Here is a 60948-nt window from a genome sequence, read left to right as displayed (position 1 = left end):
TCGACGCGGCAGAGCTAGTACCCCTGGGCCGCTCAAGTCAGCCAGGCAGGTCTGGTCCTCCATGCAGATTTTCGGAGACGCCTACCTTGTGAGAATGTTTTTCTGCACTGCTCCACGAATATCAAAACAATGTCTTTGGCGGATCCACCATTATTATTTGTACAGCACACGTTGCTCTGGGCGCGTCAGATCTTGCGTAGGAGGTGGCCAAACAAGTGTACCTCGTCCACAAAGGTGCAATCATATCGAGTGATTGCAGTCGCATCTAGCCGTTTTGTCCTTCCAGAATGCTTAAGGCAGCAATATCTGGTACTAGGTTGCTGCCGTACACGTTTTCTTGCAACATGTATAGTAATACTGCAGACCGTGCACTGATCCCTGTGTTGTGGAAGGTGGGTTACACCGCTTGTTGCTGCTTGGTGGTATATTGCATAGTTGTCTCGTATGCTGGAGATGCCTCGCTTATTTTGCTGTTTTCTTGTATAGTAGGTCAACCGTTCCTCCAACTGGTTGTTGCTTTTCCTATTGGCCAAACCTCTTCTGTAATTGGTTGTTGCCTTATATGCTTGGTGAACCTACCGCTCTTGCTTTTCTATTCTGCATGGTAGTCGTTTGCCGTATTGCTAGCTTGTATAGCTGGAGCTACCCTCTTGCTATGTTGTCACCTTGTATGGTTGGGTTACCTTGTTGTTTGATCTATAGCGTGGGGCTTCCTCTGGGGGTACCTGCCTTCTTCGAGGGTTCTGTGTGACTGCTGGGTTCGAAAAACTATCTGTGTACTGTTGGGTAGCCATTGTGTATGATGTTGGGGTAGTTACCGTCACAGTCGACTGCCTTGGTGGCTGTATAGGTGGCCTGCTGGAGTGGCTGAGACCGTTGGTTATTTGGTTGCTGTATGGGTTGCCGGTGTGTGGATCCTAGTAGCCTAAAACTCTCACTGGCCGGCAGTAGGGTCCACCGTTGCAACATCTGTTCCTCCAGTCAATAGGCAGCATATGCTTACTGTTATGTATATTTTATTTGCATTGTTTGTTAGTTTTATTTTTCATTATATGCTATGGATATTGTATTTTGGACTTGACCTTGTCCAAAATCAAGTTAATTTTCTAGATGAACGGACTAATTTATTTTGGTTTTGTAGTAAACATGTTTATCTCAGTCTGAGTCTAGAACGTTGGAAATTCCCCATGAAATGCTGGGTCTACCTGTTGTTTACTACATTTTATATTATAATTTTAGAAAAAGACTTGTAATCATAGCTAAGATTTTATCTTGTAAACATTTTGAGCCTTAAATAAGGAAACTTTCCATTAGGTTGTTCTTTTTTATTTTATAAATAGAAAATGCTAATTGTAACCTGAGGTCAGGTACAGCACTAGATAATCTTTCTTTTCTAGAAATTAATTATTCGTGCTATAAGATCTTAGCAGAATGAGTTGTATTATTGTGTCCACCAATTAATTTGGGCTGGATTTTACTTATTCAAATTATTTTATTCAAGTGATTCTTCTTTGGAAATACAAAATGCTTAAAAATAACATCCTTGAAAATAGAGACTTGAATTTAAAGTGAAATTTCAAATAAAGATATATTCTTGGAATGTATTATTCTGATCCAACAATAGACTGTTGACACATTGCCACTTCACCGGCCACCACAGGCACATCAACACTTCCGGCGTTAGATTTAACTGGGATTTATACTAGAGTTTATTTAGAACTTTAATTATGACTTGCGTCTGTAATTCTATGATTATTTGAGGTTTATTTTGCATTACTGTAAGTTCCTTTTTGAAATTTTCGCTTTATATTCTAGGGAAATATATTATTTGTTGAATTTTAAAAAGCTTGTTGCTTCTCACTATTTTCTATTACTTGTTTTAAGACCATATAGTCCTAATACTACTAGTTGCTTGTGATTGCCTTTTCAGAAAAGAAAAACGTGCTAGCCCAAATCGTAGTAGCTTCGAAAAAAATTGTGCTGCAATAAACCCATCCTACTCATACCTCCACCCAACCACCAACGGCATATGGGATCTAGTAAATGCTGGTCTGTGACATCCCAAGAAATCATATGTGATGGTCTCAAATCCTGATTTCACCACTAGTAAATTTCCCAGATAATATTCTCCTAGGCCATTTAAGTTTTAAAGCATTTTAAATTGAAAAAACAGTTATTATCGTTAGTAGCCTTTAATTATAATTTTCGTTTTATTTCATATTTTGCTCTTTTCTAAAGAAACTTTGAAAGACTGTATATAGTTCAGTAAATACCTGTTCTGGTGGATTTGGTAAAGTCAACGAAAGGCTAAGACATTTTTTTTTATCATTGCTTTTTTTATATATATCAAACCACGTAGGAATGCACTTGTTCCCTGGTAAAAGTAAATTTTAATTTCTTTAATTTTGGTTGGATAATTGAAAAAGTGGAATATTGTTTAAAATAGTTTAGAACGTTACCCCCAATTTATTGCTATTACAGTTAAGCTTTTTCTTTTCAGAACTTTATTTTATTTTGCTGCCTGTTCTGCCTCGAAACCGAAGTACTTTCATTTTCTTTTTTGCTATATTTATACTACGTCCCACGAATTAAGAATATCGATACAAAAGATCCAAGTCGATTTCACGGATTTGTCTGTACCATCAAAAGCGATGATCCGTCGTTTTGCATATTGAGAATTAACTCAGTTGCACCACCAACAATCATCCATTTAATATTCTTATTATTTATTATATATGAGATATATGAGCCAATATCTCCGCACACAAAATGAAGTTATATGGGCAGCGTGTACGGTATCATAGTGTTTGACGCATACTTTAGTAAAATTGTAAATTTTTAAAAATAATGGTGTTGCGTCATAGGCCGCCTTCTGGATTTTAAGAAACATATCATGGCACATTGTCAATGTGTTGTACAGGGATCATGAGAAATTGTGGTCCGAACAGAAGCGAATATCACTAATTTCTCACGTACTTGAAAACTTTATCAACTTGGTTGCTATTTTACGTACAGTACAACAACAATGCCAAGTACACGTTCGCATTTTGTCCTCAGTTTATGTCCGTGTCAGAAGTTTAGATTCAACCGGTTTATAATGCACGAAGTCGCCCTGAGTTCCGCTTTCAGAGCCTTCCATGCAGTTTTTACAAGAAGTTTTGAAATTTGGGTTTAAATTTGCAGATCTAACGGGTATATATAAAAATGCACAAGCTGTTGGAACTGAATAATTTGCATGCAACAATTAGTTTGCAATTCAGCTGAACCTTTTCTATGAATCTTGCATGTTGACCTGTTTTCGTTGCAGTGCTCGCGCACCGTCAGCTCTTGTAGACTTGTATCACACTGGGTCATTTGTAACTTTCATGGGTTTTAACACTAAGGCATGGAAGATTAATTTGACATGTGAAACTGTTAAAGTGTACAGCCCATTCCTAGGCCTGAATAATGAAAATTGTTGATTAACACCGATTTCTCTTCTCCTAAGTAAAAGTCACACGGATCATGTACGCACATTTGCTGATATAAATGTAAAAACTAATTTTAGATTTAAATTTTAATCTTAATATAGTTATGACAAAGTGTATTCAGTCATGATATCTGAGTGATCTGCACATTAACTGTCATAACATTTCCAGACAAAAATTATCGATCACTGGAATTTTACAATGGCAGTTCGACATTACACTGGGTCAAGAAAGTTGATATTGGAATGAACTATTACCCCGGAACGTTGTATTATCGCGGTACATAATGTTCTTATTAGTACATATTAAAGCTGTTTTGCTATTGCTGCTTACTTATAATTTGTAAAGTTTCTATGACTTTCCTTCTTTCTATTCCTATACAAAATCTTCGTCAATCAAAGCGTGTAAATGTAAAAAAAGCAACATATGGTGGCTGGTCCCGATTAATGTACCATTGGGGAACAACTCGATATTATCATGGTATTTGCCTAACTTAGGTATGGTAGCACACACGGATTAAAATAAACATAAATTGCAACTTACGTAAGAGAAGGAATCTCCATACTTTCACTGGTAGAATATTTTCACAATAAATGAAAGGATCCAATGATCATATTGAACACACTAGTGTAATTAAGGTGGAAATCCATGAATAACAACATTACAAATTAAAAACATATATTTAACTTAAATGTGGTAAGGGCAAAGAAATATAAATATATAAAAATAATTGTTTTGAATATTATTATTATTGAAATATTACTGATTTCAAGAAAGTTTAACTGTTATTTTATTCTTATTTATGTATGAGAAGTATGTTCATAAGCAAAATTTTTGTCAATTATGGTGCATATTTGTTTACCATAGAATGAAATTCCAGGCTTAGCTATATAAGGACATGTAAGTCAACATAGATATATGACATATAATGATCAAATACAACAGTCTTCAATGGAATTTTGATGGAAATGGTGTGAAATAAAATGAAAAAATGCCATTTAAAGATATGTGTATTCAAATTCTCCAAAATGACACCAGTAGCTTCAAAAAGTGACTTAGAGCATGTACATGTGCTATGTGGGTTGTACTAGAGTTCTACAATGTAAGACATCAACCCTGGTATTTTTGTTTTTGGGGTCGAGGTCTTACTGCCCAAATAGTGGCATTATGTAGCATGTTCGGATGTTGACTAACATCGTAATGATAAGTCAGATTTTCAGGAATATCTCGCACACCTGGCAGCTCATATTGATGCTTTTCTACAAATTAAAATCCTAATGTTTTAGTCATAATTTTCTTACTCAGATGTCTTTTTCTAGTCAGATTCTCACACAAGCAAATACACGTTTCCAAGTTCCATTGGCCTACATTTCTTTTGCCTAGAATGTATTGGAAGCAGGGAATGCCAAAATCAGATAAAGTTGAAGTATGTTTCTTTAACAAAACAAATATTAATATTGAAGGAAGTGTTTAGATCGCCTGGTTTAGTTCAAGATTCTCATCATCCTTTTAACCGATTATAAGAAATGCTCCAGCCACAGTAGGTTATATACATTACACATATAGAAAGCAAAGTGGATGTTTTAGAATTGATACTTTGAAGTTGTCTTGTACTTTCAAATCAGACATGTTCCATATTCCATGAAGTAAATTAGATTATAATTAAATGCATTTATACTTGCACTGGTTCTGATTTCCTTTGGTATTCAGTTCCAAGTTGGTGATGGTCACAGTCAATGGTTTGCAGCAATGAATTGAATTTTTTTATCTGGTAGTAGTGTATCACAGTACAATCTTGAGTCATTTACTAGTATACGAGACAATAGTAGATTGAAACATAAACTAAATTAAACGTTCAGAAAATAAGCATTTTCTTGTCATCTTTTGGTCGCTTCAAATAAAGTAAATTACAGTGACACTCGAAACATGTATAAACCCTTTTTTTAATAACCGCTTATATCTATGTAAGTAACTGTTATGCTCGTGCTGTACATTCCACTTTACAAAGAAATTTAGTCTACTATCACAAGTGAGCAGCTATTAATATTATAAAAGATTGCTAATATTACTGTTTGTACCTGTGCATTATGATTCATTCTGGCAAGTACTGGGAATTTATTATAATGATTCATCCCAGTATAAACAAATTTGAAAATATATAGCTGTTAACAATAGCTGCCTGTGACCTTGACCTCATGGTCAAAGGATCAAGCCTGCACGTGGTAGAATGAATTGTTGTAGATTCATTATGAATCATCCCAAGTATGAACCAAATCCATTAAGGGGTTTAGGAAATGTAAGGCAATGGAAATTTTTTTTTTAAACCAAAATCCTGATGCAAATTCTCCATGACTGTGACCATGATCCCAAGATCTATTGGGCATACCAGCATGTCATGGAATGAATTGTCTTACTTTTAAAATGATTCATGCCAAATATGAACAGAATCCTTCAGTTAGTCATGAGAACATATGCAAACACAAAACGTAAACTGTTGTTGCCACAGAAAAAATGATGGTTATATCTGTTGGCTCAGCAAAAATAGAAATGTAAATAAAAATAAAATCACTTCCGGTGGAGTTCTAAATTTATCTTTTGATAAAAAAAGAGTAGTATTCTACAAGGACATCATACAAAACATTCAAAGTAAGAGAATACCAAAATTGAAACACTGAATTAAAGATGCGAAATATGACAAAGTATGATTTTCTTGTGTATATGCACAAGTTGTGATAATTAAGATCCACCAATGAACCAAGATGACAACTGCAGAAGATAAAACTAAGTACAATCCATTATTCTCAGCATTGTTATTGATGCTGCTGTCTAGGGCTGGGTTTTTGGCTACCATGTTAAATATTTTTCAAATAATTATCTTCAATACAACATTATCATGATGGTATTACATACTTAAACTGTGAAAGATTCAAACAAGTTCATACAAAACAAATCAGTTATATCACAGCATAAAAATCTGTTGAATAGTCTGAATTCCTGAACAAACCAAGACAATTTTTTCTGTCATTCTTTATATGTTCACTTAGCTATTTCCAGCTTCACTAAAATGAATTAAAAACACTTTCATTATTCAGTTTTAAGCCATTCAGATTTATAACAAATCAATGGGAAAAGCACAGAACACAAAAAAGACAGGTGAAAATAACTACTTATTCCTTAGTTTTCAGACCCCTCCGGTGGTCTAAGTGATTAAAGCGGATTTGAACCCTGGCTGAGTCATACCAAAGACTTATTTAAAAAATGGTACTAGCAGCTGCCTCGCTTGACACTCAGCATTAAGAGGTTAGTGTTAGGACTGGTTGGCCTGTTGTCAGGATAATATGACTTGGTAGGACATGAAGCTACATGTCTGCTGCATGATGCTTCAGTGCTAGACATTACTATAAACTGCCACACTGCAGACATTGTAGCAATGTGACTATGTTAAAAATCCAAATCACACACACACACATTAGTTTTCATAAGGTACCAATTTTTATAGATTTCATGATTGCTACAAACCACTTATATAAAAGATGGGTGACACTACCAGGTGATGTGGACAACAAATTCAATGAAAAAAGGTAAACATGGCCATCTGTTATGAAAGTAAAAATGACTTTGCCCAGTGGGACTTTGCCATTGAAAATCCTTATTTCATAAATATATCCTTGTGTATGGTTGTTCATGCCTTTCTTTAAAGCACCATCTGAAAGAACCTTGCAATCAGGTTTTAGAATCATTGTCGAGAATATTTTCCCTTGGAATCTGTTGTTGAATGTACTGGATCCTTTTGACGATGGCTTGTGAGCGGGAGCAACAGTAAGTGGGTGGAGATTATCGTTCGACATGGGAACTATCCATACTCCAAGTTCATCCCAAGGAGAAAGTTTGTTAGTTGGACATGACATATATTCCTGAGTTTCATATTTCTTAGTGAGCATTTTTTCGGAAGTGAGAGAAATCTGATGTTCTGACATTTTAACATGAAATGAACTAAATGTAGGTAAAATTCCCTTAAATATTCATCTAAAAACATCTTGAACAATGCATAAACAATTTAACAATACGAAAACATCAAAATACCTATTCAGTTGCTTCTGCCAAAATCATCCTCTCAGTAACACTATCCTTTTGATCTTACTTCTGCGAAAGGTTCACCAGTTTTTATTAAAAGACTTGAAAGCTATCATGGACAACCTTTGATCCCATTATTATTTTTAGTACCTCAAAAAACATCCCACTTTAGGCCTTAAACTCTCCAGATTACAACTGTTAGATAATCAATTAACAGCTTGTTTTGTACACACATTAACCTTCAGGATTAGATTGCTTAGCCACACATAACTGCACCAGTATAACATTTCCAGTCCTCAGTAGACTGGTTCCCACTGGTTTCTGTAATGTGTGGATAGAATGCACAAACACTCTAATTCAGCTTTCAGGCCAACTATTTATTTTCTTTCCATTATGCACCATAACCTTTACCATGCATATTTTTTTATTTTGTTTGCCTGAGTGATATGATTTTAATATAGATTAATAATAGACTATAATGTTATGCATGCCTCTTTTTCATTTTGTGGATATTACTTGGATCTTAGACAAGAAAAAATTTACTGCCAGAAAAATAAACATTTTCAATAAATTTTCCTTTTCGTTCATCAGACCTTCCTATATGTTTCAGTTCTGGCTGCTGACAGACTATATCCATTCAGTAATGGATCCACAAAATGTTCGACTAATGGAGAAGACCTTCCGAACACCAAATCACTCTAATCAGCTTTTGATTCAGATGTCAGAGCTATGGCGAGAGAACAAGTATTGTGATGCCGTCATTCATATGAGAGATGCCCAGTACAAGGTATATGTTCCTTCTTTAAGAACTCCTTACATAGGGCAGGGCTTTACAAATTTTAAAAATGGAAAATTCAACCTGCCCTTGGGGGATTTGAGCTTGGCCGAAAATATGACTTCAGAATGTGATAACTAAAATAATTAAAATATTTAAGTATAATAAAGTACAGTATGTTTTAAGGAAATTGCATTACATTTCTTTTACAAGTATAGAACTTTTGTCGTGTTTTTTTGCTTGCACCTTAAAACAATGTAAATAATTAAAGTTAGAGAATGTATGTATTTAAATAGTACATGTAGATATATTGTTGAGGAAAGAATGGAAAGGTTTTAGTGCAGATGTAGTTAGAAGGACAAAGATATATACATGTACAGAAAAGACACGAATGCATAGATATATATGGGCTTTGGAAATGGCTATGCAAAAGACCTTAAACTGAAATATTTTTAACAGCCGAGTACAGAAATGTGTTAAATTAATTTAATCATATTGCAATATGTCCTAAAAGTTTAGTTATCTTTATTTGCACTTAATATTAAGTTAATCATGCAAACCAAGCCCCTCACTGAAATATTCCATTGTTAATGAATTCACTCTTTGCATTTTTGAGTGTTGTGTCCACTTGCATGTCTGCTTTCACTTCCACTTTATCCAGTTTTCATCTTGAAATCGGCAGCATGCATCCATACAATAACTGACAAGTTAACTTTTGATAATGATTTGAAAACACTTATTTTGATACATTTAATTATTTTTCAAACATTAAATATGTATTCGTCTCCCATAATAAACCTGCAAACAAGAGATAAAAACTACTTATGGGATGCAAGATTTTCAGGTGGCTAATCCTAAGAGGTGAGTGTCTTTATTTCCAAGTACATGTCAAAGAAATCTCATGGGTTATGTTATTCACCATTATCATCTAGTCACCTTGAAATCAGTGACATGCATCAGAACAATCATCGACACACCTGTTGTTCATAGTCTGCAATCATAGTGCATTAAACTGCCCATGGCTGACTTAAGTCTTGAGAGTCAGTGAATCCCATGCATGGAGAGATATTACAATTAAAGTGTAACTGATAAGTTGCAATATAAGCACATATTTTGTATTTGTCAAAATTTGCTTTAAATAGTACATTCACATTATCATGTATGCATAAGAAAATGCTATACTAACCTTGCTATTGACTACAAGAAAATAACATTGCTACTGTATCATGTGAAATAATGCATTGATAGAAGAAAGAAACTGCAGACAGATACACATTACGTGAATGAAGAATGCAGTACATATAAATGTGAAATATAGGTACTTTTATGTTCTGTTACGAGATTGCAGAGAATACAACTTGCAGAACAAAAGGCATTATAAACTGAAGATGACCACTATCGGTCAATTTATTTTACTTGCCCATACTCTGGTACCTCAAACCTGCCAACCATTACAGTTTTGCTGTAAGACTTTTGACAATGACCATTAAAACATAGACTTATGGAATAAAAGGAAAAATTACAGCAATAAGATTATTGCGTAAAATCTGTATAATCGGCTAGTCCATGTTTGATTTGGATCTGGGTTTCATGTAAGATTTAGTGAAATTAATCAGGGAACCAGACTAATTTACAGTAGTACTCAGACACTTTAAACTGCACATATTTTGTCATGCAAAGCATCTACATGATCAAACTATTGATTATAGAATGTTTTTTTAAAAATGGCATCCAGCTGCTGCTACATGGTAAAGACGAAAGAAAAAAATAAGCCTTTAAGTTTTTTAATCAGTACAGAAGAATAAGAAAGAATATTCAATAAGAATAAGCAGAAAGGACCCAGTTATGTTTATTGGACATTGCGTTTCAATCTGAGTATGTCATGTGGTGGGCGATACAATTGCCATCTTTCATGTCAAATGAAGAAAATAATTCCAAGAATTACATCAAGATAAGAGATAGGAAGAAGCCATTGAAATGCATAGGGTTTGGAACTGAAATTTGTGCAACTGTACTAAAGTTAGAAAAAGTTACATGTCCTAATACAGTTTTCAGATGAACATGATGTTTACTGTACATGCATCAGTTTGGAATAGCTTTAAAAAAATTTCAGTCATATCGCTATGATGTCTGTAGTGTGGCAGTTTAAAGTGATGTCTAGTACTGGGGCAATCATGCTGCAGACATGTAGCATGATGTCCCACTCAGTCACATTATCCTGACACCAGGCTGACCAGTCCTAACACTAACCTCTTAATGCTGAGTGCCAAGTGAGGCAGCTGTTAGTACCATTTTTGTATGTCTTTGGTATGACTTGGTCGGGGATGGAACCCATGACCTCCCCGTATCCGAGGTGGACGCTCTAACTACTAGGCCACCGGAGCAGTCTCTTTGCGGAAATAGTGCTTTGACACTAACAATGAAATCCCACTGTAGTGTGCTTTTTTATAACACGAATTAGATGTAATCAGTCTTGTCATAACTCCCATTCTTCTTTGTCTTATATGTCCCTTATTCATTGATGCCACTGAAAATGTCAGCCATGCTGTCAAATGGATCATGATGATTCAGACAAGTTTCAGAAACTTTGTATTGCAATAATTATTTTCATTAAGTATGGAATTATCTTAATCTTGATTGTTACTTGAATTGGTTGGTAGTAAAATTATACATTGATTGGCAGTTTGCAAGAGTGAATCGTCTTTGTTTCATAATGATTTGTCTTAAGTAGGAACAGAATTCATCTTGGCATTTCTGAAATGGACACAGATGAGAAAAGGAGTCTTCTGCCTCCTTTTTACAAGAATGAATCAGCTTTGCTTCATAATGATTTATTCCAAGCATGATCAGCATACATCAGGGGGTTTAGCAAATTGAATTTTTTTGACCAAACCGTACCAAATTTATTGATACTTCTACCATTGCAGTAGAAAAGAGGCTTCTTTGTCTTGCTTATCTACTACCATGATGAAATATATGGTCAGTATTTGTTGAGCTGTTAGGTAGTAATTTATGGTCAGAAATGGTTAGCAATTAAATGAGATATATTTTGTTCGAAGTCTTTCTGATTTAGACTATTATTCTTTTCTGTGTCTAGGTCCACAAGCTGGTGCTGATTGCCGCTTGCCCAGAAATTCTTAATCACCTTGCACACAGACAGGAAAATGAACACCTAAACTTTTATCTTCCCGATGATGTCAGTCCTAGGGCAGTCGAAACTGTTCTCGAATACTTGTATGCTGGAACAATCCATCTGAAAGATGAGAATGTGAAACAGGTGGAGAAGGTTGCAGAAATATTGCAAGTAGGACCTTTGATTCGATATTGTTTAGACTTTGTAGCATTGAATGATGAGGCGTCAGAGTATTGGGAGGGGTCAGACTTCGACGATGATGATTCTAATGGAAAGAAGATTATTGGCAAGATACCTAGACTGGTTCGAAGAGCAAGGCGAGGGCGTCAGAGGATGGAAGAAATGTCTTATCTGGACCTAACTCACAGCAAGGTTTGTCTGATATCACAAATACTTAATGTTCACACTGCAGGGATTTTCGTTTAATGATTTGGATTGGGGGCCAGGGTTCATCATTTAAAGGGGTAAAAATTGAATGACTTAATTGCCGAAATTTGGAATTTTGCATAATTTTGAATTATTTTACATTGGAACCATGTCAGTTGTATTAGGATTGGGACCTAGTTTTGTTCTTGAGAACCTCTGATAAAAATAGTCCAGAAAATCATTGCATGTGTGCACAAGTATGTGTGTTCATTCTCATGCACCAAGTTTATTGACCATGCTTCATTGGTTTTCACTTGTTCAGCCTAACATCATACTGCTTAGGGGAAGTCAGCCAAAATCTATGAATAAATTGATTGCAGTATCCAAACAAGTAATGGGGATTTTTTTCAGCAGTTTTAGACGGTGCCATCTCTTTTAAAGGTTGATAATAACAGTCTGATTTTCTGTTTTTTTAATATAATTGTTTAATTATTTTGAAAGAGAATGACAAGAACTGGGTCCTGTTGTTACCACTGATGGACCATTCTTTGTTGGGGCTATCTTATTAATGTCAGCAATCATAAATCTGCAGAAATTGGTACTCCCTGAAAATCGTTACCCCACGAAAAGTGCATTTATGGCACCATTGTTATGATTGCATCAGTTATTGAGTTTTGACTATAACATGGATTTAAAAATACCCATAACATTATGAAGTACTAGGCTTTTCATCACTCGCCACTACAACAGCATGGGTGAAAACTTTTCATTTATTTATGTTCATAATAATTATTTTAGATATTGTGAAGAGGGATTGTTACTTGTAAGAATTGTACAAATAACAATCAGTACCTAAATCATCTGGTCACAAACTGAAATAAATAATTTATAATTTAAACTGGCCCTTTGCATGCACATTTATTGTGCACAATAAAAACTTGAAACAAGACATAACAATCGAGGTTGAGTAAAATAGGAAGATGCAACTCAGTTACTTAGACAAAATTTGTTCAGCAAAGGTCCTTCTCTTTATTTTTTCTTTCAAATGTAAAAGATTAACATAGATATTTGAAGGTGTGCAAATACTGAAGGATTTCAGTGTGTACAAGCCTTGTGTAACAGTATCCAGTCTTTTTTACCAAATGTAGTTTGTATTGCTGTAAATTAGTGAATTTAATATGTGGGTTATCCAAGTTTTTCTCTACCATGCACCCCCTGTGGGGTATATATGTCCGCATATTACACAGTTTGATTTTTATTCATATTACCATATTGTAGTTGTTGTTGTTGTTGTAGGGTTTAACGCCATTTTTCAGCACACAATAGGCTATACATGGCGGCCAGTATTAATGGTGGAGGAAGAACCAGGGAAATCCCCAGAAAGAACCACTGACCCTTGAGAAGCTACTGGCAAGCTTTCTCACTTACCCACATTGGCCGAATCTGAGACTCCCATATTGTAGTAACATTGTTAAAAACTCATTTCCTGTTTCAAACAATGCACCGAGTTCAAAAAAATAAACAAGTCCGATGTTGATTATATAGTTTTTTTTACATTTCAGCTAAATTTTTTGAAGTTTAAAAATGATATAATAACAAGAAGATAAGCTCAACATAATAAAATCAGCATCATCTTTTTAATTTAGTAATTTTTGAAGAGCAGCGATGTTGTTGTGTTTTCTAAAATCTTAAACTGACATAGATAAAAGCTTAGAATATGAACTTCTACAGCACAGTGTATCAGTGTCAATAATATTGAAAAACGAGTGATAAAAATGTTGTTAATTAGAATTTCAGCATATTCGCTGCCTTTGAAAAACATCCGTAACCTTGGCATGTCATGCTTAACTTGGAACATTTTATAGTTCATGCCATCCGACGATTATTTGTAGGTAGGTGATTATTTTTTGATTTTGAAATTGATGAATGTTAGGTGCGGCTTTATTCCAGCATTTAACAAAGAAAGCACATGGCATCATTGTGGAATGGTTGAGATGGCTTAAGGTGCGGAAGCTAATTTTGAATTGACCCAGTTTGGTTGAAACTTCTGATGCGGTGTCCTTTTATCAAGTGGAGCATGTGGTTTGAAATTTAGACATTTTAGGGATTCAGTGGTAAACAGAAATGATGATTCATCATACACTAGTGCTTTATACTATGTTTCAGATGTTCCATTAAACCAATATATGCCGATTTTTACCAACAAGATTTGCCAGTGTACTGGAAAAATGACAAAGTTGTCAGTATTTATGTACAGAGAAACCCTAAAACACTGTTCAAGTCTTGTAAGTTAAGTCTGTTATAGTTTTCATATGGTTGTAGTTCCATATCCCTGCTGACTTTGATTAGTGATTGATGGCAGCAACATACACCAGGAGAGTCGCCTTATCTTTTTGATGGATTGCAAGGGTTTGATATTTGATTCAAGATGAAACAATTCAAATTGAAGCACACCCATTTCTATTTTATAGACATTAATCCAAGAAGTCACTTTATATAAGTTTCATTCTGTTTGCCTTGCAGACACTATTATCATGGCACAGCAATCGTTAAGTTCAGTTTTTTAAGTACTCATGATAAATCTACATCAGTTTGTTCCCAGTACAAGTGCTGTAGATGAAGATGAACATAATGTTCCAATTTCAAAAGATTACTCGGTAAAGGCCTTCTATGGCACATATTTCAAATTCAAGCAGGGGAAATCAAGAACTATGACAACGAGGTTACATTTCAATTATGTATTTCAATTCCATGCGTCAGCATCAGCACCAAATAAGTTGCAATAGGACTTGAAAACCATCACTGATTATTCTCTGAGTTTTGAAATAAATGCTTAAATATTGAGATATTTCTTTGTTATTCAGTGTATTTTTTTTTTTTTTTACCATTGATGCTTTTATTTATTCTTTAAACCAATAACCACATGTTTGTTTGCTGGGGGACAAGCTTGGTTTGGATTTTGCTGGTTTCTATTTATAGATGACATGTGATCAAATTATACTAAAGCTGAAGGCTTTCACTCACACCAAGCCACTAAAACTAAACATTTTATGCGGTGCATGGAAACATTATAACTATTTACTTTATGAGTGATTTACAGTGGCAATATTGGAATGGGATTAGACTATAGTTTGTTCCACGCAGCATTGTGAATTTTATTCTATCTGTAATTTGGTAAATTTTCTGGTCATCGTCATTAAATGTTGCTAAAAGTACCTAATTTGTTTAATACTTAATGTGAAATAAATGAGGTACTTTTAGCTAATGACCTAATAATTTACTGCATGGAAAGATCTTTAGTGTGGTGGTGTTGACTCATGACATTGTTCATTACAAACGTATTGACTTACACCCTAATTTGATGTTACACCTATTTTGACGCAGTGTCATAAACTAACAGTTCTTGAGAGAATGCATCTCTCAATGACATCACTGAGACAACATTTGTTTACGCTGATTGACATCGAGTCACGCAGACAGAAACATTTGTTTACGCTGATCAATATTGAGTCACCCAGACAGAAACATTTGTCACAAATCCTATTATTCTCATTTATGAAATGAAACAAGGATATATATCATTAAATAAACTGCTCTTCAATAAATCTTTTTTTTTAAAAAGTTAAGTCCACATAAAAATACTTCATGCCATAATATGCATCCAGTCTGTTTCTCAACACTTGTTAGCCATGTTTCTCACAGCTGATAACTGCATCAGTAGCACTGTTTAGAATGGTGTACAACATTATAAGTTTTTTTTGATGGATATGTCGTTATTGATATTATGAGGTACTTTTATTGTTGTAATTTGTGGAAATTTACATGAAACGTAATTTTATAATATATTTCATAACTAAATCAGCTTCCAGTATATTATTTCTTATTTAAAAAGTATTGTATTATTCTCTGTCTGATAAATAAGAAATTTTGCTTTAATTGTAGTTTTCAATCAGCTGTTTAGAGAATCTCATATAACATACTTTAACCAATTTGTTATGCATAAATTGGTTTGATAATGGTAAGAATTAGAAAAAGAGAAAATAAAACTGTCTCTTGTAACATGTCTTTGTCTCTGATTATTGGCACTTTTAGAGATGCAAGTTATGAAGGATGCAAAACAGTTTTAAAGTTTGAAAAAATAGTGCATTCAGAGATTGAGCCTCTGTACATTAACAGTGCCAGTTAAGTATTGGAAAACAATTATACCGTAAATCTAATTTTTTTAAAGTCATAAGGTTTTCCCCAATGGGATTATTTTAACTTTTGCAACAGAATCTGTTCCAAAATGAAGATTATGATAAATATAAGAAAAAACTTTAGAAATGGTAAATATTGTTTTCCAATGTTAATGCTGCTCTGCAATATATTATTTTCTCTGGAGCATGTGTGCAATAGTGTCACAAGAATAAAAATAGACTTCTGTGAGGTGCATCAAAATTGGTGACATACGGTACTACATAATTGTTACAACAAGGTATCGTCTGGATGAAAGCTCATTTAGGAGAGTAAGAGGGATATATCATTGTCATTTCTTATCCATACTTTGCTAAAATAACTAATGTTTTGAAAGTAATGAGAGATATTGCTATGAAGAAATACATTTATAAAAAGATGAAAGTAAATGTTTATGTATGTCAAAACTGGTTTGTCCAGGTTAGTTGTGTAAAGGTCAAAAATTCATTAATTTCATTTTCTTACTCCAAAGTATTGTTTGCAACTTAATTTCCTCGACTCTATGCAAGTGATAAATCTTGCATTGATTAGATTGATTGATTAGGGCTGTTCCATTACAACATATACCCCTGGGGGGGGAAGGCACTTTTAAATTCAACCAACCCACAACAGAAGCAATTTTAAAAAAATTCGAAAAACACTGCCCCCTACAGAAGCATTTTTTTTGTTACATGATTTCTGGCTCTGGGTTAGTGGGCGGTAGAAGTGATTTTAATATTGGGTTGGGGACAGAAGTGATTTAAATGACAGCTGGCTGGAGGTAATCTACTGAATACTTATAGATCATATAATCTACTGCATATTTTTATTTTGTATTCATTCATTATAATCAATCTTTTGTCCTTTTGTTTGTTTGTCTCTCAGCCATGTATGTCTCTGATACAGTGAAATCACAAATTTTCTTGGTAACTTATTATTTGTAGCTGTCTTTGATCAGTCCCTTAATACCTACTAATTTAATGTCCATGAATATAGCTTTTATAATAGGGATTTCTGTTCTAATACAGAAATCATGAATTTGTATCCTTACTAAACTGTACTAAAGTGATCACTATGTTTTGCTATTTTACTTGGTTCTCAGGCATGCTGCTTTTGATGAGAATGATTTCTTGTTGTTATGTTTTTCAATAAATGTTTTGGTAAACTTATGATACATGATTTGTCAGAGTTTATGTTGCATTAGTTCTGCCTACTTTTACACTATCATTTCTTGTAAGAACATATATTTCAGTCTTATTTTTATGCCTTGTTGCAAGACTAATATAAAGTTTAAAAAAAGAAAGAAATATAGCAAGTCAAATATTTTTATATCATAAATTAGATTTTTAAAAATGAATGAAAGTCAAGGAATCATTTCCCCCCCCACAAGCGTACTCGTAAAATCAATATTATTGCAGTTAACTGTATTGTTAACAGCATCATCATCATCACTGATGGCCTAGCAGTAACATTCTGCACTTTCAATCCAGTTGTCACAGGTTCTATCTCCCACTTCTGGTCTTTCATATGAGACTTATGATCTGAGGGACTTTCATGGCAGAGTGGTATAAGATGCTTGTCTTGTGATACAGATCTGAGGGGCTTCCATGGCAGTGGTACAAGATGCTTGTCATGTGATTACTTGCCTCCATTGTGTAAATGAGAATGTTGCCAGTTACTTGTGGATGGTCAGTGGTTCTACATAAGTGGTGTTTGGTGTCTCAAAAGTACTTGGAATTTCTTCAGGCTGCCAGATATAGATTCTCTTTATCTGAAAATGGTGTAAATGCCATAATGATCAGCCGAAATCTGAGGTCTCATGTCTAAATGACTTTGGCTGTTGGATATAAACATCAGATCAACAGAGGTTCCATGTGCCCAAGTGTACTGTGGTGCTTGCTTTTACAGATCACTTGCACATCTCACAGAGTGAGTTTTTGTTACAGATGAACCAATTTGGGTTGGTATTCTTTTGGGTTTTTTCCTCCACCTAATATATTAGCTGCCATGTATAGCCAATCATGTACTGAAACATGGCATTAAAATAACCCAAAACAAACCAAACTAAATCAACCAACTAATCCACTTTGGCAACAGCAGCAAAGGTACTAGTCCATTTTTACCACAGCTGTACGACTTTATATAAATTTTGACTCTAGTAATTTTTGTAGACCTTTGAATATCAATTATGCCTTACCTAAAAGTCGTCATCGGTTGGTACAAATGGATTTTTCATTGTGAGCATATGAGATGGAGAAGCCTTGAGCAATCCTGCATCAAATGCTGCCGAAAAGTTTACAGTTTAGCTAATTTAAAGTTTCTCTAACAATGTCCATTGTTCCAACAAGAACTGTTATAACTTATTCAGCTATATTCACCGGTATCTGGAGAATGCATCTGTAATAAATATTTTTAACAAAGTATGAGAATGCATCACTGTTTTTCAATGATGCATTTGAATTGAGCAATTGTTTGTGAATATGCATATCAGTGTGAAATGCAATGGGAAGACTAAATCCAAGATGGAAAACCTCTACATTTCTAGATGTATTCTGCTTAGATTCCATGTTTCTGCACAAAACTCAAGAGTTCAAGACTCGCTGTACTAATTCCTTTCCCATTGTAAACCTGTGCAAACACCATGATATTAAAATTCAATAGCTTAAAATTTTTAGTGCTAAGATCAAATTTCTATCAGTATAGACACATCTATGGCAACAGCTTTCGTGAAAAGAAAACCATAACAGCTGCACCATTTTCTGGATCTACACAAATTTGAAATGTGTGCTTTCAATACTACACCAAAGAGTCAGGTGCTGATTTCAGTAACGAGTCTTCTCAACTCAGGTCTGTAAAGGGACAGAAATTATGTTAATAAAACAATGTCCCTGACTTTTTTCAGTTACAAGTAGGACAAGCTCTCAGAAGATTATTTTTTGCTAAAATCTTACTTTCATTATCAACCAATCAAAGACAGTCAAACCCATATGATATTTACTCTTTTATCTTCACTGGCTTATAGTATGGTTCTCATTCTTTCATATCCATGTAATGTGAGTCCTTCAGCAATGGTTGTATGCCTTTTTCAACCATGCTGACTGGACACACTGCAATATAATGTTCAAGTAACAGAAATACCATGGGATAACCAGAGACCAATAAAATCAAATAAAATGGTCAAGCTATCTCCCCTGCAGGGATGCTGCCATGATTTCAGGATTTAATCTAAGTTTAGTGTGTGTGTGATCTCCAATGAGGAAGTGGTTGCGAGAGGAATAGACATTGTTAAATATCTCTCTAACATTTAGATATCTGTCACTCTTTCATATTGTTCCACTCTGTTAAAGCTCTACTGAAATAAAATACTTAAAGAGATGTCATCTCTAGTTGTATAGCGATTATTACTGTGATGTCATTGGGCATGGTCACGTGGTTGTGGTGGGGTCTTGGTTGGGATGGCAGAAAGACCATAGGCTTGCTCCATATTTGACAGCTAATTATGATGTTGTCAAAAGAATTAAAATTAGCTTAGAACTAATCTACCTTGAGGCCCTCATACAAAGGAATTTATTTATTTTACCTGCATCTCTGAAGCCACTGGATATATTTGGTTTGGAAGAAGGAAAAAGAATGGGCATTTCTAATCTCAACTGGAATACTGGTTCTAAAATTGATGTGTTTATTTTGGAGCCATGTTCCTGCGTCACATTCAAGATTCAAATATACCAAAGGTGAAAATCGTACAGTTGCATCCTAAATTACTATCATGGCTACTTCAAATGTTATTTAATGTGAGACTCTAATGCCAGAACTCATAGCTTCAGTGACTTTTGGGTTAAAAAATTAATTTCTTCTTAAACAACTCAATTTGGTGCAGATTACTTGTTTTTAATGATACTGTGAGAATTCTTGATGTGTAAAAATTGCACAAGAAATGAAAATCAGATCAGGAAATTATTACCACAGGGGAAAGTACTGATAGGAATATGCAGAAATAAAATGATAATATTATTTAAATGGAATATGTGGTGACAATACAAGTGCTGGTTCTACAACTTTGCAAAATGCATCTCGTACAACTATTCAGTTGTTTCTAACAACACTCTGTAATATGGCAATAATTTCTGCACACATGAAGTTGACCCACTTTTTGCTTTAGTCCCTTGTTAATTAATAGTTTTAGATTTTACAACAAAACTAAGCACATTTTACCTTTTGACAATGATACAAATATTTAGAATGCAAGAAAATAGAAGTTACAATTTTTATTAAAAATACTGGTACCAGTAAAACTAAAGGAGATGGTAAAAAAGAATCAGGATGAACAGATAGTAGTGTAGTAAAGAATTCATATATCAGAATAACATCAAGTATTTTTTTCGTCAATTTCATCATTAGTTAATGACACTGCTTTAAAATGTTGCATACTAGATACGTGTAATAGTAATCATATTTGTAATACAAATACCAAATGATGACTTGGAACTAAGTGCCAAAAGGTCTGCAGAAAATATCATCGAGTTTGTCTCTTTATTCTTTTGTTGCCATAGTGGTTCTGCCAACTAGAGATCTACACACACTTAATTATCTTGTATGGGAATTCTCTGATGTTCCCAACAAGCATTAATCTGTTGATTGTTTCTGAATTTAATATGTTAATCCTCCTCTGTATACAAATATTCTGTGCTGAGAACTCCTTTCATTGTCTGCTGTTTGAAATGCATGTGCATAACTAGCATGAAAAAGCTGCTGTTTTTTATGGTTGTGCAACTTTCAACATCTCACATGTATGGCTCCATGGGTATTCTATCTTAGATATCTCTGTTCCAAAAAGAAATTTTTTCACTAACATGAACTCTGCAAACGTTTTACTTCCTTGAATCAGTGCTTTGCTGCATCTTATCCCAGATTTTGTCTCTTCCATAATGCTGTATTAGAGTTTTAAGTCCAACATTCCGAGTCTGCTTGTTCAGACATGGGTATCTTGAATAAATATAACTGGCATCCTGTCCATCCAACATGTACATTGGGCTCGCACTCAACATCAATACACTGATAAACAGTTTCATCAGCACCACCATTTGCTTAGAAGAGCCCGGATGTATGACTAACCTTTCCAGGGTCTGTATAGGACTCACGGTACTAATTCAGTTCCCATAGTAACCTAAGCAAACACCATGGTGTTAAAAATTCAATAACTTAAAATTTCTGAGTGCTCATGATCAAACCTATATTTATTGGTATAGATGAAACCTGGATGTCAACTTCTTTGTAGAGGAAAGAATGTGAGCCGCTGCATTTTCTGGAACTGCATGTGTTTGAAACGTGCTTTTTCAATTCTGCACCAAAGAGCCTGGTGCTAATTTTAGTAATGAGTGTTCCTAACTCAAGACTGTTAAAGGACTGAAATTCGATCAATAAAACAATGTCTCTAATTTTTTTGCACTTACAGCTAGGATAAGCGCTAAAAAGATTCTCTTTCCTAAAACATAACTTACATTATTAACCAATCCTGGTCAGTCAAACCCATATATACTCTATTTTATGTTCACCCATTTCCAGGCTGGTTCCCATTTTTCCATATCATTGGTACCATGTGTCCTATATTCACCCTTGATTTTCTTGAAAGCCCTAGGAATAGTAGTTCAATACATAAGTAATCAATGTACATAGTTCTGCTTGTCAAAGACTACATTAGTGAATATTACATTATATTGCAAGTTCATGTTCACTTAAAGAGCGATGGTGCATTTCAGGCAACATTTAAATATTTGAGCTTTATTTAAGAAAATCAGAAAAAATGTTAAAATAAGGCTGTGTAATAAGAGTCATCTTTTTTTAATATTACCATTTATCGCTCTTCAATTTAATACTGAAATATTTTACCAGCTGTATATCATGTTATGTAATTAATGAGTAAAAGGTCAAGGTGACCATCTATATGTTCATTATTATTACAAAAAAAAGAGATTAAAATGACAAAAAATTACCTAAAATTTCTTCCAGAAGACATAATTTAAAACTTAAGTAAGGTAGACATAAGTCCATTAAAATGCAAAATATGAACTTTCAAAACATTCACTGAAAGAAATTAGTGGGATGCAAAGTCATGAGAGGTCATCACCATTAAGCATGGTAGTAGTGACCTAAGCGATCATATCTGAAGCATTATGTTTCAAAACACAACTAGGAAATATCATATTGCATACCATAACTACTCTATAAATGGTAAATTGTATAAATTTTATATATGTATTGTTTAGATATAACAAAAGTGCAAAACACTCCACCTAACATAGTCAAATCTACACACTGTTCCCCCTCCCCACTTCTTGGCAATAGATGATATATCTGAATATCTGTTTAATATCCCACTAAAAGTCACTCTTTGGTTTACAAAAGGTATTAATTTTGCTTGTTACCCACAAATGGAACCATATGATTGCATTTATAGTGAAGTTAATTGCACTTGCATGTGTGGAGTCACTGTGTATTGCTGTGGCTGTCTATAAGACTCCTGGTACTAATTCAATTCCCATAGTAAACACCATGATATTAAAAATTCAATAACTTAAAATTTCTGAGTGCTCATAATCAAACCCATATTTATCAGCATAGATGAAACCTGGATGTCAGTTTCTGTGTAGAGGAAAGGATATGAGCTGCGACATTTTCTGCACCTGCACGTGTTTGAAACATGTGCTTTCAATTCCGCACCAGAGTCAGGTGAATCAAAGAAAATTAGGAATAACCATCCATGAATCAAGGGCTGGGGTGGGGGGGGTTTAACCTGTAACAATATAACACTTCTGTTACAGGTTGGACTCCCCATCCATTGATTCATGGACGGATACTCCTAATATTCTTTGTAATGTACCCCTGTGCTCACGTGTACTGGTGTCATTTTCTGACCCAATGTTTTATTCATGTTAGACTGCTAGGAGGGGGTTAGATGAGACTTTAAATATACATTTGTTTTTTCTTCTGACAATCCCATTGATTTCACATTTTGTTAACACAACCCCAAACAGAAGTGATTTTCCAAACCATCCTTCCACTGTCAGAATCAAAACAGTTTGAAACACAATCTCCTACAGAAGTTTTTTTTTTTATGTGTCGTGCCGGGGGGGGGGGGGATATATGTTTTACTGCAGCAGCCCTTAGCGTTAGTACTGGTAAAATTTGGTCTTGTACTGACTTTTTCAGTATGAGGTAGCGGTAGTAGCTCAACCCTTGCAGAAACAAAGAAGCGAACAGCGATCTTCGTCATTTATTATTCTTTACGAAAACCTGTGGGTTATATACATCCATAGGTAATCTATTTTCTACACACATTAGAAGAATGAAAGGTAATACATGAGTGTGTTATACTTGGATACATCATATATTTGCTAATTTATGGTACTTATAATAGTAACAGACTATACGGTCATGCTAAATTAGTAACAAATTACAGATCCATTGGCCTTTAGGTTTAATTTTATAATGGTAACGGCAGCAACTCAGATTATTGTAATCTCCCTTGGACATTCATGAGCTGATGATAATGCTTCAGACAATAATAAAAGATGCTTTTGAAAGAAAATCACAATAATTCCTCAAATAATGTTTCAAATGTTTGTACAATTTCTCTAGTGGCATATAAAGAAAGGAAAATTTTGAGCATAATGTGGCAATTTTAGAGCAGTCAGGTGATGATAGTAAAAGGGCTATGAATAGCGGTATTCCTGGAGTTATTGTTTCCCCTATAAAAGGGCTATGAATAGCAGTATTCCTGGAGTTATTGTTTCCCCTATAAAAGGGCTATGAATAGCAGTATTCCTGGAGTTATTGTTTCCCCTATAAAAGGGCTATGAGTAGCAGTATTCATGGAGTTATTGTTTCCCCTATCAGACTACTTATGTAAATGTAATCACATCATCCCCCCCCCAGGCCATCCAACATTACAAATCTTGAAAATATTATTGCTATTTAGATCATAGTTTGTGCTGTTTGTTTAAAATCCTAGGTAAAACAAAATTCATAGATCCTAATTTTCTGTGTTAAGATATGATGTCTGGACTCCCATTTAATTTTCTGGTCTGTTGAGCTTGTCATGTCTGGGTCTGTACTGTTACAATCTTAAAACGGTCCTCATTGACCTAATTTTCTTTGGTCTGTTGAGCTTGGCAGATCAGAGTCTATGCTGTTCGCTAAAAACTTTAGGTAGATCAAGATCATAGCCCCTGATTTTCTCTGGTCTATTTTGCTTATAAGAGCTGGGTCTGTGCATTGTGCATTAGGGTGTTCTTATTATGTGAACAAATACAGTTCATCTTTTCTGTTCTCTTCTAGGCTGCTGTAAATCAGCCACCCATCATGATGAAGGAACCACAAAATGAAACACCAGGAATGGGGATTTTTCCAACTCAGCAGAGCTACCGAGACACCTTTCTCTCATTACTGCAGACTGATCAAGTCTCAGTAGATAGGGATAGTGGAACTGGCATCTCATTTCAGGACACCCTGTCACAAATGATGAGGCATGGACCTGGTTCCAGTCACATGGTTGTCACTTCTGGCAGCAGCCAGAATGTTTCTGAGGCAGCTGGGTCAATGAGACGCAGTGGCACTGATGATATCAGAGTAATTTGCAAATTCTTGTGATTTTAATTACTTTATATTACAGCATGACATTGATTTTTATGCCATCATTCAAGTTTGGTAAATTGTATGTTGAAATGTGTTTACTCTTAATCACAGTTTGGATCTTTTTAAAATGCATATTAGTGGGTACTTAATTTCATGGATTTATCATTTTTTGAAAAATTGTTGCAAAATTTTAAGTAATTATGTATATATCTCACTTAAAGATTAGACTGCCATTCATTTTCAAGTGTTTATGAGCAAACAGCCTTAATCGTCACTGCAGTAATTGGATTAATTAGGTAAGTTATTCAGTCTAAGTTATTCAATGCTAATACTTAACACATAAACATGAAGATCTCTGTCAAAGAAGATGCCAGCATACTTTTTGCATGTATTTAAAATCAGATAGGCTTAATACCACTGCTGTAAATAGTCCTTGTGAACAGAAGCCAGTAGTGCTTTGATGCTTTCATAATACATCACATGACGAGGCTGCTGTTTTATTTAAAGAAAGCACCATCATACCTATGTGCCTGCCACAAGCATAGGTGTCCCAGCTTTATCTGTCAACAAATTCTCCAGGGGTGGAAAACAATTAGACAGTTTCATGAGGAGTTTGTTGTTGTTGTTCTAGGGTTTAACGCCATTTTTCAGCACAAGATAGGCTATACATGACGGCCAGTATAACTGGTGGAGGAAGAACCCTGGAAAACCCAGGGAAGAACCACCGACCCACGAGAAGCTACTGGCAGGCTTTCCCACGCCAGCCAAGCCTTGGACTCAAACCCACGCAGACAAAGGTGAGATGGCAGTGATCCGGAACGGTGAGCACTTTAGACCACTCGGCCACTTAGGGCCCCTTCATGAGTAGTATTTGTCATATGTGATTGCTCAGTGAAATGAATGGAGGACAGTGGGGATGTTCTATCACATAAGGTCCTAATCAACTGGAAAAAATATATTTTTTTAAGCCAGTTAACACAGAGTGGGTTACCTGCCCACTTTGGATGGATGTATTTAAAATGGGGTTTGAGAAAGGGAGACAGATTTGCTGATTGTTTATTCAGCAGTTATATGTCTGAAAGATAATTAATTATTACAATGTGTTGTCAGAGGCGTAGCTGGGGGGGGGCAGGGGGGGTACATATGTCCCCGGGCGCCAAGGTACAGGGGCGCCAAAATGAGGCTTACAACGTTACATTATAATAAGTAAACAAGGGTAATATTCAAGAATGTGATTAAACGGGGAGGGGGCTGGGGTGCCAATTTTATAGTTCGTCCCCGGGCGCAAAATATCATAGCTACGCCTCTGTGTGTTGTTGTGTTTCATTTGATCATTTGAATAATGAATAGTAAAGGTACTTGTGGTCACTAGAATAAAAAAGGGAGTGAAAACATTATTCATGAAATATCTGCGTGGGTTTGAGTCGAGGATTTGGCTAATGTGGGTATGTGAGAAAGCTCGCTAGTAGCTTCTCGTGGGTCGGTGGTTCTTTCCGGGGTTTTCCCAGGTTCTTCCTCCACCATTAATACTGGTTGCCGTGTATAGCCTATCGTGTGCTGAAAAATGGCATTAAACCCTACAACAACAAAAATTCATGAAATAACTTAATTTTACATAAAAAATGGTAGTTTCTTTCACATTAATCTATTTACTTCATATGGAATAGTGTAGAATTTTAAGTACCTTCATTATTCATATGTTGGACATTTGATGAATAAACAACTGCTAACTGTATTCAAAGATGTGTCTTCAAAATGTTCTTTTCTTGAATTTTAATGCTTTCACATTTCTCAGATGTTTCCAGAATTTCATTGGATTGCATAAAGTTTGAGTGTTTTCTGTTGTAAAGGAATATAACGTGTGCTTTGTGAAGTATGAAAACCATGAGTAATTTTACATATATTACTTTAGCATTGGATGCATAATTTTTCAGCTTTCATTGTGGTTGTAGTTTTGTATGTGAATTCAATCTCATTCATTAATTTCCATTGATCATCATTTTGCATTAGCAGAGATCTTTCAATCACAATTTGCAAGACATGTCTTGTAGATCAAAGGTTTTGACTGGCCCATGTTTTCAGCAACTCGACATTGGTCATAGGATATCTCAGATATTATTATATCAAACTGTATTTGATTTGTATATCCATTAAGCATTTTAATGTAGCAAAATTCAAAGTTCTCTGGGTCTAATTTACACTGTCTTTGTTGGATGAAGAATATTGGTTTCGCCAACTAAGCTTGTTTGGTCATTACATTTTCCCAAATGTTTAAACACTTTATATCTGAAAAGCACAAGACAGAAGTGGTGTGAACATGTATCTCTATGACTTGTAAAAAAAACCCACCTATAATTGAATGATTATCACAGAGTCTGTAGTATATACATTACATCAGTTCCTCACACCCAGATTAAGAGAAAAATTTAGCAATTACAACCATCTTTTTTTATCACCCTTTAAGACATTTTTAGGACCTGATCAGATAAATCATTACCATTGGACTATACTGGAAATAGCTGTCAATTACAGTACATGTATCATTTTATGGACTGCCCACTCAATCCTAGGGACATGGACAGTGGGACAGGGGTTTAAGTGCCTACTATGAGTAGTGGAAGTCCACTCTGCCTATTTTATCCCCCCTCCCACCAGGTTAGTGAAAATCCATTCAATCTAGTGGAATTCTGAGATGGATTTTATTGCAGCAATAGTGGGTTTTATGGCACCCCTTGCTGATTCTACTGTATTTGCTCTGTACGCTGATACACTAAACAAACAGATGGGAGAAACCATGTCGCTGTAAAACCTACCTTTGCAGGGGTTAATTGCATACCTTTACCTTTACAAACTATACAGTGGTAATATTTCTTGTGGTATTTATCTATTAATTTGTCATATTTTCTCTTTTATTTCCATAGTGTTTCTAAGACCCACATTAATGAAATTATTGAAAGCAGTAATAAATATAAAACGTGAAAGATTACATATGGATGCCACATTATATATATAACTTATGTATGATCAAGAACATGGGTACAAATATGATGTGCATGTCATCATTCTTTATAAAATTTATTATACAAGAATAACATGGCACCATATATTAGAATAAAAAAGATATGCTACTAAAAATAAAATTCTGCACATTTACCTCTAAACATTGAAAATAACATTGTTTAGGAGAGAGTGCAACAGTTTTTTTAAAAATGTATGGAATAGTGTATCCTATATTGATGGATGAGCTCATTAGTAGCCATTCATGTCTTGGATAAAATGATTTCAACTAAATAAAAGTTTCTCTCTGTCCTGACTTTTTTTTAAACATATCCACATGCATCACTAGGTAGTGGCTTCCTGCCATGAGTCCACAACAGTCAGTCAGGACAGTTCCTACATATACTGGCAACAGTTCAATGTCGAGATTCAAAGTTTCAAAATTTACATTAGCTGTTGAAGGAAAATGTCGCAACACCATTCACCTTTAAACTAATAAAGATGTTAGAGTGTGAGAAACTAATTTGGACAGAGAAATGCAGTTGATGTAAATTTCTCATAGTATCAAGTACAACTGGTATTTAGCATTTAACTTAAATTTAGCAAAAGGTTTAATAGCCTTGATGCATATCTAAACTTCTTTTTCTAAAAATCTGAACAAGTTTATGTTTGAAGCTATATCCCATACCCTACATCTGTCATTGTCTCACAGCCTACATCCTGCCCCCCTTTAGCATAATAAGCGAATCGAGTAGGATCTTAAACGACTTTAATTATGGCATTTTCTAGCAGCTAGTGGTCAATGTTGCTGTAAGGTTTCAAAATAAACACTGTTTAATGAAAATATTTCTTGTAAATAAATCAAACGCTTTAAACTAAATGGTAATTTTTAAATGCGGCAAAATCATTTACACATTATCCAAGATTGCTCACTGTCATTGGCTGTTCATGCCATAAACAAAGTGATTTTGTATGAGAAATGTTACTTTCTTGGTCACTTTTTCATGACTCTATCTTCAAGCACCAGCCAATGAGTGACATTTTTACTCTGAAGTCAGCTGCTGTGTTTGTAACAGTGGTCAGTCAGAATGGTGCTAAGCTTCAATGTTATATTTTAGCACTGATATTTCAGAAGAAACATAAACATCTGAATGAAAATGTTTTTTGTTATTTGTGGAAAAAAAGAATTTGTGACTTGTAATATGGACTGAGAAAAGCAAATGTGGTAAAGTTGCAATATTTTAACTTAAAATTGGTTCTAGTGGTATCAAAAACAAATCATATAAAAGTTGTATTATCCCCTTTAATCATTCAATACAGCTCATATAACATGTCTATCGTCACAGCACAAATCTTCAAATCTGACATGTTTATGAAAGTGGTATTACACTATACGCTTTTTTTTGTTAAATGCATCTTATTTGAAATGTGTTTATTAAATGTAAACCTGAGAGAGATCATATACCTTAACTTTTGATTGATGTTACCGATAACTTTTTAACACTTGCATGGAAAAAGGCCTTGATAATTAAAGAGTATGCATTTTTTACATGAGCTACTTTTTTGTTTATTTTGGAATTCATCTGACAAAATTTATAAATAAAATTTTGATTCTACTCTTTATTCAAAATAAGTACATAGATACATTGTAGCTTAGCATCTCATTTTGTATTTAACATGAATTTATGTTATGAACTGGGTTATTAACCAGCTTTTATTGTGATTTTCCTTATATCACTTGTCAAAATGGGCCATAATTAACATGTAGAAACTTAAAGCTTGAGAAATTTAGTAATTTGAAAGTGGAATCAGTGAGCATTAACTGCAATAATCTAAATCAACACTGACAGTATTCATGACAACTTTAGATTTAATATGAATGGTACAAGATAAACAGGAGATAGTATGGATTTACAACCTCTGAAGATGAAAACCTCACACAACTCCATGGCTTAGTTAACCAGGTCCTACCAGGGATACCTGTTTAAAGCTGTACAAAATATGAAGCCACATATTAATAGCAATGAGTGTAATTAACATGTAATGTATGGGTTAGCCATTTCAGGTGATCTTGGAGGCATTATTGATGTGTGTTCAGCAGACGCTTAATACTGTACAAGTTAAACAATGGGTATGGGGGGCAGGGGGAGAAGTATGAACAAGTGGAAATTCCACTTAGATAAAGTGAATACCAAACTGATGTACATGACTGGAGGCTATGTCTATTGTGCAGCAAAAACAGTCGTATCTACCACAGATAACCGTTTCACAACTGAGTTTGCATAATAGTATGCATTTTCTCTGAATTGCAAAAATGATATGATAGATGTACTGGAGAAATTTATTTTAACCACATTTGTACATACTAACTGGCCCCACCGTTTTTACGTTTGTTTATTATTGTCGGCTTGAGTGGTTCCTTTACCACATGCACATTGTGTACAGTGAAGAGGATTTTTGTCATAGTTTTTCATGTAAATTTTTACCCTATTAACTAGACTTTACTCTGTATGTACCAGCATGAAAAAATATAATACTTAATAACGTTTTCAATAATATACCCTAATAATGTGAGAAAAAAAAGATGCACAACACTTAGAGGGGAAGATGAAAGGGGATATTTGGACCAAGACCACAGTGGAAGAGGTAGAGGTCTGCCAGTTGTTGTTAAGCCCATGTTGGTGATAAAGCAAGACACAGTTGTTGCCTTTCCAGAGTCAGCAATGGCATTGTCAATACTTTGTTAAGGTCAAAGTTTGTAAATGAGTGTGGGCTTGATATGCATGTCCTAGCCTTTTATTATGTCTACCTACTGTACACAACTAAGTTTGGGAAGCTGCAAAGCCTAACATGGTTCGTTTTATTGCATTATAATCTGTTGTATATTTTCTTTCATAGGCTGACCTATCCACATTGGATGGTATTCTTCCTGAGGGGATCAGCCTAGAAGATTTACTTCCACAGTGTGCAGGTGATAAAAGAGGACAAACCTTAGCAGAATTGGATTCTCCACTCAAGCAGTATATTTACAACAAAGCACTTACTTGTAATGTTTGTAATAAAACATTCAAGTATGTTAAAACACTCCAGAACCACAAGAAAATCCATTCTTTGGAGGATCTGCAAGAGCAGAACGTCTGTTTAAAAGATCCGCATGCTGAAGAGCCTGCTAAAAAACATATTAACTGGTATAAGAAAGCTTTCTTTTGCAATGAATGTGGTAAGTCATTTGGTAGAAAGAGAGGTCTTGAAGAGCACTCCCATGTTCATATCCAGGAACGGAGTGCAAAGAAAATGAAATACAAATGTCCATACCCTGGCTGTTCATTTTCTTGTGAGACTGCTGATGAACTGACCTCCCATGCAGATGAACATTTAACTCATGTGAAGCCTTTCCAGTGTTCCAAATGTCCAGAAACGTTTTATTCTGAACACCTCTTGAAGCAGCATGAACCATTATTTCATGGAATGGATGGAAAATGTGACCAGTGTGAGAGATACTTCAACACAGAAGATATGCTTAGTAAACACAAGAAAAAAGTCCATGAAGGCACACAGTTCTACTGTAAACATTGTAACTACTGTTATAAATCATCACTTTCTCTGAAAAAGCATGAAGAAAGGCATAAACTAACCTCAGATGAAGATAGAAAGTGAAGACCTGGTTCAGATTGTAACAACTGCAGGTGTTGCATGAGTTAACTTAGATCTGATGACACCCATTGTTTTGATTTATTAGGGTTGTCAGTACCAGTTAGTTATGTGCACATTTATTAGGAATGTCAATACCAGTTAGTTAATATACATTTATTAGGAATATCAGTACCAGTCATTTATGTATACATTTATAAGGAGTGTCAGTACCAGTCAGTTATGTATACATTTATTAGGAGTATCAGTACCAGTCAGTTATGTATACATTTATTAGGAGTGTCAATACCAGTCAGTTATGTATACATTTATTAGGAGTATCAGTATCAGTTAGTTATGTATACATTTATTAGGAATGTCAATACCAGTCAGTTATGTATACATTTATTAGGAGATTCAGTACCAGTCAGTTATGTATACATTTATTAGGAGTGTCAATACCAGTCATTTATGTATACATTTATTAGGAATGTCAATACCAGTTAGTTATGTATACATTTATTAGGAGTGTCAGTACCAGTTATTTATGTATACATTTATTAGGAGTGTCAGTACCAGTTATTTATGTATACATTTATTAGGAGTGTCAGTACCAGTTAGTTATGTATACATTTATTACGAGTGTCAATACCAGTTAGTTATGTATACATTTATTACGAGTGTCAATATCAGTCAGTTATGTATACATTTATTACGAGTGTCAATACCAGTTTGTTATGTATACATTTATTAGGAATGTCAATACCAGTCAGTTATGTATACATTTATTAGGAGTGTCAGTACCAGTCAGTTATGTATACATTTATTACGAGTGTCAATACCAGTCAGTTATGTATACATTTATTACGAGTGTCAATACCAGTTAGTTATGTATACATTTATTACGAGTGTCAATACCAGTTTGTTATGTATACATTTATTAGGAATGTCAATACCAGTCAGTTATGTATACATTTATTAGGAATGTCAATACCAGTCAGTTATGTATACATTTATTAGGAGTGTCAATACCAGTTTGTTATGTATACATTTATTAGGAGTGTCAATACCAGTTTGTTATGTATACATTTATTAGGAGTGTCAGTACCAGTCAGTTATGTATACATTTATTAGGAGTGTCAATACCAGTCAGTTATGTATACATTTATTACGAGTGTCAATACCAGTCAGTTATGTATACATTTATTACGAGTGTCAATACCAGTTTGTTATGTATACATTTATTAGGAGTGTTAATACCAGTCAGTTATGTATACATTTATTAGGAGTGTCAATACCAGTCAGTTATGTATACATTTATTAGGAGTGTCAATACCAGTTTGTTATGTATACATTTATTAGGAGTGTTAATACCAGTCAGTTATGTATACATTTATTAGGAGTGTCAATACCAGTCAGTTATGTATACATTTATTAGGAGTGTCAATACCAGTCAGTTATGTATACATTTATTACGATGTATACATTTATTAGGAGTGTCAATACCAGTCAGTTATGTATACATTTATTAGGAATGTCAATACCAGTCAGTTATGTATACATTTATTAGGAGTGTCAATACCAGTTTGTTATGTATACATTTATTACGAGTGTCAGTACCAGTTAGTTATGTATACATTTATTACGAGTGTCAGTACCAGTTAGTTATGTATACATTTATTAGGAGTGTTAATACCAGTTAGTTATGTATACATTTATTAGGAGTGTCAATACCAGTTAGTTATGTATACATTTATTACGAGTGTCAGTACCAGTTAGTTATGTATACATTTATTAGGAGTGTCAGTACCAGTTATTTATGTATACATTTATTAGGAGTGTCAGTACCAGTTAGTTATGTATACATTTATTACGAGTGTCAATACCAGTTAGTTATGTATACATTTATTAGGAGTGTCAATACCAGTTTGTTATGTATACATTTATTAGGAGTGTCAGTACCAGTTAGTTATGTATACATTTATTAGGAGTGTCAGTACCAGTCAGTTATGTATACATTTATTAGGAATGTCAATACCAGTCAGTTATGTATACATTTATTAGGAGTATCAATACCAGTTATTTATGTATACATTTATAAGGAGTGTCAGTACCAGTCAGTTATGTATACATTTATAAGGAGTGTCAGTACCTGTCAGTTATGTATACATTTATAAGGAGTGTCAGTACCGGTTAGTTATGTATACATTTATTAGGATTGTCAGTAGCAGTTATGTATACATTTGTTAGGAGTGTCAATACCGGTTACTTATGTATACATTTATTAGGAGTGTCAGTACCAGTAAGTTAATATACATTTATTAGGAATGCCAATACCAGTTAGTTATGTATACATTTATTAGGAGCGTCGGTACCAGTCATACATGTACACAAAAAAATATACATATGTTAGCATTTTAAAACAGCTTATGCATTTTGCTTATATTTGTTATATTTTAATAATATAGTCAAAATTTCAAATGATCAAAAATGCACTACAATGAGAATTGTTTAAAAAGAATAACTATGTTAAGCATTTTGGTAGAATTCATTGTTTTAACAAATTTTGATTTTTGGACAAAAAATAATTGCATTTAGTTAGTTTGTATGTGTAGGCAAAAGATTGTGCATAATTAATATGTGAGCTTGATTGGCTTAATGCTGAAACAAGAAAGCCTGGTTCAAGTTTCCTGTCCGCTGAAGAATATCATTTGTATTGCTTTGATGTATATTCACCTAATCTAAAGGATCAAAAGTTGTGCAGAAATTTTAGATGACCTTAATACAAGTTCTGCTTTCCAATTATTGTTCAGGTATGATAGTGGTGGTAGCATTTGTAACGTACGGTCCATAGTGTGTTAGCATGTGAACAGCCAGCTCTTGTTTTGATTTTGTAAGTATGTTAGGGGTTCTTGAAATTTGTGAAACTGTATCTGTGACAAATCAAAACTAACATCCCTGTCTTTCTCCCTGTCTCTGAATTTTCATCACAAGGTCTGGTTGATCCTAAATAAATGTTGGTCTGACATCCAGTATAGTTGCCATAGTGGACATCTTAAAAGTAGTATAAAAACATTTTCATATGATTGGGTAGACTGAAGAGACATCTATGCCTTATCACCATGTTTCTCCCGTTATTTACAGTGGTGTCAAGAAATCATGATTTCATGTTGTATGCACAAGGGGATGGTATTACAGCAGAAACACATTTATAAGCTAGCTGAGATCGAGATTTGGCCTGTAATGTATATGAGTGGCTTTTCAATTTCTTCCAGCTCTGTTTTTATGTGTTTCAAGAAATTGTGATTTAATTTGGGCGAAATTGGGTCAATTAATTGTCCTCTTTCCTCTCCATGAAATTAGTATGTGATGCAATTGTCACCATATATATGAAATAACTCAGAATCTGTTCAGTATAGGTACTTTATGGGGTTGAAAATCATGAACATTAGGGATTTTCATGTATTGGAGGGAGGGGAGTTGGTGTGACTCTAAAGGAGGCAACCATAACAGAATCAGTTGTCATGCCAGTCTTTTGACTGATTCAGTTTCTCCATTTTCTAGTGAGTTTGAAAATATCTACGTATTGATGGCGATGGAGCTTTAGTTTACTAGAGCAGGTGGCTTTAGAGGTACAAGGGTACATCTTCAACTGTGGCCGTAGCAAAATAACTGATTAGTGCTACTTTAAAACATTTTAGGTAATATTAAAGCTGTATCGATTAATCGGCCATACTAATAATCGGGCCGATTATTGGAACAGGCAGTATAATCGGTATCGGCAGAAATAATTGGTGCTGATGTAAATAAATTTCCAAAATATAAATTTAATCATAACATTTATCTTGACATGGCTTGAATTTTAAATCAGAATTAATTAGTGGAAATTAAGGAATAAACATTTGATTTGGGGGTTAATTGAAAGACAGTATATTCTTAAAAGTAAATACTTTTTAACACGCTTGCTGTAAACTACCACTGTTTGTCTGCACACAATAAATTATCAATACCATGCATGCACTCATCCCAATCACAGCAGCCAACCAGCCAATTAGGCCTTGTGTGGCTGTTGAACTTGCAGCATACACATTACAGGGATGGTCCTGGCTTTTAAAAAGTCGGCAAAAAAAATTGCCAATCTCAATATTTTGTTGCCAATGTTCACAAAATGTCGCCAGAATAAGTAGTGAATAGTTTTCCAGGACTATTAATGTAATTGGCAATGAAAATTGAAAAATATGGGATAGTTATTACTTTATTGACAACAAGCAACACAGCCATACTGTTACAAAATAAATCATTACATGACTGTTTTGCATTACTTCCATAGTCTTTGCATTGCACATCATCTTTAGTGCATAGGTCTAACTGTTGTCACCTGAAATAAATGCATTATCAAATGTAAAAGATCTACTTTCCTACAGTCTCTCATTTTTAATAGAAACATCAGGTATTAAGCAAATCTGTATTATGTATATTATTTTCCAAATAATAGTTTTGTAAGAAACTTTAATTAGATAATGACATTTTAATACTAAAACCCTATGATCATACTTTTCAATGTAAGATAAGTGACATCTAATGCGACCGTCGATTTCACGCATTCAGGAATTAAATGCCCCAACCCAATTTTATAGCTAGCTTCACAAAGTACATCTCCGTCAAACAGGAGTTCAGAAATTTATTTTTGCCACACTTTACATGCTTTGCTTGTTTGTGATTGAATTGCTTCCTAAATCCCAGGAATTATCACTGAATGCTGTAGATTTTTTCTTGACAAGCAAATTATGATCTCCATTCCCACCAAAGAAACTTACACGAGTCAACTTGACCTGGCATTACTGTACCGTATATATAAGCATTGATTACCATCATTAAATTAAAAAAAGGAATGTAGAAACATATCACAGAGCATATGTGCCCCCCAAAATCTAATTCAAAATAAATAGGTTAGTTAGTAAAGAGTTTTATTTGCATATATAAGTTAACAATAAGAAATAAGGTGGGATATAAAATGTGTGAAATAGTTATCACATGTATGGTAGCTTGAGACCACATTTGAACTGTTAACATAAATCCGCACCCATTTTAGGCATTGTTAGATATAACAAAAATAGGGCATGGTTTACTTGTCAATCAAATGCTAGTGCTTTCGCTAACTGTAGAACAGGCAGTTTCTTGAAATAATCTGTCTCATAATCAGTATCAGCAATTTTAATAATCAGCTATATGCGGTATCAGCATAATCAGCAAAAAGTGACATCAGTACAGCTTTAGGTAATATTCCTGTTTCAGCATTGCGGATTCTCTGTGATTAGTCTCACTGTAGCAGTTGAAGATCTGTCTGATTAAAATTGTAACCTGCCACTTGTAATAGGCCAGCATGTTATTAATTTCTGTTGTATTCCTCCTTTAATCCCTTGCATAAAGAGACAACTTTAAATACTGTGAACTTGTAATTTTCATTGATACTTCAATTAATAAATGTGCCTCTGATGTGGAAGGGTGCCCCATTTTGTCTATACAGATGGGTTATTGTTGTGATGAGGAAGGGTGCCCTATTGTCTATAAAGATGGGTTATTGTTGTAATGTGGAAGGGTGACCTATTGTCTATACAGATGGGTTATTGTTGTGATGAGGAAGGGTGCCCTATTGTCTATACAGATGGGTCATTGTTGTAATGTGGAAGGGTGTCCTATTGTCTATACAGATGGGTTATGGTTGTGTTTTCAGATATGTTCTTTAAGCAACCACAGTGTACCCTAAGAATAACAATACATTTACACAACAGCAATACTGTTCTAGGTTGATGTGAACAGAAACTAAACAAAATGAAAGCCATGTTAATTAAGCATCGTCTTTTTGTCTAAAATAGGTAAGCACATTTGCAACATAGGGCATTAATGATGGACCTAATATACAATGGCCTGTCACTAGAAAGGACCTCAGTATAATATGGCACCTACTACAACATGGGTATGGTCATGGATTCCATTATGGGGTTATATTTTTGCCTATAATGTACACATTATGCACTTTTATGACTTCCTGAACAGTGTTATAGTGAGGGATCATTGTACTACCAAATGTTATATGGGCCCTGGTTGTCCAAACTGTCTAGGGCACTCACCTTTACAGCTAACTGATATCTCATCACTGTCTGTGCAGGCTTAAGTCTTGGCTTGGCAAACATGGCTAGGTGAGAAAGATTGCCAGTGGCTTCCTTTGGGTCGGTTGTTCTTCCAGGTGTTTTCTCGGGTTCTTCTTTCACCAGACATATGGACCACCATGTATCATGCTGTAAAATAGCATTAAACCCACAAAATCATAACTGAAACCAGACGTTGCATTGTAGTCTTCACAGTAAATATATTTCGTGAATTAGTTTCAGTGTTGAATTTGCAAATAATTCATGCTTGGGGAAATGTTTTCGGTTGAAGTATTCCAGGTCCTTATAATGCTTCTTGATGTCATGAAATCAGTATTTTTATAATTAGCTTCAACTACAAATTGTTTTACTTTGTAAATATTGACTACAGAATTTATGTCTTAATGTTTTATAATCATATTGTGTGATTAGCAATTGTTACTTCTGTATAAGGTACACCAAAACACATTAAGCATACATAAATACCAGACCCATTTACTGGTAGTTCTCTTTTTAAGGTTGATCAATATTGTTGGTCTCTATTGTGTTTATAAAGCCAAATGAAAATGTAATTTTATTGTTTTATGCAAAACTATTAGTGTTTAGTTTTTTTTATGTAAACTTATTTTTGTATATATTTTAATATTGATAGGAAATGTGTAAAAATTTCCTTTTGGTATGCCATATTGCACTGTGTAAGCTGTTGCTGCTATCCTCCACCATATTTTATGGAGGGATTATATAGTATTGCCCTGTTGTAAAGAACAAAGTAAATTATGAATGTGACCCTATTCTGTGAAAATTTAACATTATTGCCCATTTGTCTTTGCAATAATATTTTCCACCTCTATAATTCTGAGGGACTTAATTGATCAATTAATTTAAACTAAGTGTTTATGGGGTTGAATATGAGATGTTATATCCCCAAAAGCCTTGGTTATATTTGACTTTAATTTTGTGCACATGGTGTGTCAGAATGTGATTTATAACTTCGATGAGACTTAAAATTGTCTCTTTTCGTCATTAACAAGTTTTATTTTTAATTGTATGATAGTGGCTTGGGCATCTATGGACATGCTTCTAGTCTTTGATAGCAGTTTTAAGAATATAATGTGCATAATGTTTTGCAGAGGATTTATATAGGTTCCAAGCCATGATGGAGATGATTATAAACTCTTTAAGAAGTTGTATAATCTTTTGAAATGCATGCTTCTAGGTCCACTGTAGACTCGTACATATATTGTGTATCTATCTATGCTGTATTTTAGAAGCATTTCATTATATATAATAAAATCTTTCAATGTCACATCTCATTCTTTGTTTTCTTAGTGATCAAGAAATGCTTAAATTTTTTAATTAAGTTTTAATCGATAATGCAATATTGGCAAAATTTAAATTTGTTTCAGAAAAGTTTTGGGCACATATTGTTCAGAGAAATAAATTGCTTATTCTAATACATGAAATCTTATGTTCACATCTAACTTGGAAATGCTAAAAGGATTATTTTAGTGATGACAAGCTCATATGCAATTACAAATAGCTTAGACCAAGATCTGCCAGCACACCCTGTGATGATAATTCTGGGTCTATATGTTGTATGGTTTATGACTGAAAGCAAAGAGTGCAGATCTCGATCTGCTGTTGCATTATTAAAAAATAAGCCCATGACTCTCCAAAATTTTGGAGTAGGGAATTCCAGCTGAAGCTCAAAACCCTCAAAGTCAGATATGATCACAATTCACTTTCTCTGCTAAGATGCTGCCAATGTAAGCCACAGGGTAGTAGAGTACTTTTGAAAGGACCAAGTTATACATGCAGTTTGACCGGGAAGTTGTTTTTGCAACTTCACACGTGTAGTGGAGAAATGTGAACAATTAACATTTTAATGTGTGGATTTCACTTATTTTCATTGTTTTCTGACAGAAAATTTCCAACATTTAATGTGCAGATATCACTTATTTTCATTGTTTTCTGATGGAACATTTCCAACATTTAATGTGTGGATTTTACTTATTTTCATTGTTTTCTGATAGAACAGTTCCAACTCTTGATGAAACATTATGATTGTGCTTGTTTGCTTGTGTTTTCTTAGAATTTGTAATATTGAATACTCTTTGAGAAGTTTTCTCAATACGTCTAGAACAGTTCAACATCCTGAAAGAGCTGGCTTGTATTTGTTATAATTGAGTGCAACACTGCTTGCATCCTGGACTTGCAGATTTGTATGCAATATCATTCATGAGAAGTTTTTATTATTATGGATGGATTTTGCAATATTACTTGAGAAGTTTTCTCATAGAACATTTTCATATCTTGTAAGAACAGATTAAGCTTAAATGTAATCCCATGCAACTCTATTCTTGAGATGTATCCTTGTTACTAGAACAGTTGCTTTATTTTCTCATAGATTATGCAAATTTTGAATATTCATGAAAAGAGTGTAGAACACTTTCTGATTTTGATATAACAATTTGTATTTTTCAGGAAAAATAAATTTATGTTTATCGCAAATACAACCAACATGAAAGAAAGCAACTTGAAAGACTATTTCCGTGCAAAGCTAGTAATCAAAATGGTAGGAAAACGCTGCAAGCACATAAAGAATTATGTTCACAGGTATTCAGCCTATTTGAGTTAAGAGTACAACAACAAACCATGACTTGTAAAATACTGTAGGCTTTGGTTGTCAGAGGGGTCACCACTGAGCAAACAAAACCTTTGCAAAACATTTGTAATGGACAGTTTCTCCTTTATGCAAAAGGAGTATAATAACCTCCTCCCGTTGGGGGTGGGGTGGGGTGATTAATAATGGGGGGGATGTAGAAACAGTCCCCCCACTCCCCAAAAAAGAACAGACTCTGTAGATGGTAAGTATATAGATATCTATATTTCAGGTGTGCCCCAGGAAATCCCTAGCGAGGAAATAGTTTTAAAAATTTTAAACCAGACTCCAGATAGGTGTGAAAAGCCAAAAGTTGGTGACACATAGATGTTTTTATAATGTTCTCACTGGTATGAAATTTTAGATCGCAAGGGAGGGTGTCCAGAATTTACTTACCTTTTCTACCTTATAGCTGTGTGCCTGAAAATGTGATATTATGGTTGCATACATCACAGACCTTGTGGAAAGTGCAGAAAGACAGGCCATGCGGCCAGGGACTTCACTGCTGAGCTAGGTAATATGACATCAAGGTTTTTTATGTGGAAGTGGTGACCAATAATGACATCATAAGGGAGGGTGATGAGGAAGTAAGGGAAGGTGTTGCCCTGCAAAAAAGATTTAATTGAGGAGGAGGTTGTTGGAAATCATGTGGGGGAGACTCAAACCTCACTTTCAACTTCATTTAAAAGATGATTTTCTCTCTGTAGAAAAAGAGCAGGAAATTGAAAGTGAAGCACTAAAAAGTCAAATGGAGAGAATAGGAAAGATTTAAGGAAATAGAAAAAGGTGAATCTAAAAAGCAAACAAAAAACCAGAAGAACTTCACCTACTAGATTAGAAATAGATTTGGACAGCAAGGAATTATTTGAGAAACATCTCTTGACTCCTAACAAAAAAATATTAAAACAGGACGTGGAAGATAACCAAGATAATAAAGAACAAAATATTAAAATGGGGCATGGAAGATAACCAAGATAATAAAGACAAAATATTAAAATGGGGCATGGAAGATAACCAAGAAAATAAAGAACAAAATATTAAAATGGGGCATGGAAATAACCAAGATAATAACGACAAAATATTAAAACAGGGCATGGAAGATAACCAAGATAATAAAGACAAAATATTAAAATGGGGCATGGAAGATAACCAAGATACTAAAGACACAATATTAAAATGGGGCATGGAAGATAACCAAGATAATAAAGACAAAATATTAAATTGGGGCATGGAAGATAACCAAGATAATAAAGACAAAATATTAAAATGGGGCATAGAAGATAACCAAGATAATAAAGACAAAATATTAAAATGGGGCATGGAAGATAACCAGGATAATAAAGAAATATATTAAAACGTGGCATGGAAGATAATAAAGACAAAATATTAAAATGGGGCATGGAAGATAACCAAGATAATAAAGAACAAAATATTAAAATGGGACATGGAAGATAACCAAGATAATAAAGACAAATTATTAAAATGGGGCATGGAAGATAACCAATATAATAAAGACAAAATATTAAAATGGGGCATGGAAGATAACCAAGATAATAAAGAACAAAATATTAAAATGGGGCATGGAAGATAACCAAGATAACGACAAAATATTAAAATGGGGCATGGAAGATAATAAAGACAAAATATTAAAATGGGGCATGGAAGATAACCAAGATAATAAAGACAAAATATTAAAATGGGGCATGGAAGATATCAAAAAAGAGAAAGTTATTTCATCTCCAAGGTCTTAAACTAAGTAATAGAAAAAAAGTGAAAACCAACAAGTTTTGTAAAATTCAACAAATCGTTTATTTCCCTAGCATTAAAAACGTGAAAATTTTAAAAAATTAACAGAATTTACATGTACAAATTAAATCCCAAATAGTCCAAAAACATTTTACCACGTCTTAATGAATAAAGTTCTTATTAAATTCCAGTGGTATATGAAATAAGATCCTGTACTGAAAGCATTCATGTCCCTTTAGTCTTGAATGTTGTTGTTCTCGGGTTTAATGCCATTTTTCAGCACATGATAGGCTATACGTGGCGGCCAGTATCAATGGTGGATGAAGAACCCGGAAAAACTCCGGAAAGAACCACTGACCCATGTGAAGCTACTGGCAAGCTTTCTCATGTACCCACATTGGTCAAGCCCGAGACTCGAAACCCACGCAGACAAATGAGACAGCAGTGATCCATAACGGTGAGCGCTTTAGACCACTCGGCCACGTGGGGTCCCAGTCTTGAATGTATTAATGTACCAGTAACCTTATATGTGTTGATGTACTAACAGTCTTCCAATTAATCACAATAATCGTCTGCCTCAGACGCGGGAGGTAGTGGGTTCGATCCCCGGCCAAGTCTTACAAAAATGGCTTTCAAAGATGGTACTAACAGCTGCCTTGATGGGCGCTCAGCATTGAAAAGTTAGTGTTAGGACTGGTCGGCCTGGTGTCGGTATAATGTGACTGGGTGGGACATTATGTTACATGTCTGCGGCATGATGCCTCAGTGATACACATCACTATAAACTGCCACGCTGCAGACATCATAGCGATATGATTGAAAAATTATTAAAGCTATGTTATAAATTCAAATCACACACACACACACACACACACACACACACATTATGGTAATATAATCCAAGATGTCTGAATTCTTAATAATTCCAGATTAACGTTTCTGTCCAAGAATATCATTTAAGAGTGAATAAATAATTGTAACAAATAAATTCACCTAAATCAGATACTGAGCACCACAGATTATTTTACTTCAAGATCTTAAAGCAAGAATGAGTAATTCATCAAATTTTATATATATATATATATATATATATATATATATATATATATATATATATATATATATGTATATCATACAAGAAGAGCAAAGATGTAGGATAAATGTTCATTTCTGGAACAATCTTAAGTTTAAATTAGATAAGGTCTGTTACTAAAATTATAATAAAAAACATGGTAAACCTAATGTCTTTGACTCAGACTATGATAATCCTAATATTGAACCTTCACTTGTAGGAAGATAATAAACTATGTATTATTTGTTTACCAAATTAAAAACTGCATCTGTCTCTCTAGTCAGAAAGAACATCATACATGAACTTGGTTTTGGACAAGGTCAAGTCCAAAATACAATTATCCATATCATATAATGAATTTAAAAAAGGAAGTAGAAAACAATGCATATTAAAAATACATAACAAAGTCTTAAAACAATACTATGAAGATAACCAAGATAAAGAAAAAGTATTAAAACATGTCTTGGAAGATAACAAAGAGAAAGTATTAAAAAAAATGGAAGATAAGAAAGAAAAATTATTAAAACGACGGAAGATAACGAAGAAAAAGTATTAACACATGACTTGGAAGATAAACAAAGAAAAAGTATTAAAACATGACTTGGAAGATAACAATAAGAAAGTATTAAAAAATGGAAGATATCTTAGAAAGAAAAAGTATTAAAACGACTGAAGATAACAAAGAAAAAGTATTAACACATGACTTGGAAGATAAACAAAGAAAAAGTATTAAAACATGACTTGGAAGATAACAAACTTAAAGTATTAAAAAGGGACTTTGAACAATGTTTCATAAAAATAAATATTGAATAGAAAGACGTGTTTCTTTGAACAAAAATATAAATTACAAAATAATATTAATCATATGACAATATTTGCAAGCCTAGCCAGTGAAAAAATACATACCATTCAAACATGGAAAATTCAAATGATACAAATAATCTAAATATGTACAGCAATAGTTTGTGGAAAATGTATTAGAATATGATTTAAACTGCTTTGAAAAAACAGAATTACAGGTTTCAGTGAAAAAGATGGACTCGTTAAAGCATATGAAGAATTTATCATTTAAAAATAAGTTGATTTATCGAAGACAAAACGGAACATAAACAAAACGAATGATGTAGAACCGATGCACGTGAACAAAACCAATGATGCAGAATTGAAACATATAAACAAAACCAATGATGTAGAATTGAAACATACAAACAAAACCAATGATGCAGAATTGACACAGATAAAATGAATGCTGTAGAATTGACATTAAACAAAACGATGTAGAATTGACTCATAAACAAAACGATGTAGAATTGACACATATAAACAAAACGATGTAGAATTGACATTAAACAAAACGATGTAGAATTGACATTAAACAAAACGATGTAGAATTGACACATATAAACAAAACGATGTAGAATTGACATTAAACAAAACGATGTAGAATTGACACATATAAACAAAACGATGTAGAATTGACATTAAACAAAACGATGTAGAATTGACATTAAACAAAACGATGTAGAATTGACATTAAACAAAACGATGTAGAATTGACATTAAACAAAACGATGTAGAATTGACATTAAACAAAACGATGTAGAATTGACTCATAAACAAAACGATGTAGAATTGACTCATAAACAAAACAAATGATGCAGAATTGACATTACACAAAACAAATGATGTAGAACTGACACAAACAAACTTTAATGCAACAACATCAACACATGGTATAACAATGTAAAATAAATAAAATAATAATTGTAGAATATTTCTCAATAAGTTTAGTAATGAAAATGTTTGAAATGCAAACATGGGCAGCTGGGATATGAAACTTTATTAATTTAATATTTGAAAATGAATACTATGCATAAATAAAACGAATGCTAACAAAATTTGATAAACATGTGAGCAATGACTTTATAAACAAACTGGGTAGACTTGAAACTAAAGATTTAAGGTTAAATGCAGCGATACAGTATAGAAAAAGAATGTAAGAATATAACAAAGATACAATACAAAAAATAGTGAAAAGGATAACCCAAAACTATACAATCAAACAGAACAATGTGAAACAAATGAAAGAAAAGTAAGAGCTGATAAATGGAAATATATCTATATGCCAAACCAAAATAAATATATGGAGCAGGAAAAAAAAATCAGATGGGAAAAGAAAAAGACACAGGATCATTAAATCTGATAGTGGAGGCAAAAATAATCACATAGGAACAAAAATCATTACGGAAGTTTTTGAATATTGTACAAAAATGATATGCTAAAGGAAGGATAAATGAGTTCAAACAAATAACAAAATTAATGCATTCGCATACTCTCCCACACTGATTTTAAAATGGAAAATATATAGTGAAACCCCTCAGAACCAAACCCTTAGTACAACGGCCAGAATTTCGAACATTCCTTTCTTTGATATCATTATTTTCTTCGACTGAAACCCTTCAACTCGTAATTCAAAACAAATTTTGATCCCATTTTTCACTTTTACACTACACTAAATATTGGTTTAAATACACACTAAAAATATAATGGAAATTTATAAGAACAATAATGTTGTGAAAATAATGCCTGGAAGCAAAATGAAATGAAACAAATTGCATTTAAACAGAGAGATAAAAAAAAATTGCTTGAATAATAAATGAAAATGAAAAGTAGGCCTAAATGATTCACTTCGGGAATGTGAAAAGAAAATATTTAGAAACAAAATGAAACAAACTTAAATTTGTACAGAGACGCCAAGTGGAATATGTAGGTTACAATAACAAAAACGTACAAACAAGCACTAATATATGCATACTTCATGATATGTGGATGAGGGGAATAGTCACTGGAAAAACACATCAATCTTTGTTCCCCTATGTATTCTGTGTAATTCAGTGATTTTATCTAATACAATGGGATAAGAAAGTAACAATAAGGAAACAAATGATAGAGAAATTGATTGATGAATACAAGTAGATTTGTTATTGGAAGGATGTGATAGCTTTATTCAAAGCACTGTGATAAATAAAAACACTATTTTGAATTAAGCAAAACTATTTCCCAAAGAAGGAAAGCAGTCATCGAACAATAATTTGTATCAAGGTCTGACTATGGGCGTGGCAGATTCAGGTTTGGCATTAAGAAAGGTTATCTCTACAGTCTCTGACCTTCCACCACTGATTTTACACATACAAGTATGGGCAACAGAGTGACTAAAATATATTTATAATAAATGATATGCACAGACGAATGCACATCTATCTGATATGCAATTTGTATTTCATTATTAAAATGTATACTTTATGTAATTTGAAAAAGAGGAACTTAGCTCACCTTGGACGGAGGGAGGAGGGAACTATATTCACTGTAGTGGGGTGGGGTGGGGTTGGGCATATCATTCCTACAATGGGATATGGTACGCCAAGCCGAACCAAACCCACCCTCACATGATAGAGAAATTCCACCACAAAATAAAAGAAAACAGATCCATTTGGTTGCACAGTATTACAATTTATACATTCTGAAATTTTAAATTGAGGGGCTTAAGATTTGAGCTCTGTTGCAATTAATTTTTCATAATAAGTGTCTAGACTTCTAGCATAGCACCAGTAATATGAAAGATAATAGAATTTACTAATGCACTGCTTGCTAAGGAGGCAAAAAAAAAAAAACAACCTTTACAAATAAATAAAATGGACACTTAAATAACGCATTGATCGAGGAGGTAAACACCGAATCAACACAAAATGGTGAATGACAGGCCAAAATCAGGTTTAAAGACGGAAATGAATGCGAATTTCGATGAACAATGTAGCTTACATGTACTGTGCACATCTTCTAAGAAGAAAAAGAGGTGTTCCGGATTTGAATAGGGAATCAGAAAGGGATAATGATCTTTTCAATTCTGGCCATCTAATATACTTAGCATGGACTGGTTGTCCTGGAAAAGGAAAGCAATGCTATGGTAGTGTGAATTGTATTACTGATATTTATTATTATGCTATGACATTTCATGCATAATGGTCGCATGACACTACTTAGGAAACCATTTTGAATACTAAGTAATGAAAGCTGTTTCTTACCTTGTAAAACCTTGGGTTGGTGACTTTGGGATGAAATATCTTTGTAACTTCACTTCTTCACTTTCGTTTTGTAACACTAATTTATACTAGCTTGGTTGATATTTTGATGCATCAATTGTTGATTTGGTCAAGGTAAAATTCCTCTAAACTGCTTGTCATGTGTATGTGATTTGGATTTTTAACATAGCTTTCAAGAATTTTCAGTCCTATCGTTACGATGTCTGCAGTGTGGCAGTTTATAGTGATATTTAGCACTGGGGCATCATGCCGCAGACATCTATAATGATGTCCCACCGTGTCACATTATCCTGATACCAGATTGACCAGTCCTAAGACTAACCTTTTCATGCCAAGTGCCTAGCGAGGTAGCTGTTAGTACCATTTTTATTAGTCTTTGGTATGACTACGCCGGGGTTTGAACCCGCACCCTCACGCATCCGAGATATTTAAGGAGCATAGCAATTAATCCATGGAAATTTGTGTCTGAGGTAGTACTGCATTCTAAGACAAAATTAAACCTTTATTAGCTGTCGAAACTTAAACATGCCTCTTTAACGTCCCTAATGAGCATCTGAAGCTGTTGCTACCTTCACCGAAAGAAGAGAGTGATAACCCTTTTGTGTCATTAGACTTATTAAACATTTAAGTGTTTTCATTAGCGGAATTGATTAAAATTATGTTTATTATGCAAACACTCACGTGTAATGTGCATGGTGCGATGCAGGCGCACTGTAGATTGTGTGAACCAGTTATGTGTCCCTGGCACTGTATTGTTTGCCACATGAAATTGTGTACGTTTATGCGGTGCAGTGTGCCATATCCTGCATATTGTGTATGTGCGCATATGTGTGTACTGTACAGTGTGCTCCTTCTTGTGGGTGGGTGTGGTGTGATGCTGCTCTCGTGTGTGCACGTGTATGTGTGTTTGGTATGGTGTTCCCGTCGTTTGTATGCATACATGTGGTGCACACATCTGTCATGTGTTCGCCCCTTCGTGTGTGTGTGTGCACTTGTCACATTTACTGTATGTGTGGTGCAGTGCAGTGAAGTTCATCCTATCAGTGTGTGTGCATATGTGTGTGTGTGTGTGTGTGTGTTTTGCACAGTGCTGGTGCCCTATGTTGTGTATGTGCATTACGGTGTGCCCTGTTGTGTGTGTGTGATGTGACATGGCCCAGAGCTTATGTGATATGTGATTGCAAGTATACAGTGTACAACTATGTGAACCTGTTGTGGTGCAGTACTTCTATTCATGCTCGTTTCTTTGTATATGTGTGTAGTGCAGTGCGCATGTGCATGGTACAGTGTAGTGTGGTGAATCTGAACATGTGTGTTTGTGTGGTGCATTGAGGTTCCCTTGTCATGTGTGTGTGTGGTCAGGTAAGAAGAATGTGGTACGATGTGGGCGACCTATTGAGTGCATGTGAGCTAGAGAGTCAAGTACGATGCGTTTTACCCAGTCTAACGCTTGGGTGTATGTGATGCAGTGTGCCAGGTTGTGTGTGTGGATCAAGTCCAGTGCGGTGTGCCCCATTGTGTGTATGTTGTGCAGTTTGCCCAGCTGCGTATGTATTTGTGCATGCATGAGTACATGCGTGTGTGTGTGTATGTGCCCACCCGTTCATATGTTTGGTACGATACATTGCACCTGAGGAAGAACTGAAACCAAAATGACCAAGACAGAAATGACTGATATGCACAGAAATGAGAAAGATGGAAATGAAGGTAATGACTATAAGACTGAGAAAAGAGACTGAAATTACTGAGACAGAAATGACCGAGAAGCACACATTGAGGGATATGATTCCTACGGATATGACTGAAATGACTGAGCTGAAAAGGATCAGGATGAAAATAATATATACAGAAAGGATGAGACGCATGGAAATTACTGAGATGGAAATAACCCATACCGATATGAATGAGATAGAAACGACAGAAATGACCAAGAAAAATGACCCAGACGAAATTAACTGAGATGTAAATGATGAATTTACTGAGGCAGAAATAACCAAAAGAATGACTGAGGTGCATGGAAATACCCTAGACTGAAAGGACTGAGGCAGATATGATGGAAATGACTGAGTCAAATGACAACGAGACTGGAAATGAACAAGACTGGGACTGAAAAGACAGACACAAATGTCTGAAAAGGAAACGATGGTGTGTGTGTGTGTGTGTGTGATTTGGATTTTTAACATAACTTTAACAATTTTTCAGTCATATCACTACGATGTTGGCAGTGTACTGGGGCATCATGCCACATACATGTAACATCATGTCGGACCCAGTCACATTATCCTGACACCAGGCCGACCAGTCCTAACACTAACCTCTTAATACTGAGCGCCTAGCGAGGTCATTTCTATAAGTCTTTGGTATGACTCTGCCGGGGTTAGAACCCACGGGCACTCAAACCACTAGGGCACTGGAGCGGAAATGATGGAAATAACCATGATGGAAATGACCCAAATACACAAAAGAGTCAGAGATGGAAATGAAGGAACTAACGTGAGACCCGTGGAAATAACTCATAAAAATGGATTTGGAAATCGATACAACCGATTCCAAATCATCAAAAACAAACAGTCCAGAAACACTGATATGGATTTTAAATTGATGGAAGCAGAGTCTGAAATCATCAAAACTGTATCCAGTTGGAATTATAGAAAGAAAGAGTGGGCATTATAATTACTAAAACAGTCTTTAATCACAGAAATGGGTTTGGAACTTATCACAACTGAAATCTAAATCATTGTCACAGTGTTGTAGAACACTAAAAAATTGAGTCCGACCGTACTGTCCGCATGTGTTCGAGTCTCAAGCTTGGCCAACATGGATATTTGAAAAAACCTGCCAGTAGCTTCCCGTGAGTCATTAAACACAAGCACTGAGAATGTCAATCTGGATGCCCATCCCATTTACGTAGATAACTGATATAGTTTTGAAGAACCATTTTTAGTCCTTCAGTTAGAGTAACCTTGACCTTTTTCCCTCATATTCGATAGGCTTCTTTCCTTCCCTAATTGCAAGCTATCTACAAAGATTGGTCCTGCTCTGTGATGTAGAACCACTGTAATTGTGCGGAAAACATTTCTCCTCATCATGCAGTGACCTTGATCTTTGACCTTTAAACCCAGAAATTATTAAAGCCCCAATGCCACCGTTATATGTCAGATCATCTGAATAATGCTGAATCTTGAAATATATTGGTCCTAAACATGTTTTGGTTACATTAAAACCAGATAATATTAAAGTTTCGTCATATTATGAGCCATGACGTTTCTCACATGTACGAAATAATTTGATATTGATCAGATACATCAGCGAGTCAACCAATATCAGTTGAAGTATGGAACACAAGATTGTATAAAGTCACAGTTGTGAACGTAAGAAGCCAAACATCACACTATTTCGGAGACACTAATTTATCCCTATGTTATAAGCTATCCTCATTTTGTGTTTGATATGATGCAGTACTCGGCATATTATTTACGAACAAGTTTTCTTTAATGTTATAACTGATGTACATTATTTTTTACCAGTCCGTGTCAAATGCTTACCAATTAATACGAAAATCAACAATAGTCCAAGTTCCCTGTCCAGAGCCCCAGATGATCACAAATATTCTTACTTTTATCTAATGCACGATTTTTCTTCTCTGATCTACTTTAAACGTCAAGCCTGCCTCTCTTCATTCCCTCTCGAATTAATTTGTGCGCCAAGTGTGAATGTTGCTGTTATTAGATTAGACACTAATGGAATTTGTCAAATGTTATTGTGTGGAAACAATTTTTTAATTGACTTCAAAATCAATATGCTCTGATTTAGTGAATATTGGCCCATCACATGGTCAACCCCAATGGCCCATCACATGGTCAACCCCAATGTAAACGATTGTGGAAGTTCATTTGTTCTACTGAGCAAGTGCACACCATAAATGTGGGCACAAAGACAACCTCAGTTTAAACCATGTATGAGGAGATCTACAGCAAACACTGAAAGTGATCAGTCAACAGCAATGTGTATGTGGGGCACCGAGTTGACCCCAATATAAACAAAATATGCTGGGGGGGGATGGGGGGGGGCACTGTCAACACAATCTGATTAAAATCAGATCTCCACTCTGTCCTACATGAAGATCTGATTTAGTACATATGCATGGAGGGGGAGGGGGGTAAACCAATTGCATACGCTTGGTATGGGGGGGTGGGGTCTAATGATAATGTACGTACGCATAGGAAATTGGGGGTGGGGGTGAAACCTTGATATTAATTTGTTTAATACGTAACCTGTTTGACTGGGTTCAGTCGGCGTTTGAATTTTAGCGGACGCTAGTCAAACTGTTTAAAGTTACGCAGCTTATTTCTTTGATGCAGCCAGACATTCAACATCAGTGAACTATGTTTTATTAAACACATTAATATTATTAATGCTTTATGGTTTCTGCATGGATTAAATATAGACCGTTCTATAAAATTGGGGTGGGGGTGGGGTGGTGCGTCAAGCGTATGTACGCAGGTGGGGGTGTGTGTGTGGGCGGGGGGAGGGGTCAAGCTTTGCTAGCTTTTTGCATAAGTACTAAATGGATGGCCCCTAGCAACTGCACAGGGGTCATGTTCTGGCGACCTTTGAAATAGCCAATGGGAATGCAGCTTTCAGAAATTTAAAAATGAACTAACTCTTTCTGCACACATTTATGCTCTTTAATTATACTGCTCGGTCTCCCAAACGCAAAGATATAAGACGTCATCTGAATGGCTCACAACCGCTCCGGTGGCCTAGTGGTTAGAGCGTCCGCCTCAGATGTGGGAGGTCGGGGGTTCGATCCCCAGCCGAGTCATACCAAAGACTTACAAAAATGGTACTAACAGCTACCTCGCTTGGCGCTCAGCATTAAGAGGTTAGTGTTAGGACTGGTCGGACTGGTGTCAGGATAATGTGACTGGGTGTGACATCATGCTACATGTCTGCGGCATGATGTCCCAGTGATATACATCACTATAAACTGTCATATTGCAGACATCATAGCGATATGACTGAAAAATTGTTAAAGTTACGTTAAAAATCCAAATCACATCACAACACATCACTGAATGGCTCATAAAATTAGCGATCATGCAAATAACATGGGTCACAAGAATATGACTCTTTGGTGGTCGCTCTCTGATTTTAATTAGATTGACAGTCAGTCAAAATGTAAACAACGGTGGCGGGTGCAGTACACAGTCAACCAAAATTTAAGCAAAATAAATGGAAGAGGATGGGTGGGCAGACAGCACTGACATAAGTAATGTAGATGGAGATACAGTACTGATATACACCAGGCGTGTAAACAATGCTTAAAGGAGACTAGAAATCAAAATTTTCCTTCCACATATGTAATTCTCTACAGATTTTAATTCGACTGTCATGTTTATCAATTAAATATCGTAAGCGGGTAGTGATTTTATTGCATGGAAGATACCACGATTCCGTAAATTGCCCAGTTTTTCCGAGTTTTAATGAGACGACAGATCACGTGGTACTGTGACGCAATACTAGCCAGTCCTCGAATACAAACATAAACATTGGCGAGTGAGGCAGACGGAAGGAGACCACATTTGGGTTGCACATTCAAAACTTGAATCTGCAGTCTGATATAATAGTTTATGTACTGTACTGGTCAGTGCTAAAAGAAATTTTTTAGGCACAGGCCCCGGGCTGGTGACTTAAATAAACTCAAGCCCTGACTGAAATTCCACAAGCCCGGACAGTTCATACCTGTCAACTCTCAAGCCGGGAGAAAAACCTCCCGATTTGGGGGGTATTTTCTCATCTACATCCCGATCTCGTAATATCTCTAAATTTTTCGCAGCGAAGTCCCGATTATTACATTATGTCTGTCAATTTTCATTTGTCAGAAGAAAAAACGCAACCCCAAACCATTTATAAATAGATATAACGTATGCAATCCACAGTCTAAACTGCCACACTGCAGACATCGTAGTGATATGACTGAAAAATCGTTAAAGCTACGTTAAAAATTCAAATCACACACACACATGTCTGACACTGGACGAAATAATTAATATCACACAACAGTTTTTTTCTTTTTTATTCTTCTTCAGTAAATAGAACGTGAAAATTAAACATTATTCAAGTAAATTTCAGATGTTTTTAAACAACTTCAACAGTACTATAGTATAAAAAAATTAAAAGAATAAAATTGTCATCAATTAGCTTAAATGAATGATCACTGTGAAATTTTCTCTGCAAACAAAATCGCATCTCCATTTCTGCCAAAGAAACTCGGCCAGTTAACACCTGACATTCCTCTACCGTATATGTAAAGTTTAATTACCATGATTAAATTACAAGGAATAAAACAAAATATACCATACAGTATATGTGGCCCTAAAGAACTAATTTTGAATAAATATTTTGTTCAGCAAACAGTGTTACATGCATTAAGACTTAAACCTGAAGTCCATGGCATCGTGAGTAACAACAAAATAGGCATCGTTTATTTTGGCAATTAATTGCTGGTGCTTACACATACACACACTATCGAACATGGTTTCTTTGAAGTATGTCCGAAGGGCAGTCCTTTTCACAAGATCAATGCAAGGATAAGGAGTATGTTCATTAGTAACACCGGCTTTATTGTTTGCGTACTTAAATCAAAACTTTAGCTATTTTGCAATTTAGCCAGCGCTGACCAGAATAGGCAAAATGGGCTTGTCCTGAGGGAATAATAAGGCGTACCACATGGAGAAAAGGTACGTCCCATGGGCGCTCGCACATTGGGGCAAGCGGTTGGGTCAATAGCCCCCCCCCCCAGTTTCTATTGTCAGCCATTTAATGTGAAACTTTGACCTCTTCTTTTAATCGCTGCTATTTAAACTGCCCAAGGAATAGTTTTATATAGGTTCCAATCATTACAGATTACCGTTTATACATACTACATGTATACAATGATTTTTTTTAAAATTTGTAATTTTTATAAGATTACTGAAAATTGTGTTTTCTCGAAACACGACAGGTTTAGAATACTATTTTTGGCAAAGCCTCCATTTGATTAAAATCAAATCTAAATTTCACCTTGGACAGTAGTGATTTGATTTAGATTGTGCCGTGTTAAAGCATGTATGTCAACATCTTGAAAATACATTTACTAATTTCACCAGCGCGATCAAAGTTTCCTCAGGCAAACAATTTTTGTTTCGACAAGTCTGACGGGCACCTCACTTTGAATACAGGATGGGCCGGAACTAAAACCAGAGGGGCCCAGGGTGTCGGGCAATCAGATTTATTTTTAGCACTGCTGGTGTAGATAAAAGATCTGTGAATTGATTGTTGCATTTTGTGGTCACTTACTCGGCCTTCTGCCTATTTTCGTAACTCGCACGTTTAACACTTTTCCCAGGATTTAAAATATTCAACGTTATGTCTAGAACAGCTCCAACTTTTAGTCTAGGCCTAGCATTTGCGTTATCCTTGAGCTGCCATTTTTTCAGAATCCCTCTCGTAACAGTCCTTTGAGAAATGTAACGAGCAGATAGTGCTGTATGGTGTTGCTTTGAAATCGACTCGTTTGTAATAATGTATCCATTCTTTCATTATGCCTTTATCTTTCGTAAAAGAAAAAAAAAATTTGTCCACAGGCTTTTCTTAATGTTCTATTACACCCGTAAGCAACGCAAAACGGTATTGTCTTTTACTCTGGCAACTCCTACTTGGGCTGCTAAGAGTCGCTACTATGACGTCACATCCCGAAAGTAACCGAATAGGCGCGGAAATTTTGCATTCGAGGTCACGGAAATTCAGCTTCTAGAAGACAGGCCAATATTTTAATATTGGCATTACGGTCGCAGATGATACTTCAAAATAAGGTTTTCTGCTATAGTACTTTTATTATTATTCTATATTTCCATTGGTTTCTGGTCTCCTTTAAGGAGGCAGGTCGAAAAAAGAACGATTTGTTCTAAAAATGAACATGTTACGCCCCTTCTCCATAATATTGATCTTTCTTGACAGCAAGAAAGCAGAACTGCATGAAGCATAATAGCTTACTAACAGATTGATAGGAACTGCAAAACCGGTGCATACGCAGTTGAATGAAAGACTGATAGCAGGGGTGTTGAACACCAACATTGTGCGACTTGAAATAAAAATGATTAATTTTGTCCGAAGAGCTAGGACATTTTAACAAGGGCAAGTACTCATGTAAGCAATATCATGTCTAACATCCCAGTTGGTTACCTCCCTTTGGCCACTTCCACAACTACGTAAATTTTGTGGTAATATGCCACCTAGAGAAAACCATATGTTTTGATAATGTATCATACAATGTAGATACCATTTTTTTTTTGGTGGTGATATTTTCTACACGATGGCTTAAATGCAGAATGAATTTTGTGGTAGTAGCACACTGAAAGGGCTCACTTGAGAGAGGTTAACTGACACGTGTCTCCTGTCAACCTGCCTTTGCTCCCTTGAACGTGTTTGAAATAACAGGTTAAGTATCGCGGGTTTTGTGCCTTGATGTTTCGCTGAAGTGGTAGGCATGCAACATATCGTTTAATTTGGTCGTCTTGAAATTTTGTTCTCTGATATTTTTGTTACGTCCCCTGCAATTCTATTGCAATATGTGAATTAGCTCGCTTAATTCCAATTCTGGTGTCTTTTATTTATGTCTGTTCTGTAGCTGAAGTTAGCCGCTGTTATGGAATTCTGGTTTAAGTTGTTGAGTAATAAGAGGATTTATTAAGGAGCACATCGTAGAGACGGGTGTCTAGTTGCCCACATCAAGTTTGATAACTGCTCTGAGGATGTAAGGAAGGTGTTTTGTGGATATTTCGTCATTTTTAGGTTTGTTGTTTATTCTGATTTCCACTATTCTGGGTTTGTTTACTTTATGTTGAGAGCATTGTTGAATTTTGGGGAGTTTTCTGCTTTTTTGATCTTGGATATTGTGTTGTGTACTTGGTTCAGTGTTGTTTTTATATGGGTCTGATGTTTGTGACTGGCGTGTTTTGCTTCACTGAATCTGACTTTTATTTCAGCGAGCGAGTATAGGACATTTTTTTGCAAGATTTATAATGGTTTTAAAATTTGTGACCGCAAAAGGGCATTCCAGTGATATTTAGGATGCAGTTTGTATACGTTTGCCATTCAAAGTTGCTTATTCCTACGTGTTGAACCCCGCATTTATCACATCTGTATTTAAATTTGCATTTAGTTTTAGAAGTGTCCCCACCCTTTGCAGCTGTCGTGAAAGGGTAATTTCTTTTCGTATTGGTGTACCTTTGATGAAGGTTCCATAATTGTCCTGGTCGGATTAGTGCTGGTGGAGTAATACTGCAACGGAGTTTTCACCTTTTCTGTTTTAAGGCCAGTTGCACTTTGTATTGTATGTCCACGTATTCTTATGTTATCAACTATTTACTGAGTGTCTTTTCCCCAATTTATTTTCATTACTATTTTACATGGTTTAGAACCTATTCGATCCAGCATGTGGCGTACATACACTCCATTCAACAAATATTTGTTTTGCAATCACGTTACAGCTGCAAACGATCCATCATTTCTAAACTGCGTCCTTGGTTGATTTTCTTTCGATGGTAGGTAAATCCAACATCACGAGGATGGTCATCACCTGTCAACTTTGTGTTGTTGCACCTCTTCAGCATGTCAGGTGTCCATACCACGGTGGCATCCAGATGTGTGTTCTTGACTTCTTTTCTGTATGTCAAGACATTTTCCAGGTATCCTCAGTAACGGTACGTATCCATGTTGCAGCGGACTAGTTTGTTTTTCAGTATCATTTCCAGCGAGCTATAATTTCTTGAAATCGACGTTTGCCCATTTACGTGTTGTTTGATGAAGAATGCTTTGGATATCGTGCCAGCCGACTTTCTTTTTGGTCACTTGGTGTAACTCACGCAAGTAAAACGTTCCATTAACACTTCGTTTATGTGTTCCAAAATTATATACAGGAGGAATACGTTGACGCACTAGTCCAGTTAGCCAAATTACCTTTGTCTAAAATGTGTTTTTTTCCCAAAGCTGACCCAATCGTTGTGGTGACTGCAAAAAATATTATATCAAACATCATCACTTCGCTTTCAGGGGTCACATCTTCGGGTGCACATCCGATATTAAGATGGTTCGATTGCTTGAAAACTTTGACGAAATGCTGTAACACGTCGATGTATTTCGTGAACATGTTGATGTGTATGTGTTCTTTAAAAGTAATTTCCACTACACTCGCTTTTCTTTCAGGTTTAAGTGGTAAATAAACAACTGTATATTTTTCAATTCTTTTTGAAAAACTTGATTCAGACATTTTGGAGTATCTATTTGTTTCAAAATCAGTTTTAAAGCTTGTTGCACTAACTCTGAACTTGTTTTAGAACTCAGAGGAACTACTCAAACTGATTTTGAAACAAGTCGGTGATACAAAACAAATATGCGTGGAAGTAATATTTTTCCATTTCTATCATTCCAAACATTTAAGACATTCTTGCCAAATACATGGCCAGTTACTCATATAATCTTTAAACGGTATGTTGCCCAATGTCATATAAATGAATTTAGCTTCATACATGATGACTTGTTAACATTCTGTACCTTATTCTGAATAATGTTTCAAAAGAAATTGTCCTTCGTATCTGAGAATCCATTCAGCGAAATCAGCAAGATTACGAGAGCCCCGAGATGTCTTTTCTTGTCTTCTTGGAATCTTACTAAAATAGGGACAGTGATGACAAAGGTTCATGTATACGCTTCTCACAAGCAATAATGAGATACTAAAAATTAGAGATGGGATTTACAGTCTGTTGTGTACATACAAAAGTCAGTTAAAATAAATCTACATCTTTATTTTTGTTATTGTTCTGGTCTTTCCTTAATAATTCCTTGAGTTCGTTATATTTTTTTTAGTCTGACATAGATGACTACATACGTAAACACAGGCATACAGCTTCTAGGTGACATAGACTTTGTGATATTATATTTAGTTTGTTCCTGTTTACATAAAATCATATCCAAAAAAATACAACGCATTGCAAGAATATAAATGATTCTTACACAAGCTACGTATTCATATGATACGTCCATTTATGAACAATTTTCGGTACACTCTTTTTTTAACTTGGTGTATATTTTAATATTTTTATGCATTCATTTAATATTCTTATGCATTTAAAATATTTGACAAAATGATGCTTGGAAGGATTTTACATTTTGGATATGCTACCGTAAATATAATATTTAGCCAAAATAAGCAAAAATTACACACTATGTCCTATCGTTCATTTGTTATGTATATTTAATTTAATTGTTTGTTTGTTAGATTTTTTTAAATTCCATTACATGCTATTGTAATGTAACATTGTTTACTGGATTTGACATTGTCCAGAACTGAAACATTGTAACTAGTTGCTGACTATCAAAATCAGTGACAGTATTGGTAAACAACTTTTTTTTAAAAATTTTTTTAATTATCTTTCTCAGAGTAAGAATCAATAAGTTGAGTCAAGATCATACCTGGACTACGTGTCATTAAGCATGTGTCAATTGGTAAACTAACTTCTATTTTTCCAGAAGGATGAACTTTTTACCCCCATCCGGGAATCTGTTTTGCGTCTTACTTAGTCGTATAACTGATGTTTTGATAAGAATTATATCAGTTGTGCTTTAACATCTGACACGTTAAGTTGTATTATGTCGTGACCAGTTTGGACTGAATTTTATTTTCTTCAAATTATTGCATTCAAGTGATTATTTTCTTTGGAATATCAAAAGTACTCTGATAATTATTTGTCAAAGACATTTACTGGAATTTATACGGAATTCAAAACTGGAATAATATTTTCTGTAATTCAACAACAGACTGTTGACACATCTGCACTTCATAGGTTATTAAAAACGTCATCGCCTTCCATCTTTGATTTTCATCGGGATTTGAACTGTGATTGACTTAGAACTTTTCATTGATAGGACTTGTGTTTTAATTATTAGATCACAATTTGGATTTAATTCGCAATAACGTAAGTTCTTTTTTCTCATTTTTCACTTTGTTTTCTAGGGAAATAAATTAGTTATTAAATTTTTACAAAGCTTGTTGTCTTCACTCTTTTCGATTACCTATTTTAAGAGCATAGACTCGTAACACTATTTTGGACCAGTGTAAAATATCTGGAACCAATGTGCAAACTATTTATTACAACCGTACCAAAACTTTGAAGTAATATAGATGTTCAATATTTTCGTTCTCACTCTTACAAAATGGTATAATTGTCATCGTCTAAGGTGTTAATTCTTTTAAAAATATTCTTTGGTTAAGGGCCATTCAGATCGTTAGAAAAGAGATACTTAACATTTGCCAATTTGTGTTTTATGTTTTGTGTATATTTTCTGTACGGCTATGTCTACGTTTACAGTTAAAACTTAACCCTTACCCCTCTATTGTGTATGTATATTGTGAGGGTAAAGTAGTGTGTATAGAAACACTCCTACCCTCACCTGCTTTGTACTTTGCTTGTGTGTGATAGCATGTTTCTTTGAGAGGGCATTTATGTTTATAAACAACTAACTGCATTTGTGTGTGAGAGTGTATAGATATATATCATCCTCTTTTTTTACATCCTATCCCCTCTTGCATGATAGTATCTTTGTGTCTTCATAAGTATTCCCGTTATGACCCTCATAGTTCGTTTACTTAACATTATTCATGCCAAGAAATAAATGAGGTTCTTACCCATTTTCTATGAAAATGGGTGTCATAACAAAAAGCATCTTATTTGATAAAAAAAATATGAAACAGATCAAATGCATCATTAAAAGCAATTTTGAAATAAGCGATCAAAATGGTTTTAATAACTTTAGTTTAAAAAATCGCATTTAATTTGTATATCTCACAGAGAACAACCAAACCCAATGGTATTTACTCCTCAGTGATTCGTCATAATAGTTTATTGTAGCTCCATGCAGTCCCTAGCTAAACACAACAAGACTATGCAAGCTCAACTTGACAATCATTTGTTGGAAAACGTCCATTTGTATTTTCTTCACTGCAGCAGATCATCTCCAGAGCGTTCATTTTAAATCTCAGTTAATATTAAACAGTTTGCCTTCATAAGTGCCGAAGAAAAATAGTTTGCCATGCCGAGCAATAATCATATGGGACTCATGGTCAGAGGCGGCGTTAGGGGTACGCTGAGCCTAGGGCCGACCATGACCGCGCGGGGCCAGAGTATCAGTATCTCGATTGGTATGCTACTGCAAATACTGATTATGTCTAGACTAGATCAACTTTCGCGATTTGCGTGCATTACGTGCGGCCTGTATCCGCGTTTCCAATTTACCGGAGAATATAGCTTGACAAACTCATAAAGACGACCTTAGGCCTGAAGCGCAGGGCCCCCTCAAGAGCTGGGCCTGGGGCGGTCGCCCCACTTGCCACCCCCAAACGCCGGTCCTGCTCACGGTACCAATTCAGTTCCCATAAGGAACCTATGCAAACAACATATATTAAAAATTCAATAACTTTAAATTTCTGAGTGCTCATGATCTGATCAAACCTTTATTTATCAGTATAGATGAAACCTGAATGTCAGCTTCTGTGTAGAGAAAAGGATATGAGCCATGGCATTTTCTGGACCTGCATGTGTTTCAAACATGTGTTTTCAATTCCGCAGCAAACGGTCGGGTGCTAATTTCTGTATAAACCCAAGACTGTTAAAGGACTGAAATTCCATCAATTAAACAATGTCACTTTTTTCAGTTACAACTAGGATAATTTCTCAAAAGAAATTTTTTCCTCAAATATAACTTACATTAGTAACTAATCCTGGCCAGCCAAACCCATATCTACTCTATTTTAGGCTGGTTCCCATTTTTCCATACATTTAGTACCGTGTGTCCTATAGTGGGTTAGCTTTCATAAAGACTGAAAATGGTTGTAT

At 34.8% G+C, this 60948-nt stretch overlaps 1 protein-coding gene across 1 annotated transcript; it reads left to right on the top strand.

Moving 5' to 3' along the window:
• The first annotated feature begins 3085 nt into the window (after positions 1–3085).
• On the top strand, positions 3086–38740 carry LOC149785210 (uncharacterized). Its single transcript, XM_089979020.1, has 5 exons — positions 3086–3192; positions 8152–8328; positions 11414–11821; positions 24362–24652; positions 30554–38740. Exons 2-5 carry the CDS (start codon positions 8185–8187, stop codon positions 31310–31312), a joined length of 1602 nt encoding a protein of 533 aa, XP_089835146.1. The 5' UTR covers positions 3086–3192; positions 8152–8184; the 3' UTR covers positions 31313–38740.
• Positions 38741–60948: the final 22208 nt, after the last annotated feature.

This window comes from Sinohyriopsis cumingii, chromosome 13, assembly GCF_028554795.1.
Source record: "Sinohyriopsis cumingii isolate HCF-2022 chromosome 13, ASM2855479v2, whole genome shotgun sequence".
Taxonomy (NCBI): Eukaryota; Metazoa; Mollusca; class Bivalvia; order Unionida; family Unionidae; genus Sinohyriopsis; species Sinohyriopsis cumingii.
The sequence above is the reverse complement of the archived record's forward strand: the minus strand, read 5'-3'. Positions and strand labels throughout refer to the sequence as shown.

Bases quoted from the DNA above. Each gene is read 5' to 3' on its own strand.
- LOC149785210 (XM_089979020.1), top strand. From the start codon at position 8,185: ATGGATCCACAAAATGTTCGACTAATGGAGAAGACCTTCCGAACACCA. The intron at 11,822-24,361 runs GTTTGTCTGATA...GTTCTCTTCTAG, and splicing joins TGGACCTAACTCACAGCAAG to GCTGCTGTAAATCAGCCACC. The intron at 24,653-30,553 runs GTAATTTGCAAA...TTTCTTTCATAG, and splicing joins GTGGCACTGATGATATCAGA to GCTGACCTATCCACATTGGA.